The sequence below is a fragment of the Benincasa hispida genome, chromosome 9 (assembly GCF_027475165.1).
Source record: "Benincasa hispida cultivar pf3 chromosome 9, pf3_genome.v1.1, whole genome shotgun sequence".
Lineage (NCBI taxonomy): Eukaryota > Viridiplantae > Streptophyta > Magnoliopsida > Cucurbitales > Cucurbitaceae > Benincasa > Benincasa hispida.
Window position 1 is genome coordinate 73,787,810 of NC_143486.1, and position 72,089 is coordinate 73,859,898.

Consider the following 72,089-nt stretch of genomic DNA (forward strand, 5'->3'; position numbering starts at 1 on the left):
CTGGATTTCCTGAACTGAAACCGCTGTTTTTTTTTCCTGAAACTTATGTTTTGATACCAAACTGGTATCAATTCAATCTTTATACTCAACCTTCCCCCAGGTTTTACGTAAACCTTTGCTCTGATACCAAACTGTTATCGACTAAATCTTCAACCTTGCCAGAAACTTATGCTCTGATACCAAATTGGTTTCAACTCAATCTTTACACTCAACCTTCCTCTAGGTTTTACGTAAACCTTTTCTCTGATACCAAACTATCTACAACTAAATTTTCTATCTCAAACTCTAATTGAGAATAACTTAAATCATTCTTACCTTCCTCGATGGATCTTCAGGTAGCATATTGAGTTCCAGCTCAGGTTTTCTGCTAGGTTTTGCCACTTTCGCTATTCCTCTTAGTCTCACGTTGACTAATTCCTAGGTTTGTCTTTAAACCTATGGAATCTACGCTACCACACAACCCTCTCATTTTTCTGAATACAAACCTCAGGTTTTCCTCAACTCAAACCTCCGGGTTTTTTTTTCCTGAAATTTATTAGCATGATCAGGAAATTTGTTTTGTCTGGACTTGATTGTTGTTATGTTGTTGTCATAATGCGTGTGTAATTGCATTTAGAAACTAGATTTGTACCCGGAATACTGTTAGCATGCTTTGTGAACGCTTGGCTGGGATTGTCAGGGTATCTGGCTGGGATTGTCAACGTACCCAAGCATGTCTAGCAAGAATGTCGACATGTTCACATTCGGCGGGTTATAGGGTGCTGAGGTTCTTTTCATGTACGTCATTATGGGTTATTCGCGGAGAATACCCGGGGGGGTATACATGATCATGCTAAGGATATCCAGCTGAAAGGCTGGAACAGCCCTTCCCGAGCCTGCCTCTTGAGTTCGAGAGGAGGCGTGAGGACAGCAGATACTACTTTTTTTTTTTATACCTACTGCCCATTTGAACCTTTTATGCTCATAAAACTTTTAAGCCAAGGATATAACCAAATGTTTGACTGAACTCATTTTATTACAAACAGTATAACGTTTATATAACTCCTAGACTTAACTACAAAGTTTACAACAACAGCTTAAAACTGGAAGTGTGGCTATGGCATGCCAAACTATGACCTTAGCAGTACCTTGGACTCCTCAACCTCCGCTACCTAGGGGGAAAAGAAAACATGGAAAACGTGAGCTAAATAGCTCAGTGAGTGGTTCTTTTAATAGAAAATAAGCTTGACTTTAGAAATTCATTTTGGGAAAACAATATCAGAATCAAACAAGTATCACATAATATAAAATGTAACCTCCTCAGCCTGTCAGCTAGATATCCTTGGCATTATCATGTATTTTTCCTCGGGTATTCTCTGCGAATAACCCACAATGACTGGCGTGGAAACAATCTCAGCACTCTATAACCCGTCGAATGTGCACATATCGACAATTCTTGCTAAACATGTTTGGGTATGCTGACAACCCCAGCCAAGCATCCACAAAGCATACTAACAGTATCCCGGGTACAAATCTAGTTTCCAAATGAAATTACACATGCATTATGACGACAACACAATAACAATCAAGTTCAGACAAAACACATTTCCTGATCATATCAATAAATATAACCTATATATATAATCACATAAATACATAGAAATCAATCATACAAACAGTAGAATAACCATTCACCTTGGTTGGGTAGGAACCTTTCTCTCTAGAAGTTCCTTGATTTCCTCGAGCTCTCTTTTGGACCGTAAATTCTATATTCAAATTCAAGCTTATATTACTCATTATTCCAAGCCTTATTTTGAGATACTTCCTTCTACAAACATTCTAAAATGTCTCAGGAAGCTTACCTTAAAATATCAGCTCAGAACTTCTCGTGGTTTGGTTAGAATCTTTAAATCATCAAGATTGACCCAAGCTTACCCGTGAGCTCAACCCTTCTGACTTTTCTTCACTCTCCAGCCCAATTCCTTTGAGACTCTTCTTCGGGATCCCTGCCTAGAAAACTAGACTCTAAGAATTTCAAGTGGCTTTAGGATCACTCAAAACGCACAAGTAGTTTGGGAGAACTCCTCGTCCCAAGTTGATGCACAAGTAGTTTGGGAGAACTACTTCTTTTGGAACCACTTGATCAATGCATGGTTTTGCTACCAACGCATGCCTTTCATCTGCTCGATGCAAGGTTCCCTAAAAAATGCTCACAACCTATCCTTTTAAGTGATTTTTGAAGTGGAAATGTTTTTGTGAACTGAAGTGAAATCTTTGGCCCTATTTATAGGCGTTCCTACTTTACTTGGTGTTGACACCTCCAGCTTGTTCCATGCTCAGGCGTCCACCACTTGGGCTGCCAACACCTTTCTTTGCCACCACCAGCTTGAAGTGTCTGCCTTTTCTTCATCCAGCTCTACTTATTCGGTTTGCATGCTCTTTGGTGTCTCCACCTCCTACTTTTGAGTTATCTTCCTCATGCATACCGCCTTTGCATGAAATCCTATTTGTCCACCTTCTACTTACTTAAACTTAACCTTTTCTCAGTTAGCCACTATCATCCCATAGCTCTCTTATCAACGCATCACTTGTGCCACACTTGTCGGGAATGTCCTAGATCTCGCAGTTCGTATTAAACATTCTATTTTATCAATAACAATGATTTGTTGATTTTGCATCTTATTATGAAAATCCAATAAACACATCCTTGGCTATAGTCTGAATGTTGTAACTTTATGTAGTGACATAAACAGGATCAAGTTGACAGTATATAGCCTAAATGGTCTAATAAGTATATGGATGAAATTGGATATCTCATCCTAGTAACACTATTGGATGCGGCCCATTCTGTAGTTGTTACAAGAAGTTGTAAGGTCCATAAATCGTTCATGTTGAGACATGAGAGGGGAGGCATCCTATGCAATGAGTTTGCATATAGACTGGACCACGAAAATAGTTACTTTTCTTTCTAACTACTATTTACTGTTAAAACTGACTATTTCATTTATTATATAACCTAGGTTAACTCGATCTTAATCTTGAGCTAGCTATGAACTTCTGTTGTTCGAGATTATCCTTTAATCTACAAACAGTGAGAGTAGCCCAACAGCACTGCTCAATAAACTTACCATTTTGGGGATAACACCGGATGAATAGCTGGGGACATAGCCTTGTAAGATGGAATTCACTCTTACCCTATTTAGGGTTAGCAGATAAGTTGTTCTCTTAAGTACTGACTCCAGGTTTTGAACAATCGGGGCCCCACCTTCTCATGATAGAGAAAGGATTTGATTCATAGAGATTATGAATCAGAATTGTTCATTAGAGGATCAGCAGGAACTTAAGGAACAAGATGTGGTCACAGGGGTAAAAGGGTATTTTAGACCTAGTTGTGATTACGAACAACCTGTGAAGGATCGACTTACTGATTATGGTTCTTAAATGGACATAATATATCTATAGTGAGGGTTACAAGAAGTTGTTAGGTGCTACAAACGATGTGATCCACAAATCGTTCATGTTGAGACATGAGACTGGGGGCATCATATGCAATGACTTTGCATATAGACTGGACCACAATAGTCACTTTTCTTTATAATTGTCATTTATTGTTAAAACTGACCATTTCATTTATTACATAACCTAGGTTAACTCGATCTTAATCCTAAGCTAACTATGAACTCCTGTTTGTTCCGGATTATCCTTTGATCTGCAAATGGTGAGAGTAGTCCAACAGCACTGCTCAATAAGCTTACCATTTTGGGGACAAGACCGGATGAATAGCTGGGGACATAGCCTTGCAAGATGGATTTCACTCCTACCCTATTTAGGGTTGTAGATAGGTTGTTCTCTTAAGCAATCCGGGCCCCGCCTTCTTATGATAGAGAAAGGATTTGATTCATAAAGATTATGAATCAGAATTGTTCATTAGAGGATCAGTAGGAATTTAAGGAACAAGCTGTGATCACAGGGGTAAAACGATATTTTAGACCTAACCGTGATTACAAACAACCTGTGAATGATCGACTTACTGATTATGGTTATTAAGTGGACATAATATATCTACAGTGAGGGAAGTTCAACTATGGGTTGTAATGGAGTGTCCCATTAGTTAACGAATAGGGGTTAAATCGGACTAATGAGTTTAGCCGATTAATTTCGAATTGTTGGAGCCCATGATCTGTAGGTCCGCGAGATCCCCCTACTAGCTCATAAATGGATAAGCTTTAGGGTAGCTTGAGAGATTATTTTGAAACGTTCAAATTAAACGGAACAAGAGAATAAATATTTAAATATGATTTAAATATATAAAAATGATTATTGTGCAAAAAACTTAATTTAATATTTGATATTAAATTAATTAATTTATGAAATTAATTTAAGAAAATAAAATTTTGAATTAAAATGATTTAATATCATTTTTAGTTTTAAAAAGAAAATGGAATTTCGTTTGCATGTTGCACAAAAATGGAAAATGGGTTTTTTCGATTACCATCATCTTTATGCTCACACAAAAAGTATTATCTTCTCTACTTTGATTCTCCAAGCATGAGTTGCAAGCCATGCACTCCATCTCTTTATATGTTCATAAAATATATATAAAGAAGATTGGAGTTGTTGGAGAGTAGAATAATACAGAATTTCGAGAGAATTTTTTTCTGAAGAAGAAGTTGTCTTCTTCAGTCAAGCTGCTGTGAGTTTCTTTGGTTTCATCACATCTTCAAGCTGTTCTTGAGTCCCACAACTCTGCCTAAAGCTCCAAGATCATAGTAGGGAAGGTTTTTAGGTGGTTCACGTTGATAACAAGTGAAGACAACAGCTGAACATGCGTTTTCTTGGAGAGTTCATCAAAGGTATGTTCAGAAAACCCACTTTTTGAGAAGAGCATGCTTTAGTTTTTGCTAAAATTAGTGAATTAGAAACCTTATGGATCCTTGATACTTTTGCTGCATGTTATTTTACTCTTTCAATTGGTATCAGAGCATCTTTTAAGCTTTCAATTCGGTCTAATTTTGGGAAGGTGGGTGTTTTTTCATGAGATATATGAAACTGATGCATTGCTATGGTTTTCTTTGTTTTGGCATTTTAATTCTCTTTAATTTCTCAATTAAATTTATAATTGGCTCTTGTTTGATGAGCATTTATGTGTTAGCAAGAGTTTGAAATTTATTTGGAGACATTAGAGTTGAAATTAAGATGTAATTAAATAAACAAGCGAAAGAGGTCGAGCTGTTGTTCAAGATTTTTCAGATTCTGCTTAAATCTGTTGCTGAGGTCCAATTGCTAAACGATCGTTTAGCTCCAGATGTTACACGATGAGAAGAAAAGCTAAACGATCGTTTAGTAATATACGTTGGTCGTTGTGATGTTGATCGTTAAACGATCATGTACCTGCGGGAACTAAGTGATGCGTTCATTTGTTATACGATAGCATTACGCGATCGTTTAGTTTTTGTCGTGGGAACTAGATGATTCGTTGATTTTGCTAAACGATGGCGCTATACGATCGTTCAGCAACAATGCACGCTAAACGATGTGATGAAATGCTATGTGATAGCATTGAGTGTTCATTTGGTCGCGAGCTAAGCGATCGTGTAGATAAATGCTATGCGACGCGATGATGTTCTATGCGATGGAGCTATGCAATCGTTTAGCTACGGGCGGATACTAAACGACAACTTGAATGCGCTGGGCGATGGTGTTATATGATCGCTTAGTACTATGCGATGGAGCTAAGCAATTGCACTGCGATGGAACTAAACGATTGTCTAGTTCTATGCAATAGAGCTAAACGATCGTTCATGTTTCAGGAAACACTATGCGATCATGTACTTCCTCTCAACCCCAGGCGATGACACTAGACGATTACATCCAGGCGTTACACGATCGGCCTTAGCAGCATATTGAAGTTAGACCGAGAGCAACCAGTTCGATCGGTTTACTCAAGGTTCAATCCGGTTCAATCTTTGTTGGTCCGGTTCAGACTCGTCCAGCCTGGTTCAAGTTGTTTTGGGTTCAGTTTGGAGCGATTCGAGTGGTTCAAGCGATTCAAAGACGGTTTTGAAGTTGTTTGTAATTGTTAGTTGTCTGTTTTCTTATTTATGCCAAAACGAAAACTATAACAGTTAGTAAGATGTATGTGATAATTAAATAAATTCATGTATATGCATATAATAAGCCATGTAGATTTAAAACCCCACTGTAGGAAGCATGAAGCATGTTACATGCATTGACAGTATGTTATAATTGTTATAATATATAGTATGCATGTTAGGGTTATGTTTAATATAATAGTTATATTAGATACTTTTGTTTAATGTTGTGGATGTTTAAGCATGTCTAAATTTTATAAGTTGTTATAAAATTGGTTAAACGTTTAAAATCCTTAACAAAGAACAGTTGCATGCTCACTTAGGTTAACAACTAATTTTAATCATTAAAATAGATTGTTGCCATATAAAATACGGTTACAAACTCATATCGGTTCATAAACCTACCTAAGGCTGGGGGTATTTAAGTTGATGGTTTTCGGAACACCTCATACCTGGGGATTATGACCAAACAATTGAGAGTTGTTAACTAATTTTATGAGCTTGCATGAACGATGTGAGGTAACAAAATGGTTTATCACCTAGACATTGTAAGTTAAATCCAATTATAAGAGTTATATTTGGAAAAACAACTTAGACTTAGGTTGTATGAAATTAGTCGTCATGCCTAAGTAAATTACCCAAACATTTAGAACACTTCAGTGGGAGATTAACAATATATTTAATATACACTTATTAGCTCTCACGTCCTCAAGAGTTCACACAGTGAGATCCATGCTCGGCTTCTTGTCGATTTTACCTCGACTGTTCCATACGAAAAGTGTTTGCATAGGTCAATAACAAGGTGAATAAGGGAAGTGGTTCATAGTAAGTGGGTGAAGGAAATGTATCAACATTGTCCTACGGTCTCCTCCATTAGTTTGAACCGTGAGATTCTTATGTTGTGCCTACTGTCGTTTTTATGCGGCACTAGCTAGTCGTTAACCGCGGTGATCCCTACGGAGGGTCGTAACATAGGATTCAGAACAACCCAAGCTTCAATAAAATTAATAGGGTCTTATAGTTCTGTCTTAGTTATTGACTTCTCTCTCGGAGGCATATTCATATCGTCCTATAAGATCTGAAAATGGCGGGTCACAGTTACAAAAATTACTAAGTGTTAGTAAAGATCCTGACCGAAAACGATAACCAAAAGAACTATTAGAATATGAGTTATTCTAGATAATAATATTTGGTCAAGAACTGTCTTGCTTCTGTGAAGGAATTCTTGACTGACCCACGGTAGCACTTGTTCTAAATCACTTAAGTATCATTGCAAATAAATAAAGATTTATTGGGTACTTTATTAGTTTTGCTGAAATGGATTTAGATGCATTTTTTAATAGAATTTGTTTAAAATGTTTTAGCAATGTCGAACTCGATTATACAACTACTTGCTTTTGAAAAATTTAATGGAGAGGGTTACTCCAATTGGAAATCAAATATCAATACAATATTAGTAGTAGATGACTTGAGGTTTCTGTTAACAGAGTAGTGTCCTCTAGTTCCCAGTTCAACGGCGACCCAAAATGTTCGGGATGTTTATGATAGGTGGGTAAGGGCGAACAAAAAAGCCCGAGTCTATATCTTGGCGAGTATATCTGATGTACTAAAAAAGAAACATGAGGTCATGCCCACAGCTCGTGAGATCATGGCATGATTATAAGAGATGTTCGGGCAACCGTCATCGTCTGTTAGACATGAAGCCGTTAAATATGTGTATGTGACATGTATGAAGGATGAGACCAATGTGAGAGAACATGTTCTTGATATGATGGTCCATTTTAACATCGCAGAGGCTCACGGGGCTACGATAGAAAAAACAAGTTAAGTGAGCATGTTACTAGAATCTCTTCCTGAGAGCTATCTGTCGTTCAAGACAAATGTTGTCATGAACAAAATCACTTATAACTTAACAATGTTTTTTAATGAATTGCGAACTTATCAATCGATGATGGAACTCAAGGAAAAGGAAATAAATGTTATTTCTAAACTGAAAAAGTTTTACAAAGAGTCTACGTCTGGTACGAAACCCGTTGATAATAAGAACGTTGGTCCTTCTTCTTCTTCTAAAGATAAAACCGTACAAATGAAAAAGAAAGGAAAAGGAAAAAAGAAAACCACTGCGAAGAAAAACAAAAACAAAACACCGAAGAGAAAATGTTTCTGTTACGAAATTGACAATTAAAGAACACAAAAAGGAATGTAAAGTAGGGAAGATCGACACACAGATATACGTGGTTCACTAACAGTGTGTTAGCTACGTCCACAGGCAGAGGGAGAACAATATTATTTGAGAGAATGTTTTAAAATTACATCAAAACGGCACCTCTAGGGTTAGAGAGTTTATATAGAGCACTACTCTAAACCCTAGGGTCAAAATCGTAAATAACAGTAAATAAATAAAATATGCTGAATACAAAATATGAATAGGTTTCGGGGGCGTTGCCCCCGAACCCTCACCAGGGCGCGCCGCCCCTGGACCCTGTACTAGGTTGTTCGAAACACTAGCAAACAGATTCAAGGCATTTCAACAGTTTTCATTGTGGAGAGGTTGGGCATTGGAAGCGTAATTGCCCAAAATATCTAGTTGAAAAGAAAGCAGAAAAGAATAAACAAGGTAAATATGATTTATGATTTACTAGTTGTTGAAACATGTATAGTGGAAAATTCTCATCTTACCTGGATATTATATTCAGGTGCCGCTAATCATCTTTGTACTTTTCTACAGGAAACTAGTTCTTGGAGAAGACTTTCGGAATATGAGATCTTTCAAGGTGGGCACAGGTGAAGTCTTTCAGCTGAAGCAGTGGGAGATGTGAATTAGTGTTTTGGAGATTCATTTATCCTACTAAAAAATGTGTTCTTTGTACCTAAGATGAAAAGAAATCCGATCTCCATTTCTTGTCTTTTAGAGAATATGTACAGTGTATCTTTTGAATATAATGAAGTGTTTGTTTATTCAAGCGGTATTCATATTTGTTCTACTAGACTTGCAAATAACTTATACATATTACAACCAACGGAAGCAAAAGTTATTTTAAATATAGAGATGTTTAAAACGGCTGAAACTCATAATAAATAACGAAAAATTTCTTCTAACGCCTATCTTCGGCACCTCAGGCTTGGTCACATTAATCTCAACAAAATTGAGAGATTGGTAAAAAATGGTCATCTAAATCAGTTAGAAGACAGTTCCCTACCTCCATGTGAATCATGTCTTGAGGGAAAAATGATGAAAAGTTCTTCTTCTGACAAAGGTCTTCATGCCAAAGAACCTCTTGAACTTATACATTCAAACCTTTGTGGTCCGATGAATGTTAAAGCACGAGGAGGATATCAGTACTTCGTCAGTTTTATTGACGATTACTCTCGATATGGCTATATTTACTTAATCAGTCACAAGTTTGAAACTCTTGAAAAGTTCAAAGAATTTAAGGCTGAGACTGAAAATCAGTTAAGTAAAAGAATTAAAACACTTCGATCTGATCGAGGTGGTGAGTATATGGATTTGCAATTCCAGAACTATCTAGTAGATCATGGAATTCAATCCTAACTCACAGCACCTAGAACACCACAACAAAACAGTGTTGCAGAAAGGAGAAATCGACCTTGTTGGACATGGTTCAGTCTATGATGAGTTATGCTCAATTACCTCAATCCTTTTGAGAGTACAGACTGCAGTTTATATTCTAAACGTTGTTCCATCCAAAAGTGTTTCAGAAACACCATATCAATTATGGAAAGGACGCAAAGCAAGTTTATGTCATTTCTGCATTTGGGGTTGTCCAGCACACGTGTTGGTACAAAATCCTAAAAAATTGGAAACACGTTCAAAATTATGCCTATTTGTAGGATATCCCATGGAAAAAAAAGGAGGATACTTTGATGATCCCCAAGAAGATAAAGTGTTTGTATCGAAAAATGCAACTTTCTTGGAAGAGGATCATATCAATAATCATCTACCTCGCAGTAAACTAATATTGCAAGAACTGTCTAAAGATACTACAAATAAATCAACAAGAGTTGTTGATGAAGCTGGTCCATTAACAACGGTTGTTGTCCCGTCACATCCATCCCAAGAGTTAAGGATTCTTCGTCGTAGTGGGAGGGTTATTCAACAACCTGAACGTTACATGGGTTTAACAGAAACTCAAATCATCATACAAGATGATGGTTTAGAGGATCCATTCATCTTTAAGAAGGCAATAGAAGATGTTAACAGGGAACAATGGATAAAAGCCATTGACGATGAAATGGAGTCTATGTACTTCAACCTAGTCTAAGAACCTGTAGATCAACCACAAGGTGTTACACCTATAGGTTGTAAGTGGATCTACAAGAGAAAACGATACCAAACTGGCAAGGTACAGATCTATAAGCCAGGCTCGTGGCAAAGGGTTTTACCCAAAGAGAAGGAATTGATTATGAAGAAACTTTTTCTCCTATTGCCATGATTAAATCAATAAGAATACTTCTTTCCATTGCCACATATTATGACTATGAAATATAGCAAATGGATGTCAAGACAGCTTTTTTGAATGGCTATCTTGATGAATGTATTTTTATGTCTCAACCAGAGGGGTTTATCGAAATAGGATAGGAACATAAAGTCTATAAGCTTAATCGATCCATTTATGGATTGAAACAAGCATCCAGATCCTGAATATAAGATTTGACACTGTGATCAAATCTTATGGCTTTGAACAGAACGTTGACGAACCTTGTGTATACAAGAAGATAGTCAACAAAACTGCAGCATTCTTAGTTCTATGTTGATGATATCTTGCTCGTTGGGAATGAGACAAGATTTCTTGCTGACGTAAAGAGATGGTTAGCATCACAGTTCCAAATGAAAGATTTGGGTGATGCTCAGTATGTTCTAGCAATACAGATCTTTCGAGACCGAAAGAATAGAACATTAGCACTGTCTCAAGCATCTTATATTGACAAGATGTTGTCAAGGTATAATATGCAATATTCCAAGAAAGGTTTATTACCTTTCAGGCATGGAATTCATTTTTCGAAGGAACAATGTCCTAAGACACCTCAAGAGGTTGAAAAGATGAACAGAATTCCATATGCTTTTGCAGTTAGGAGTTTGATATATGTTATGTTGTGTACACGTCCCGACAGATGTTTTGTAGTTGGAATCGCCAGCAGGTTCCAATCTAATCCTGGACACGGTCATTAGACCACTGTAAAAAATATTCTCAAGTATCTTAGGAGAACGAGAGACTATATGCTTGTGTATGGACCTAAGGATTTGATCCTTACGGGATACATTGATTCTGATTTTCAGACTGACGTAGATTCCAGGAAATCTACTTCAGGATCAGTTTTCACTCTTAACAGAGGAGCTATAGTTTGGAGAAGCATCAAGCAAAGTTGTATCGTTGACTCCACCATGGAAGCGGAATACGTGGCTGCATGCGAAGCTGCTAAGGAAGCAGTGTAGCTATGCAAATTCTTAGCTGATTTGGAAGTCGTTTTAAATATGCACCTACCTATCACACTGTATTGTGACAACAGTGGTACTGTTGCTAACTCAAAGGAACTTAGGAGTCACAAGCGTGGAAAACACATTGAACAAAAGTATCATCTCATCCAGGAGATTGTACATAGAGGAGATGTGCTCGTCACAAAGATAGCCTCTGAAGACAACCTTGCTGATCCATTCACCAAGGCCCTTTCGACTAAAGTTTTCGAGGGCCACCTAGTAGGACTAGGACTCCGAGTAGTGTAATCTAGGGCAAGTGGGAGAATGTCTATGGTATTGTAGATGCACTAGTTTATTGTATTTTTTCCATTATGTATCTCAACATTATATTGTATATATTTTTTCTCACTAGAGTTTTAGTCCAAGTGGAAGATTGTTGGGAATGTCTTAGAACTCGCAGTTTGTGTTAAACATTCTATTTTATCGATAACAATGATTTGTTGATTATGCATCTTATTATGAAAATCCAATAAACGCATCCTTGGCTATAGTCTGAATGATGTAACTTTATGTAGTGACATAAACAGGATCAAGTTGACAGTATATAGCCTAAATGGTCTAATAAGTATATAGATGAAATTGGATATCTCATCCTAGTAACACTATTGGATGCGGCCCATTCTGTAGTTGTTACAAGAAGTTGTAAGGTCCATAAATCGTTCATGTTGAGACATGAGAGGGGAGGCATCCTATGCAATGAGTTTGCATATAGACTGGACCACGAAAATAGTCACTTTTCTTTCTAACTACTATTTACTGTTAAAACTGACTATTTCATTTATTATATAACCTAGGTTAACTCGATCTTAATCTTGAGCTAGCTATGAACTTCTGTTTTTCGGGATTATCCTTTAATCTACAAACAGTGAGAGTAGCCCAACAGCACTGCTCAATAAACTTACCATTTTGGGGATAACACCGGATGAATAGCTGGGGACATAGCCTTGTAAGATGGAATTCACTCTTACCCTATTTAGGGTTAGCAGATAAGTTGTTCTCTTAAGTACTGACTCCAGGTTTTGAACAATCGGGGCCCCACCTTCTCATGATAGAGAAAGGATTTGATTCATAGAGATTATGAATCAGAATTGTTCATTAGAGGATCAGCAGGAACTTAAGGAACAAGATGTGGTCACAGGGGTAAAAGGGTATTTTAGACCTAATTGTGATTACGAACAACCTGTGAAGGATGACTTACTGATTATGGTTATTAAGTGGACATAATATATCTATAGTGAGGGGAGTTCAACTATGGTCTATAGTGGAGTGTCCCATTAGTTAACAAATAAGGGTTAGATCGGACTAATGAGTTTAGCCGATTAATCTCGAATCGTTGGAGCCCATGATTTGTAGGTCTGCGAGGTCCCCCTACTAACTCGTAAATGGATAAGCTTTAGGGTAGCTTGAGATATTAATTTGAAACGTTCAAATTAAATGGAACAAGAGAATAAATATTTAAATATGATTTAAATATATAAAAATGATTATTGTGCAAAAAATTAATTTAATATTTGATATCAAATTAATTAATTTATGAAATTAATTTAAGAAAATAAAATTTTGAATTAAAATGATTTAATATCATTTTTAGTTTTAAAAAGAAAATGGAATTTCGTTTGCATGTTGCACAAAAATGTAAAATGGGTTTTTTCCATTACCATCATCTTTATGCCCACACAAAAAACATTATCTTCTCTACTTTGATTCTCCGAGCATGAGTTGCAAGTCATGCACTCCATCTCTTTGCATGTTCATCAAATATATATAAAGAATATTGGTGTTGTTGGAGAGTAGAATAATACAGAATTTCGAGAGAAATTTTTTCTGAAGAAGAAGTTGTCTTCTTCAGTCAAGCTGTTGTGAGTTTCTCTGGTTTCTTCACATCTTCAAGCTGTTCTTGAGTCCCACAACTCTGCCTAAACCTCCAAGAGCATATTAGGGAAGGCTTTGAGGTGGTTCACATTGATAACAAGTGAAGACAACAGCTGAACAGGCGTTTTCGTAGAGAGTTCATCAAAGGTATGTTCAAAAAACCCACTTTTTGAGAAGATCATGCTTTAGTTTTTGCTAAAATTAGTGAATTAGAAACCTTATGGATCCTTGATACTTCCACTGCATGTTGTTTTACTCTTTCAACACTAACCTCAAGGCATCGCAAGTTCTTGCTTGGCTGCATACCCTTCTTCTTTCGCATGGCTCACCCTTAGCACATGCATTCAACTAGGATTATCACAACCTTCCAACGCATGCTACTTGCTCTAGCCTTATCCTATGCACCCACATGCCCTCGGATATCCTTAGCACATAACTCAACCTTAGTGCATAGCACAAGACCATCGCATACTAACCCTTGGTCAAGTTACTTCTCAAGTCAACGTCTCATGGTTTATCTTACCATCACCTAGCCTCTTGTTAACGCATACCTTATAACTAACGCTAGCATGTCCTTGTTGCTTGCCAATGCTTATAGCCTCTTGCACAAGACCAACGCAATCTAAGCTCGCAAGCCTTGTGTACCACAAGCCTCAGCAACACATAAACACTTCATTTTGCACCCATCATGGCTTGGCCCATCACCTAGCTCATCGTGTAGCTCTTGCGCACATCACATAGCTCATTGCCTAGTGATCTCCTGTTGTCACTCACCACCTAGAGCTCTCACTGTCGCTCATCGTTTAGGGTATAGCCCATCGCATAGCACCTGTGTCTATCGTGTAGCGCCATCATCTAGCGCTTGCGTCTATCGCCTAGCGTATCACCTATCGTCTAGAGCCCATGTCCATCGTTTAGCACTATCACTTAGCTCATCGCCTAGTGTCGCAAGCACCTATTCGATCGTCCACAAGCAACGTTCTAACGTCCAGCGCTTACGCTCGCACATACTAGTCAGTGCATGTGCCCAGTCTCAATGCCTAGCGTCTTGCGCTCATTATCTAGCCCTCTTATCATCCCAATGCATAAGTAGCCTTTGTCATACCAACGTCTGGGCAACACCTTTTGCCAACGCTTCGGCCAACATACGTCCATACCTCATAAGCTCAATGCATAGTTGTCCTTGGCTTCAATACTTAATCCCTTATAACCTCTATACACTTAGCATTATACATTAATGTTCCCTAACACCCAACGCATGGTTTCTTTTTTTACTTCATATTTAGCCAAATTTTTACTAGTTAAGGCTCAATTTAAAGCTACTCAAAGAAAATCTATTTAATACTTAGAATTTTCCTTCTCTTCAACATAAGATTTAACTTATACTTAGTTAATTTCCTTAATTACCTACTTAAGTAAAGAAATTGAGATCTGTTCCGGTTTCGAGCTGTTGTTGTAAACTTTGTAGTTAAGTCTAGGAGTTGTGAAAACGTTATATTGTTTGTAATATAATGAGTTTAGTCAAACAGTTGTTGTTTATATCCTTGGCTTAAAGTTTTGTAAGTGTAAAAGTTTCAGATGGGCAGTAGGTATCACAAAAGAGTGGTATCTGCCATCCTCACGCCTTCTCTTAGGTCAAGAGGCAGGCTCGGGAGGGGATATGACAGCTTGGTATCAAAGCATAAGTTTCTGGGAAGGTTAAAGATTTAGTCGATAACAAACTGTTATAGATTAAATCTTCAACCTTAGCACAACGGAAGCGTAGTAATAGACAAAGTTATAAAGGTTTGTTACAAAAGTTGTTTTGAAACCTTAAACCAGAGTTAGTCCAAGTAAATTTCGAGAACGAAATTTTGTTAAGGGGGAAGTAATTGTGAAACCCAGGTCTCAATTTCCCCACTTAAGCAGGGAATTAAGGAAATTAACTAAGTATAAGTTAAATCCTATGTTGAAGAGAAGGAAAATTCTAAGTGTTTGAATAGATTTGTTAAGTAGCTTTGAGTTGAAGCTTAATTAGTAAAAAATTTGGCTAAGTATGAGGTAAAAAAGAAACCATGTGTTTGGTGTTAGGAAGCATTAACGCATAAGGCTCTAATGAGGCTAAGCTTGTAGAGGTTATAAGGGATTAAATATTGAAGCCAAGGACAACAAGGCGTTGAGCTTGGATGCATGTTGGATGAAGCATTGGCATGACAAAGGTTACTCATGCGTTGGGATGATAAGAGGGCTAGACAATGAGCGCAAGACGCTAAGCATTGATACTAGGCATGCGCGTTGACTAGCATGCACGAGCATGAGCGTTGGGCGTTAGAGCGTTGCGTTAGGCAATGGCACTACACAATAAGCACAAGCGTTATGCGATGGGGCGTAAGCGTTATGTGATGGGCGTAGACGATAGACGATGAACGACAGCGAGAGGGCTAGAAGATGAGCGACAACGAGAGATCACTAGGCGATGAGCTATGCGATGAGTGCAAGAGCTACATGATGAGCTAGACGATGGGCCAAGCCATGATGGCGCATAATGAAGTGTCTATGCGTTGTTGGAGCTTGCGGTACACAAGGGTTGCGAGGTTAGATTGCGTTGGTCTTGTGCAAGAGGCTATGGGCGTTGGTAAGAAAAAAGGACATGCTAGCGTTAGCCATAAGGTATACGTTAGCAAGAGGCTAGGCATTGGTAAGATAAACCATGAGGCATTGAGTTGAGACCTAACTTGACCCAAGGGTTGGTATGCCTTGGTGATGTACTATGAGCTAAGGTTTAGTTATGTGCCAAGGACATCCGAGGGCATGTGGGCACATAGGACAAGGCTAGAACTAGTAGCATGCGTTGGAAGATTGTGATGGTCATAGTCGTAGTTGAACGCATGTGCCAAGGGAGATCCATGCGAGAGAAGAAGAGTATGCGGCCAAGCAAGGACTTGCGATTCCTTGAGGTTTAGTGTGCGACAAGTGATGCGTTGATGAGAGAGTTATGGGTTGATAGTGGCTAACCGAGAAGAGGTTAAGCTTAAATAAGTAGAAGGTGGACAAATTGGATTTCATGCAAAGGAGGTATGCATGAGGAAAACAACTCAAAAATAGGAGGTGGATGCACTAAAGAGCATGCAAACCGAATAGGTTGAGCTGGATGAAAAAGAGGCAAACACTTTAAGTTGGTGGTGGCAAAGGAAGGTGTTGGCAGCCTAAGTGGTGGACGCCTGGGCATGCCAGAAGCAAGAGGTGTCAACATCGGGTGAAGTGTGAACGCCTATAAATAGGGCCAAGGACTTCTCTTTAGTTCATAACTCAAATTCTCTTCAAAGGACATTAGAAAGAGTGTATGGGGGCTGATTGAGAGAAGGTTATGTGTTGATCAAAGAGGACATGCGTTGGTAGCAAAACCATGCGTTGATCAAGTGGTTCCAAGAGAAGGAGATGCTATCTGACAGTGAAATCATGTAGTAGCAACAATTTGGGACAAGGAATTCTCCTAGACTACTCATGCGTTTTGAGTGATTCTAAAGCCATTTGAAAGCTCAGAGAGTCTAGTTTTCAAGGTAGGGCAGTTGGAGAAGAAGCATAAAAGAATCCGGATGGAGAGTTGAGAAAGAACAGAAAGGACGAGCTCTCGGGTAATCTTAGGCCAGTCTTGATGATTTGAGGATTCCAACCAAACCACGAGGGGTTCTAAGTTGAGATTTTAAGATAAAATTCGTGAGAAAATTTAGAACATACTTGTAGAAGGAAGTGTCTCAAAAGAAGGTTTGGAATGATGAGTAATCTAAACTTAAAGTTGAATATGAAATTTAGGGTTCAAAAAGGGAGCCCAAGGAAACCAAGGAACTTCAGAGAGAAAAGTTCCTATCCAACCAGGATGAGTAGTTATTCTACTGTGATTTCTATGTATATATGTGATTATATATATATATATGTGTTATATTTATTGACATGATCGGGAAATGTGTTTTATCTAGACTTGATTGTTGTTGTGTTGTTGTCATAATGCATATGTAATTGCATTTGGAAACTGGATTTGTACTCAGGATATTGTTAGTATGCTTTGTGGACGTTTGGCTGGGATTGTCAGGGTATCTGGCTAAGATTGTCAGCGTACCCAAGCATGTCTAACAAGAGTTGTCGACACGTGGACATTGGCGGGTTATAGGGTGGTTAGATTGTTTCCACGTCGGTCATTGTGGGTTATTCGCGGAGAATACCCGAGGAAAATACATGATCATGCCAATGATATCCAGTTGACAGGCTGGGGAGGTTACATTTTGTTATGTGATACTTGTTTGATTCTGGAATTGTTTTCCCAAAAGTGAATTTCTGAAATCAAACCTATTTGCATATAAAACTGCCACTCACTAAGCTATTTAGCTCACATTTTCCATGTTTTGTTTTCTTCCTCCCCAGATAGTGGAGGTTGAAGAATTCCTGGGTGCTGCTAAGGTCAAGGTCTGCCACGCCACAGCCACACTTCCAGTTTTAAGTTGTTGTTGTAAACTTTGTTGTTAAGTCTGGGAGTTGTATAAACGTTATACTGCTTGTAATAAAATGAGTTTAGTCAAACAGTTGGTTATATCCTTGGCTTAAAAGTTTTATGAATGTAAAAGATTCAAATGGGCAGTAGGTATCACAAAAGGGTGGTATCTGTCATCCTCATGCCTCCTCTCAAGATCAAGAGGCGGGTTCAGGAGGGAGTGTGACAACTTTGTATCAGAGCATAAGTTTTTGGGAAGGATGAAGATTCAGTTGATAACATTTAGGACATGTGAAATGGAAGAAATTATTCGAAGAGGTTGGCAGATGATTTTATATCTTTGGAGCATGGAGGTTTGATGGATGGAAAATATTTTTTTGTAGGTTGTTCAAGACATGAGAGGGACTTACTAATTACTATGAGAAGTTATTTAAAGATGGAACAATATAATTAGGGACATTGCATTGGGTAGTAAATTAACAATAGGATTTTTCATCCCTATTTTCTATGTTTGAGGTTTTGTAGGTATGGCAAAATTCTTAGTTTTGATCTTTCATTTTTTGTTATTTTAAAATTGCCCTATAACAAACTTCTGTTTTATATGAAAGAAAAAGCAATAAATGCAACTCCAGCACCCACGACCTCCTTTTGGACAATAGATGAATTTTAAACTTCCATTTACATTTAATAACAAATTCATGAAGATTTGGAATTGCAAAAAAACAACCGCCTCATCCCCCATCTTCGTAAATATAAAATCACACCTCTGAAAGAAGATAAAATTTGGTTTAGATGATTAAAATTGTGATTTTGAAAATTTTCTAGACATATAAAAATTTTGGTTTTTTTTTTCCTCCATAAAAAAGAAAATTAATCATAAACCCTTATTTTGCTTATCCCTCCAAGAAATTGGTTGCTTTTTGAAATATTATATTATGGCACACTTTGTAAATTATATTTAATTGATATGTGTATGTTAATTGACCAATTCATCCATATAGAATAAAGAAAATGGAAAATGGATTTTGAGACTATATGGAAGGGATTTGAAAAATAGGAATAATTCAGAAACGGTCAGTTTAATCAAATCTATCAAGTGTATATCAATAGTATATCAAGTATATCAATTTAGTAAAGTACACCAAGTATATATCAGTAGTGTATAAAGTGTATAAGTTATATCAATGATATATCAAGTGTATATCAATAGTATATCAAATGTAAATCAATAATATATCATAAATATATCAAGTGTATCAGGTATATATCAAAAGTGTATCAAGGGTGTCAAGTGTGTGAAGTGTATATCAGTAGTGTATCAAATATATATTAGTAGCATATCAAGTGTATATCAAATATAAGACATTGGTGTATCAAATACCAATTAGTAAATGCTTGATTAGCTAATATAATTAAAATGAAGTTTATCAATAGTAAATCATATATATATTCCGCATAAAGTATATCACTTAGGGGGCATTTGACGCGCGATAAAAGCAGAGAGTTGAGTTGAGTTGAGTTGGTAATTATTATATGGAGAGTTAAATTATCTGAAGAGTTACATTGTCTGTGTTTGATGTGTAGAATTAAGTTGAGTTGGTAATTATTGTCTGTGTTTGGATGTAGAGTTGAGTTGAATTGAGTTTGGGTATTTTGTGCTGTTTTTGTCAATGAAATTGATTTTTTTTTTTTTTTTTTTTTTTGCTATTGTTGATTTTAATTTTCAACTATACACATATTTTTCTAACTTTTCTAAGAAAAAAACAAAAAAATTTCCAATTCTTTTCCATTCTCAAAACATAAGAAATTCTCTATAATGTATTCATATACAGAACACAAAATTTTGAATTCAATTTTAAACACTCAAATAGAAGTAATTATTCCATTAAAAAATCCAACCTAATCACTAATTACCATAAAAATTAAAAAGGACTGAAAGGGTCAGTACCATCAAATGAAATTATCGACATTGTTTTAGATAGAAGGAATGACACTTAAATGTTAATCTTACAATTTAAATCACAAAAGCAACTATTAGATAGTCTTTTTTGGCCAATTTTGTGGAATATGGATTTACCTTTTTCTAAAACTGGTGAATTGATTTTAGAAATATTGATGCCTATTTTTTCTACTATTATGTTGCATCAGTGTACAAACTATCTTTAAAAAAATAAAAAATAAAAAACTTGAGTCATAATTTCAAATTTCATTATTTCATTAGAAGTATGTAATATTTGAAAACATCAAGGGATAGGTTGTTTAAAAACATACCGTTGAACTTTTATTTAGTGAACAATAATAGGATGTCGTATACAATATTTTTTAGATCTAAGAAAAAATGAAATAGAAGAAGAATAATTAGATCCAAAATAATAGCCACGGAAAGAAAATAAAAAAAGAGAAAGGATGAGTTGAGAAAGAAAAGGGAAAATAAAAAAACTCATGCGAGTCAAATAGAGAAAGAAAAGAGAAAATAAGATAGACGAACTAGACGACGAAAGAAGAGAGAAGATGAGAGAAAGGGAGCAAATGTGAAGAGAGCATGAGAGAAAGAAACGACAAAGTAATTGAGGGAGTTGTGAGAGTAATGAAAACGCATGGAAAATGGGTGAGAGTAAGAGTGATAAAATGGTGGGTAACTAAACCTACCTTTTTTTTTTTTATCAGTGGTCGTGGATGTTGGGCACAAGAAGGTGGTAGGCAAAGTACGTCGCCGAAATTTCTTGTGCGAAGGTAGTCGTTGGAGTTAGTTGCTAGAGTTGTCGTCAGAGGTGGTTGGTAGAGTCCGAAGTTCTTCGTTGAAGTTAATTATGCGAACTAGGAAGTCATAATTTTCTTTTTACCAAGGCGGTTGTCAGAATTGGTTGCCAGAGTGTCCCTAGAGGTGGTTGTCGGAGATTGGAGTTGGTTGTCGGAGTTAGCCACCCGAAGGTGGTCACCGAAGTATGTTGTCGGAGTGTGGTAGCCGTAATCGCCAACGAAAACCGAGGGGGTGGAATTATTAAAAACATTGAAATGAGAGAGAATGGGGAAGAGTTGAGGTGAGTTAGTAAAATAATCAACTCAACCCCACCAACATTTAAAGTTGGTTGTCAAACATTTGGTTGGTAAAAAATACCAACTAAACTCAACTCTCCTCAGTTGTCAAATACCCCCTTAAGAAATATACTTGATATTGAGTATATCAATGTATAGATTTTTTACATTTTTTTAGTGCTTGGGCGAGCCACATTTGGCTAAATCTACCAAAGTAAAAAGTATGATACACGTCTGCAAATTTTATATTCTTTTTTGCTATTCATGCAATTATCCTATGTAATTATATCATTTCATAACCATTGAATACAGATTTACAAGTTTAGTCATGTTTGTGTTTATTTAATCTTAAATATTTTAAATATGTACAATAGGTTCTTAAACTCACTCATTTATATATAATAAACCTCTAAAGTTTCTGTTTTATCTAATAAATTTTAGATAAATTATTTTTAAAAAAATTAATTAATATATTAAATGTTATTAAGGGTTGTATCAGGTAAGACCCAAAACCTGCAGATAGGCTCAAGCCTAAGGGAAACTAGGATGTGGCTTAGGAACCATACATCAAATGAAAAAGACAGATCATCGAATTCTTGGCCAACTAGTCACACTCAAAGGATTACATTGAAAGAGAAATAATTGACCTGAGCTCATTACTGTGTTCTAAAATCTTGAGAGTCACAATCAAAATCCTGATACACCATTGGCGTTATACGTAACTCCAAACAGGTATCAAAGGAAGGACCTTAAAAATAGCCCTATTTCGACAACTTCACCAGAGATAAGTAAGAAAACTCCAAGTGAAAACCTCTAAAACTCTTTTTGTCCTGAATGTTTTATGTACTAACTTAAGCATTAGAGTGTACTCGACTTGGCACCACATCGGTGTGAATACTTTCACAAAGATCAACTCCATTGACGAGGCTAGATCAGATGAGTATGCTCTAGAAGAGCATCTAAGCTCACTTGTGAGTTTCCTATACCAACAGATATTAATTTAGATGTTATGTCAAATAGAATCCTAAATATTTAATTTCATGTAAGATAGATTCGTGAATTTAAAAAAAAAATAATATTTAAAACTTCAAGAATCATAATTTATAATTTCAAAAGATTAAGATCAAATAGATTTTAAAGTTTTTCAACAAAATTTGTAATTCAACTTAATATCCGTATAAAATTTGTCTACTTTTATTCCATTAATCTTCTCATACATTTTTTAAATATAAATTTTAAATTTTCTCCAAAATATTCCAACTTGATAGAAGCACAAATCATGAAATCATATTGTTCTCCCTCATTCGAATATAATAGCTCTCTATCGAACTGCTATTCTTCAGTTTATTTTGTTTTTGAATCCACAAATCTGAAGATTATCAAGAATAGGTATTTTGAAATTTTATATTCTCATATAAAAAGTTGAATTAAAAAAATTTAACCACTCTTTTAATATTAGGAACAATATTGTAAGCAACTAAATTATTGGTGGGAATCAACATCCTTCATGCTAGATTTTTTTTTTAAGAACAATTACTGTGCGAGATTCAATCTCTGGTCATTAGAAACATAGATCATGTCAATACCATTTTGACCACTACCAATCAATATTGAAATAAGAACTTGAGATTTGAATTTGAATACTAGTTTTTATTTAAAAATGATTCACAAAATTGTGGTTACAAATAATAATAATAATAATAATAATGTATCTGTATTAATCAAATATACCAAAAAAAAAAAAAAAACACCCCATAGAACGAATAAATGAATGAATCCTATTAATCTTCAAAACCCGATCATTTCTATACGCCATCGTTTTCGCATTAAACGAGGGTAGAACAAGCGGAAGTGTTGGGATCAAACAGCGCCGGAAGCAGATATTTCCGTCCATTCCGACCATTGGCATTGTAACTCCCTCCGGTGTCGGAATCGACAAGAAGCTCCCCAGGAAAGCCAGGGTAAGAGCCCTTGGCAAAGATTCCGGTGCAAGCCGACGCCGCCTCCAGGGGAGCCTCCTTAGGGCCCTGATAGAACCCATTCCCAAAGGGATTGGTAACAGTTCCGGCGAGAAGAGCGGCGAGGTTAATGACAAGACCGTCCATCCCAACGTCGTTATTGGGTGCGACCAGCGGCGGAGTCTGGGGACCGTACAAGGGCTGGTGGAAGGGCCAAGCGCAGTAACCAGGACATTGGGTTTGGGAATTACCGACCCAAATGTAAGCAAATCTGTGGGGCTTTCCGTTGATGGGAGCTCCAAGAGAGGATCCGTGGGAGCCGCATTTGTTGAAACAGAATCCGTCAACGGTGACATCGGGGGCGGTGAAGACGAGATTGATTGCATTGGTCTGGCCACCCTTGGAAGCGAGAGCGAGAATGTGGGAATTGGTAAGAGATTTGCCAAGGGAGTAATCGGGGAGTTGAATTTGGGAGGCTAATGAGAAAGAGGGGGGTTTGGAATTGGAATTGGAATTGGTATAATAATTGTGAATGGTGTTCCACCAAGTGGAAACAGAGGGACTTGGAGAAATGGGTTTGGAAGAAGAAAGGGAAGAGAGGAAATCGATGACAATGGCTTTCTGGGAAGCCTTGAAATTGCCATACCAAATGAGATTGAGGGATATGTCGCCGCTGAGAAGAGGGCCGTTGTGGTAACGGAAGAGGAAAGATGGGTTTCTAGCGGCGGAGATGAAGTGAAATGAAGAAGAGAGTAAGAAGAAGAAAAGAAAGAAGGAAATGGAAGAAGGCATTGTGAAATTTGAAGTGATGTGGTGGGAAGAAGGGAGAGTAAAGGGGTTATTTATTGAGTGAGAGACAGCAGGATAACGCGTAATGCTGCGCCGCTCTATCATCTACTTGTTGCCAGGTGTCGAAGAGTACAAATTAAGTCAATAATTCCCAATCAATTAATTCATTCTTTTTAATGCTTGTCTTGTCGTAGCCTATTATTTCTTTTATAATTTCAATTTTTCATCATTCATCCATTTCTATTGTATTTTTCGATTTCACATTTTATGTTGAAAGAAAAGAATAAAAATTCTTTGTTTTAAATTTTTAGATTTGGTAATGCCAGGTTATTTATTATCATATCTTTGTAAATTTTTTTAATTGATATTTCACAAATTAAGCACTTAAAAGAAAATGTCTACAAAATGAAAAAATAACAAAAGAAAAAACGCGTACCAGATAAGAAAAAGTCAAAAATAGGATAAAATTAAATCGAATCATGCAAATTATAAGAGTGACGGGAAATTCGAAAAAATGGTCCTAATAATCCCTCGGAAAAAAAAAACTTTGACAAAGGGAAAATTAAAAGGATATTGTCCTTTTAGAAACTATTTAGAAAAATATTGTTGTTTTCAAACTATTTGTAAAAATATTATTGTTTTTTATTTTTTTTTAAATAAGTCGAGGGTTGAAAATTCGACTTACATAGGTCGAATTTTGAACCCTTGACCTTTCCCTTTCGTATTTTTTTGTACGTCGAACTTTGAACCCTCGACCTTGCCCTAACATTATTATTGAGTCTGTTTAATTATCATTCCGGAGACCTTCCTCATAATTATTTGATGTGGAAAGAACGAAAGACCTTCCTTATTTCGGAGACCTTCCTCATAACACTCATAATTATTTGATGTGTTAAAAATAATTTTGTATTGGGAGAGAACGAAAGAGGGAAGAGCAAAAGAGAGAGCGAGATATTGAGAGAAAGCAAGATCTGAGAGAGCGAGATTTTGAGAGAGAGCGAGAGTTTCCAGTTTTTTTCTTTTTAACTTGGGAGTTTTCAGCTTGATATGTTATTCTTTCTAACCCATTCATTGGTGCATATCTGGCACGAAGCTTCTTAACTTGGGAGTTTCCAGTTTTTTTCTTTTTTGGTCTGATTTTTTTTTTTTGGAAACTTTATGAAGGGTAGTTTTTTCATCTCAAGTGATTTGATATGGAGAGAACGAAAGACCTTCCTCATAACACTCATAATTATTTAATATGTTATAAATAATTTTGTATTGGGAGAGAACAAAAGAGGGAAGAGTAAGAGAGAGCAAGATTTTGAGAGAGAGTGAGATTTTGAGAGAGTGTGAGATTTTGAGAGAAAGTGAGATCCTGAGAACGAGAGCAAGATCTTGAGAGCGAGAGTGAGATCCTGAGAACGAGAGCGAGATTTTGAGCGAGAGTGAGATATCCGTACAAATTTCACTTTTTTTTCTTTATTTAATTCCCCATTCCACCTTCTTCTTTCTTTCTTCTTTTTTTTTTTTTTAATTTTCCATTTTATAAAAAAAAAATTAAAAATATTTTTTATTATTTATAATTTAAAAATAAAAAAGAAAAAAAAAACTCCATCAAAATCTCGGTACCAAATGTACAAAAGGAATCCAAGATCATTACTGTAAAATCTTTTGAACTATTGACCTCACTATTGTGATTAAAATTTCTGTTCTTTATTCAATTAATCTTATTTATAGACTTGCATGTGAAGGTTTTGAATGTTGATTTGATTTATTATCCCCAAATTATTATCTAAAATATGTAAATATGAATATTGAAGTTTTTTTTACCTAACTTTTTAAATTTAGACTATCTGATGTTATTATTTATGTTAGTGACATTTAAAAGCTTCTATATCAAAATAATTACTATTCATAATATATAAAAAGAATAAATTTAAAAAATAATATCTCATAAAAATAAAAAATGTAAATTAAATATCTCATTTATATAAAAATAATTACAAAAATCAATGTGTCCCACAAGGCGGACGTCGTCGATTTCGAGCTGGTTGTCGTCGTCGACTTCGAACTTGAGGTTGCTCGGGTTCTTCTTGATGTTGCTCTGGTACCTTTGCAGGCGCTTCATAATATAAATATTCCTTATGCTCTCCACGACCCTGCCCATGTCCATGCACGTATGAAGACGAAGGACCAGCCTCTGAGTCATAATGTCCTGAACCAAATGCTGGCATCATCATCATCGGACTAACATAATCAGTTTGACTTTGCGTCTGCATCATAGGGGGCAACTCTTCCACATTATGTGCAATCTCATCAAACTCATCCTCTTCCCGAACAGGTCCTATACGTCTAGGAGCTAGTGGAGGAACAATAGGTATATCGTACATATAATGAATTTCCTCTATATAGCTTTGGTTGTCACTACATATAGCAAGAACCTGGTTCGGATCATTCGCAAACTCACGGAGTCTACGATTGTTAGATCTCTGTGAATTATAAAAACATAGACAATATTTAAAATAAATTTAAATTAAAAATAATTAGATAATATTCATTTACCAGATGACCTACAGCTGCTCCCGAATGAGTGACGTAGCGCCTTGTGATATTATTATATCAATGAATATAATCTGGAGTGACATCTGTGTCAAACTGTTCAAGAGAAACTTCTACTGCAATAAACCTTGCACGATAGTGCCATCGCACTACCAAATGTGCAACTTTTTTGGACCAATCTCCAGTCCTTAGGTCAATATCATGCAGTATGGGTTCAGTATTACAAGGCGATAGGACATCCTGCTGAAAACCGAATTGTCTCATCATCCTGTCAGGAAGATGTCACTCACCAATGTGAAAACATATTAGAGGACTCATCGTCCGCCATATGTTTTGACCATTAGTACAAAAATTAGGCAAAGTATGGATAATAATTTTGTACGACTCCCAAATAACTTGAAACACAAAATATTATATTAGAGAATATTAAAGACAAATACAATAAAAATGTGTATAAAATAATCAATTAGGTTCAGTGTAATGTACGTTGAAGCAAATCAAACATGTATCTATACTGGCTGACTACATGTGTGGTTGTCCTAGTCACACAAAATTTGTCTCTCCACCTAAATTTTTAAATTGATAATTTAGAATTTAAATTAACTAGATCAGTGATATAAAAATTAAATTGAATTAAAACAACATACCGAGAACCGTAGGCTTGTCCAACTAACTAAGGTCATTAACATGTAGCTGTGGATCCATTGTCGAAAATCGCTCCCAAGCCCATAGTTGCAAAAGTATGAGAGGCCCAACTATCTCTCGAACCTCAGGTCTTGTTGCTTTGCATAGTTGTCTATACAACCATGCCAAGTATGCTCCACCCCACGAGTACCGCCCCACATCATGGAGGTTAGCTAACAGTGGCAGGAACATAAAGTGAACAAAATGGCTTGATTTATTTGAAAACAGAATTCCACCCATCATTTGTAGTATATATGCTCGCACATATCTTATGACGGTTTCCTCGTCTGCATCATCTGTGAGCTGACAAAATTGTGTTCTTAACCATATTAAACTTAACCTCAATCCTTTAATCTTGTCGGCAGGTGGGGTCGCACCGAGGTACAGTTGACAAACTTCTAACCAGTCATCGTACATCACTCTGGTGACCGGCGAGATACTCTCAATCTCGCTCTCTCCTTCAATCTTGATCTCTCTTACAATCTCGCTTTCTCCTACAATCTCGCTCTCTCCTACAATCTCTGAGAATGGAAGCTCCAATGGAAGTAATATACAAACCCATCTCTAAGAATCAATCTTTTGCCATTTTATTCGATCATTGAATTTATCTCAGCTGTTACCTACTGAGAGAATTTATCATTATTTTCTCAGAATTTTGGTTATTTTGTTTGTATGTAAATCATGTTAGATGAAAGTCCATTCTCGAGCGTGGTAACTTGCATAACAAAACCTTTGTTTTTAGTTTAATTATATAAAAGATGGAAATTTGAACATTTTACCTTACAGATATGTAACATCTTGAGTTAATTCAAAGTGTACTAATTAGTGATAACATAGCATCCATTAATGATAGTTCTTATGATAGTTCTTATGATTAAATTAATTAAAACCTTTTAACAACATATGTATGAGAAATGTTGAAGATATGGGATGATTGCATAGGATTAATTAGATTAAGCTTATCTTGATTGTGTAAAGAGCATTAGTCATGACCGTTCTCTCCTTCAATCTCGCTCTCTTCTACAATCTCGCTTTAAATCTCGCTCTCTCCTACAATCTCGCTCTCTCTTACAATCTGCTTCACCCACTTATCTTCCTTGTCGAGGGTTGAAGTTTCGACTTATGTATGTCAAGACTATATAAAATTAGCGAGATTCCCTTCTAGAGCGAGATCCTCATCACAAAATTAGCGAGATTTCCATGTATGTCAAAACTTCAATCCTCGACAACCCTAAAGTGTTTCTTTGTTTGTCGAAACTTCAACCCTCGACAACCCTAATTTATGTATTGTTTCCAAGTTTTTGTTTGTTTGTCGAGTTCTCAATGTTCGACCTCTACATTAGTCGAATCCTCAACCCTCGACTTCTAGCCTCAAACTCCCAAAACAACAATATTTCTCTAATAAGTTTCAAAACAATAATATTTCTCTAATAAGTTTTGAAAACAACAATATTAATATTAAAGGTCCCTTTGACAAAACTACTTTTCTTTCTTACCTATTGTTGATGAATGTAATGTTAACCTAAGATTACTTTTATGTCCTCACTCATTTTACTTACTCCTATTACAATTGTTTGATAATATATATATATATACTCATCTTATCACTTTTCAAATGCATTTTGAAAAGAGTCATCTATGTAATTGTAAGAAATAGTCCCAATATTTTTTGTAATTGTAAGACTGTAATGGTTATTACAGTCTAAGAATAGTCCTTGCCTCAAACACATTTATGGGGGTATTTGTTTCAAGTGTTGGGATTTGATGGATTAGGCATCCTAAGCCCAACTCTTATTTGGGGCATGAATACTTTTTCCATGTGTTTGATAGTAACACTATCAAACCTATGAATTACCCCTTTCTTCTTTTTTCCCCCTAATTTAATATAGGAAATACATCGATCAACCTCCGAAGGTCGCTACCCTCTGGTGACCACCGTTTGCCAACTCCAACTGCCACCTTCTAGTGACCATCGCCGACCAACTCTGGCCACCACCTCGGCGACCGCTGTTGACCAACTCCAACCACTATCGACCAACCTTTAGCAATCCCACTTCCTCTTACACTAGCAAAATTTCGGCCACCAACTCCGTTGGCCAACCTCCAACTGCTACCTCCAGCGACCGCCACCAACCAACCTTGAAAAACATTAGTAAAAACACCCTTAGTATATAACAAACTAGAAAAATTTGTATATAAAAACACTTTTAAGAGAGAATTGCAATACATGTGTGTTTTTTATTTTAAGGAATTTTTTTTCAATAAAAAATGTTTAAATAAAAATGAATTTCTGAAAAAATACATGTGTGTTTTTTTATTCATTTAAATAAAAATGAATTGCAATACGTGTGTGTGCTTTTTTTTTTTTTAATCAAGGTCAATGAGAGGGTGAGACCTTTTGTTCAAGTCCTGAAAATACCACTCAAAGGAACACTCATCTACTTATCATAAAGTTGGGAAGGAGTGAACTCTATCTTGTATTATTATGTTCCCAGCTCCCTACTCGGTCTTGTCCCCCAAATGTTAGGATTATTGAGTCGGCAAATTGGTCACTTTCACCAATACAAATCAAAGGACAATCCCTCGTGAACAGGAGTTCATAATATACTCGGGATTAAGACTAAGTTGCTTAGGTCATCCTATCGAAATAGAAACCTAATTAGTCAACGTTATTACATCTAATGGTTACTATTTTGTGATTCAGTCTTATGCAAACTCATTGCATAAGATACCCCCACTCGCATGTCACTTACACGAACACGTTTGATCATTGCGTTTATATCAAATACAAAGTGGGTCGTATCCATAGTGTCACCAGGATAAGGTACACAATCTCATCCCTATACTATTGACCCTTTAGAATGTATCTCAAACATTGGTTCGTGTATGTCTCCACATACTAAAGACTCATAAGACAACCTTGGATGTTAGTATATTGGATTTAAGGTTATCAAGACAAAATAGAATATAACACAATCAATAATATTTATTGAAACAACATCGATAGCACTTTATTGATGACGGTCAATTAATTACTTCTACTATCTATGAGTTTTAAGACCTAAAACCCCACAAAAACAACTTAGCGACCAAATAAAAACTAAAACTCAAAATTTATGATTTTTTATTCCTCAAATGTAATTTGATTAAAAAAAAAGTATAGTTTTTTAATAATTGAATTTAATATTAAAATAGTAGTTTATTTTAATTTCAAGTTAGTGTATTATGGTAAAAAAAAATGATCATTTTCAAATTAGTTAAAGTGACAAAAGTATATCAAATTTTATTTCAAAGTCTAGGAAAATTAAAATATAAAATTATTAATACAATATATTAAATAAAATTATAAATTTAGTCAAAATCTCTATTTCAACTTTTTTAAAAAAATATTATTCTAAATTTTTTTTAGTTTATTTTAAATTTAACTATATTAAAATAATTAAGATAACAAAATTGTAAACTAATCTAAAATCTAACTAATGATTAAACAAAAGAAAATATTTCACGAACTAAAAATTTATAAATTTGCACTTCATTCTCAGGCAATTTAAGTCTGCACTCCAAACACCGGTTTCTTAAACCCAGACTTCCAAAACCTACGGTCCAAACACAATTTTCTTAAACTCAGATTGCTTAAACCTCCTGGCATAATCCCTAAACTTAACATTTTTAGGTTTAAGATTCCAAACCTATGCGTCAAACGACCCTTTAAGGTAAAACTATAACTTCATATTATCTAAAAGTCGAAAGAGTCCCAAACAAAAAAATAATAATAATAAAAAAAAAATACTAGTTTTCTTTTTTCTAATGGTTCATTATTCCAAGAGAAAAGTTTGAAGTAGTCATTCTTTAAGAATTATCTAAAAGTGAAAGTTAGAGATGTTTCACATTTTATACAAAACATTAAAGTTTAGGAATTTACTAGATATTTTTTTCTTTATCGTAGAGCCACCTGTGAACATATATATAATTAAAAGTTTATTGGGCTAAGAAAAACACACATAGAAAGTAAACTTGTAATTGAAGCAATGATTTATTATTATTGCAAATGGTAGGAGTAATGAATTAAATTTAAAACAAAATAATGAAAGGTGAAATTGACAAATTAAAAAGGAAAAAGAAAAAAGAAAAAAAAAAGTAGTTTGACAAAAAAAAAAAAAAAGAGCTGTTGAATTAGGCATTCCCCTAGATTGTTCCTCTCTTTTCCTGCCTGTAATTGTATGGCTGTATCCAACTCCTCACTTATTTTGACTTACACACCCATTTCTTTAATTCTCTCTTTCATTATTTTCTTTCCATCCACCAAAATTTCAATTTTCAAATTAAAGTAATACAACAGATTCTCCCTACCTCAGTCCCAACTTTTTAATATTTCCTCTTTGTCCATTTCCATTTTGCTGCTGAGCTGTATTATGATGATATTCTCAAACAAAAAACTTAATCCCCAACCCAAAACCAACTCCTCTACCCACTGGATCCCCCAACTACAAATACACACACTCCCATTTCTCTCCTCTTCAAATTTCAAACTTCAAACCCACTTTTGTTCAATGGCATTCTCCATTTTTCTTCCTCTCTTCCTTTCTTTACTTCCTTTCTCCTCATCTACTAGATCATTCCCCAATGCCCAACCTCAACAACTTCTCTTCCATTACCACAACGGCCCTCTTCTCAGCGGCGACATATCCCTTAATCTCATTTGGTATGGCAATTTCAAGGCTTCCCAAAAAGCCATTGTCATCGATTTCCTCTCTTCCCTTTCTTCTTCCAAACCCATCTCTCCAAATCCCTCTGTTTCCACTTGGTGGAACACCATTCACAATTATTATACCAACTCCAATTCCAAACCCCTCTCTCTCTCATTAGCCTCCCAAATTCAACTCCCCGATTACTCCCTTGGCAAATCTCTTACCAATTCCCACATTCTCGCTCTCGCTTCCAAGGGTGGCCAGACCAATGCAATCAATCTCGTCTTCACCGCCCCCGATGTCACCGTCGACGGATTCTGTTTCAACAAATGCGGCTCCCACGGATCCTCTCTTGGAGCTCCCATCAACGGAAAGCCCCACAGATTTGCATACATTTGGGTGGGCAATTCCCAAACCCAATGTCCTGGTTACTGCGCTTGGCCCTTCCACCAGCCCCTGTACGGCCCCCAGACTCCGCCGCTGGTCGCACCCAACAACGACGTCGGGATGGACGGTCTTGTGATTAACCTCGCCGCTCTTCTCGCTGGGACTGTTACCAATCCCTTTGGGAATGGGTTCTATCAGGGTCCTAAGGAAGCTCCGCTGGAGGCGGCGTCGGCCTGTACCGGAATCTTTGCCAAGGGTTCTTACCCTGGCTTTCCTGGGGAGCTTCTTGTTGATTCCGTCACCGGAAGGAGTTACAATGCCAATGGTCGGAATGGCCGGAAATATCTGCTTCCGGCGCTGTTTGATCCCAACACTTCCGCTTGTTCTACTCTCGTTTGATACCTACTTTCGGCTACCTGTTTAAACGACGGCGTACAAAAATGTTCGGTTCTGGGAGATTTATTGGATTAATTTATTTATTCGTTCCATGGATTTATTCGATTAATACATAATTTATTTATAGTGTAATTTTTATTGTCAAATATAAACTCCAACACAACTCAAATTGAATAGAGTATATGGTGTAATTAAAGGAGGAATATTTGAATACATTATCTTTTTGAGTTTCAGTCTAATCACACAATAGAAGAAATTCAAAAATATTATTTTTTTAAAAAATTATTAATCTAGAACTAAACTTTAGATTTGATCAAAGTGGACATGTACTCAATATTCTAAAATTTACTTTTTGATTCAATTTATGATCTGCATACCAATTTTTTTAAAAAATAAATAACAAAAATGAGGAAAAGATAGACACACTCTTCAATCATATTAAGATGAGAAAATGTAAAATTTGTGGTTTGGAGATGCAAGGTATCGAACCCCATACCTCTCGCATGCAAAGCGAGCACTCTACCATGTGAGCTACATCCCCATTTGTTTGATAAAGGTTACAATATAGCTTTTTGGTCCAAGTCTAGTTTTTTTTTTTTTTTTTTTTTTTTTTTTTTTTTTTTTTAATATTACTTTGTTAAGAATCCATGAATTTTTCTATAGCACGTGATGATTTTGTTTTAAACTTTTTTTAACCTTTCCCAACTGCTATTGCATTTAATCTTCTATTCATAGATGCATCAAAGTTTTTAATCCATATTTATTGTTGTGTTATGAGATAGTAGACTGAATAATCTATATCTATTTAAAAGAGTCGTAGGGGATAAACATCTGATTTTTACTTTGTCCCTCTTAAAATATCTTCAATAATTTTACATTTGAAAATCATTAAGAAAATAATTATTTTTTCCTATTTTTTTTTTAAAAGATTATTTTTCCTACTTTTTATTTTCACAGGTTGAAAGAAAAAAAAATTCATTTTTCCCTCTTTTGAAGCAGCACATGTAAAAAGAAGGGAAATTCCCCTATTTTTGGCCTTCACTCTTTAAAAGAAAAAAAAAGGTAAAAATCTACATTTTATTAGATAATTTCTATGTAGAAAAAATCTTTTTAAAAAATCACATTTTATCTCCAATAATTACTTCGGGTTAAATAAAGGGAAAAAAATAAACATGTTATAAAGAAAGTGATATCTTAATTAATTTCATATTAAAACATTATATAATCTCATTATAAATCGGAATTCACGTTCATGATAATGAGTTTTTTTTTTTTTTTGTTTTTTAAATCTCGTGTTATTATCATTTAAATATAATCTAATTGAAAATAAAATAAATTATAATTTGAAATCTAAATTTTGTTGTTAAACTCAACCCTTATTTTTCATTGCTCTCCCTTTTCTTTTTTTTTTTTTTCTTTTCATTTTGTTAATAGACACTATACAACTTATTTGCTTATTTTTTTTTTTTTTTATTTTTAATTTGGTTTTTCTTTTTCTTTTTTTTAGAAATTTGTTGCAACATTCGCATCTTTATGGGCGTTTCTTTTTCTTTCTCTTCTAGGTCTAGAATATATCACCTTTATTTTTTTTGTTTAATAATCTTTTTCAACTTTTCCACTTTTCAATTTTATAAAAACATATAGAATGATTTAATGTATTCTTTTACATACTTTCGTAGCTACTTTTTCATACATCTAAATTCACTTAATTGAGTCTCACATATTGAAAAAAGTTCTTTTACTCTTGAAGTTCAATAAATTTCTAAGGTTCAAGTAATTTAGAGGTCGACAAATTGATGGAGAAGAGAGCGATGGACTCTTTTTATGATTTTTATAGTTCTTTTCATTTTTTTTAATTTTTGTAAATACACACCAATGAGTTTAGAACCCGCTCACTCTATTTTTTTTTATTGATTTTTTCTTATTCTTTAACCTTTTAAGTTTTTTCAACTACATGAGCTACAATTCTTCTACTTTGGACATTTTTTAATCTTGTATTTTTAACCTTTTATGGGGGATTGAGTCGTATAACTTTTTTTTAAAATAAAAAATAGAAAAAAAATAGTCCTTTTCCTTTGAGAAATAAAGTTAAACATTAGAAATAAGTATATTGGAAATAGGTTTTTTTTTATTACTAACAGAAGTGATTAGCTTCATTTTAAAGTTTTCTTATTATAAATGCAAAAATTATTAGTTTGTGTGTTTTCTCGCTTTCAAAAGATTTAAGCCAAGAGATCAAAAATTTAATTAGAAAACTTAAAAAAAAAAAAAAAAAAAAATTAAAAACTATATTAATTTAAATTTACGCTAAGTACTATGAAATCTTTTAAAAAAAGTATATGAAGATAAAAATGATTGTCAAGTTAAAGTTCTTATTTTAACTTAGTTCATTTTCAACATTATGAAATACGTTGAACACGTATTTCTAATTAGTATATATAAAAATACGAATATGGAAATAAACTTTTATCGAACAATTTTAGCCTTGTATATTTTAATGTCTAAATTAACCTTGAACCCTACGCATTCACTAATTACACACTCACAATCATAAGCAACCTCAGTCTCTCTCGCCTCTATCTCACGTGTATGTTTTTCATTTTTAGAAAAATTCAATTAAAATTCACCCATTACTATTTAAATTCCACACAGGATTCTCTCCCTCCTCTCTCTTTATTTGATTTTCCCCAACCCTTAACTACCCATTACAATGTTAATATATTTTAATAGTTGGTAATGAAACATTATTATTTTTTTTTAAATTATGGTCATTGTTGAAAAAATTTGTCTTTACAGCTTGTATATGTTCTATTCATATTTAGGTATCTCTTTTATAGCATGTACACATTCCTATAATTTGTTGCATTACATTTTTTTTCCATTAAAGTGAGTAAATAAAATACACGTCATGACGAGTTTAATATAAATATTAAATATTATTGCACCATATATATATATATATATATATATATATGCAACTTCAAATAAAAATAAAAGAATTGTCAATAAAATAAAATAAAATAAAATGTTTAAAATTTGAGGGACAAAAATAAAATAGATATAAAATCTAGATATATGCATATACAGTTTTTTACGCAATCATTAAAATTGATCATAAAAACTACAATATGAAATTTTTAATGTGAACACTTTTGTTAAGTTTTTTAAATTACCAAAAAGTAATAATAAAATTAACACTTTATTTTTTATCGTAATTTTCTTAAAATATTTTTTTAATCATAATTAAAAACGTAATTTCAAAAGTTAAATGATATTTAAAAATGAAGAAGTTAGATGTATTCATAAAATTGACAAATAAAAATAATGTGAAAAGTTATAAAAGAAAATACTTAAAATCTTGTTGTGAATTTGGACACAGCGGCGCACAATGAGAATATGAATATGGAGAAAATATAATATAATAATATATAATAAATAAATAAACATAATATAATATAATATAGAATAAATATATAGAATAAATAAATAATAAAAAGTAAATGAAATAACAAAAGAGTGGATTTCTCCACTTTCTCCAATCTTTTTGGATTGATCAACCAATATGTGTATTTTTCAAAATCCACCAAATATGCTCATTAATACCTATGAAATATGCCTCATTAAAACATTGGAAAAAAAAATCCTAGTGAAGGAAAAAAAAAATATATTTCATATAATCTAATACTCTTAAAAGATATATTTACTTCCCCTCATGGAAATATCACTTGAGATCTTTGAGTCACCGCATTCTAATGTTGTACACCAATTTTTCAAATGTTGTAGTAGGCAATCCCTTTGTTAATAAGTCTTCCAGGTTATCTTCGAACAAATTTTCATATAGTGATATCACCATTTTCTTTAAGATTGTGAGTGTAGAAAAGTTTCGGTGAAACATGTTTATTTTATCTCCTTTAATATTTCCTCATTTGATTTAGGATATGCATGTTGTGTTGTCTTCATATAATATTGTTGGAAGTTTTTTTCAAGAAGACAAACCACATGTTCCATGAATGTGCTGAGTCAATGATCTTAACCATAAACATTCTTGACTAGTCTCGTGAATTACAAGAATTTTAACATGATTTGAGAAAGTAGCTGTTATGGTCTGTTTCATCGATCGCCATGATATAGCAGTTCCTCCACATATGAACAGATAACCTGTCTGAGATCTAGCTTTGTGTGGATAAGATAAATGTCTAGAATTTACATAACTAATTAGATCAAAAATTGATTTATTTGAATAAAACAAACCCATATCGATCATTCCTTCGAGAAAACAGGGTATATGCTTAATTTCGTTCCAATGTTTTTTTGTTAGAGAAGAACTATATCTTGTTAATAAATTTGCTGAAAATGTAATATCTGGTCTTGTATTATTAGCAAGATACATAAGTGCACCAATTGCACTAAGATATGGTACTATAAGACTAAGAAGTTCTTCATTATCATCTCGAGGTCGAAATATATCTTTCTTGACATCTAGTGAATGAACTTCCATTGGAATGTTCAATGGATGTGCTTTGTCCATATAATATCTTTTCAAAACTTTTTTTGTATAAGTTGACTGATGAACAATTATCTCATCTGTTAAATGCTCAATTGCAAGCCAAGACAAAAATCTGTTTTTCTGAGATCTCTCATTTCAAATTCTTTCTTAAGATATTCTATTGCTTTTGAAAGCTCTTCAAGAATCCCAATTATATTTAAGTCATCAACATATACAGTTATAATAGCAAATGTTAATGTGATTTTTTTTATAAAAACACATGGACATAATGGATTGTTTTGATATCTTTTTTCAACAAATATCCACTCAGGTGATTGTACTATATTCGTCCTAATTTTTTCAATCCATATAGCGTTCTCTGTAACTTTATTGAATACAATTTCCAAGAATTTGATTTATATGTTTTAGTTACCTCAAATCCTTCTGGGACTCTCATATAAATATCATTATCAAGAGATCCATATACTTGTTACTATATCCATAAGATGCATATCCAGACTTTCATACACAGACGAACCCATTAAATATCTTAGTGTAATTGCCTTCACCACTGGAGAATATGTCTCCTCATAATCAATACCAAGTTTTTGTGAGAAACCTTGTGCAACTAGTCTTGCTCTATGTATTGTGACCACATTATTTTCATTTTTTCTCATAAATACTCATTTGTATCCCACAGGTTTGACACCTTCTAACATTTAGACTACTGGTCCAAAAACTTGACGTTTTGAAAGTGATTTTAATTTTGCCTTGATTACTTCTTTCCACTAAAGCCAATCTTTTCTATTTGACATTCTTCAACAGATTTTGGTTCAGAATCACCATTTTTAGATATAATATCAAGAGCAATATTATACGCAAATGTTATCCATAACTACATTAGTTTGAGTCCATATTTTTCTATCATGACATAGTTTATTAAAATCTCATTATTATTTTTATGTATTCCACATTCCTCATTAGTCATGTCATGAATTTCTTCATGGATATTTACATCTTCAATCAAGTCTTCTTGACTTTTAATTTTTTTTTGAGCATTTTTATCGTTGGAATCCACTTACATACCACGCTTTTGGCATGTTCCAAACTCATTAGTGATAACTTACTTTGTTGGGATGTCATTTTTTATGGAACATTTTCAGCTAGAATATGTGACTTAGTTTCTTTCTCTGTATCTATAAATGCATCTGGTAACTGATTTGTTATATTTTTCAAATGAATTATCTTCTAAACTTCAAGTTCACATTAATTTGTACGGGGATCTAAATGAGACAATAACGATACATTCCATGTAATTTCTTTTTCTAACTTTTTAATTCCTCCCCTAATATTGAAAAATTTGTCTCATTAAAATGACAATCAACAACTCGTGCAGTAAATACATCGTCCATCAAAGGTTTAAGATATTTGATAATTGATGGGGAGTCATATTTAATATATATTCCTAACCTCCTTTGAGGACTTTTTTAGTGGAAGCAACAATGATAAATAAGCATTTTAATTTATTAATTTTGGTTGTAAATAAAGCACGCTCATACAATAATAAGAGGGTTTCAAGCAATACCTTTATTGAACTTCTTTAATCTCGAAATCAGCTGTAAATTTTCTCCAAATCTCGTTGTGAACCACCTCAAGATCTTTTCTACTATTCTCTTGGAGTTTTAGATTGAGTTGTGGGACTCAAAATAAGCATGAGTGAAGGGAACTTGGAGAAGAACTTACTGCACCATCAACTTAAAGAACACCTTCTTCAACTCAATTTTTTTTTTTTTATAAAAATTCAACTGACGCATGCCTCAATTCCACTTCCATTTTCTCTATCTATTGCAGGACATTCATGCAAAGAAGAAGGTTGCATCAGATGTAGCTCATGATTGGTGAATTAAAGCAAGAGTAAATGGGTTTTGAGTGAGCTACTTCATGAAGGTAAGTGAGATTTTCCATCTTTTCTCATTTTGTGTTTTTCCAATTTTACAAATTGATTTCCAACATCAATTTTGATTTCAAAAATTGAAATTATTATTAATTTTACAATTCATAAATTAATTTTCTAATTAATAATAAATAAATAAATAATTAATTTAATTAATTCTAATTAATTTAATATCAAATATTAAATTAATTTTACACAAATTCTATCTTCATGTATTTAATATTTAAATCATATTTAAATATTAATTAAAATTTTCAATTCCATTTAATTCTAAAATTAAATGCGTAATTATATCTTATATAATTACTAATTCCCTTAATTCTAATTTGAATGTTTCAATTTAACTTATCACAGTTCTCTAAAACTAATCCATTTACGAGCTAGTAGGGGGATCTTGCAGACCTATAGATCATGGGCTCCAACGATCCGAGATTAATTGGCTAAACTCCTTACACCGAATTAACCCTCATTCATTAACTAATGGGTCACTCCACTAAAGTCCATAGTTGTACTTCTCTCACTGTAGATATATTATGTCCACTCGATATAACCATGATTAGTAAATTAACCTTTCACAGGTTGTTCGTACTAACGGCTGGGTCAAATGTCTTCTTTACCCCCGAGATTACCTCTTGTTCCTTAAGTCCCACTGATCCTCTAATGAACAATTGATTTGTGATACGATCAACAAACTGAATTTCTCTCGGGCCAATGAGAGGGTGAGGTCCCTTGTTCAAAACCCGAAGTTAGCACTTATAAGAACAATCTCTCTACTATCCTTAAAAGCAGGTAGGAGTGAATTCTATCTTGCACCCTATGTCCCTAAATATCTACCCAGTCTTACCCCTGAAATGGAGGTTTATTGAGAAGGCGTTATTGAGCCAACCTTCACCTATGAAAATCTAAGGATAATCCCGAATAAACAGAAGTTCATAGTTAGTTCAGGATAAGGTCAAGTTACCAAGGTCATCGCTTTGAAATAGTCAGTCTTAAACAGTAGATTGTGTTATAAAGTAAGAATGACTAATTTCATGGTCCGATCTTGTACAAATCCATTGCACTGGACACCCCCACTCCTCATATCATAACATGTACGAATTATGATCACATCGTCTGTTGCACTTTACAACTCTTTGTAATAACTACAGAGTGGCTTGCATCCAATAGTGTTACCAGAATAAGGCACCCAACATCATTCATATACTATAGATCATTTTGACTATTTACTCGAACCAGATCCACTTTTATGTCTCCACATAAAGTTCAAGTACTCATGTAATAGTCATGGGTCTTTTAGTTTATTGGTTTTCTAAAACGAAATAAGCAATACATATTTTCAATAACAACTTATTGAATTTTCAGAATAAATTTTATTGTTTACAAACCACGAGTTTTAGGACATAAAACCCAACTAACTCCCACTTGGACCAACTCCAGTGCTAACTTATATATTTGAATATATAAAATCGAGTTTCTGAGTTTTACAGAGAAATACGATAAACTAGGGCATCACATACCCATGGTTTACCATTCGGTATCTCATACCCGATATTTCTCTCACTTGCCCTTGGTTATTAACCTGGTATTCCTAGTCTTACTAGGAAATTCTCAAACAGTTTAGCCGAGAGAATCTTTGTAAACATGTTAGTGTACAATAGACTTCTTATTTAAACTATATGGGGAATGCATCTTATTCTCACAACACTTATTTCTTAAAAATGGCTAGGAAGTCATACTTTCCTCCCACTACTTTAAGGTACTCTCAACTTTTTGAGTAAGATGCATCTAACCTATTTTAAACAACTGTTATTTACAGTGTTAATTCAATAACTCTTTGTTAATATATGCAAGTTTTTATGGAAACAAATAATACAAGGTGATCTGGAACAGTATTTCAATAATTGGAATGTTGTTGAGAAAACAATCTAAGGCAATTAGAAAGTTTGCCACTGGATTTCATGTTCTATCAAATAGACCTAGAAATCTCAAACTTTCTATACTTTGATCCAATCGAAGTTTTTTGGTTTTATTTCACCTAACAAATTTTGTACACATTGAACGTTTCAAGTGTTCTAAACTTATCATTTAGGTTAAATAACTACTTGCTTTAATTGAATTCTAGCCGTTTTAAATATCTGAATATTTATAAATGGCTTTTAACTAGGTTGGTTCTTTAACAGAAGTCTCTATGAGATAAAACAAACATAATTTTCGAAAATGAACATTTCATTTACAACAAAAATATATACAATTTGTTCTTTACAAGATAACAAAAGCAAATAAGATTATTTTCAGACAACAACATCTCCCACTGATTAATTTGAGGATAGAAGCAATCTTCAGAAACTAGTTTGCCTATTTTGCTTTCTCTGCTCTCTTCTCAGCAAGGTATTGAAGGCAGTTTCTCTTCCAGTGCCCTTCTTTGTTGTAGTGGAAACATTTTCCTTTGTCTACAACGTTAGCTTGCCTTTTTTCCTAGCAGTTTTCTTCTTCCCTTTCCCTTTGCTTTTTTTAACAGAAATACTCTTACTATGTGAAGAGGAAGCAACATCAGGCTTTTTGGAGGAAGTTCCTCTCTTCTCAGCGATAGTAACGTGTACTTTTGGTTCCAGACCTTTAGCTCTCACTATTGTCTGGTAAGCCTGTAGCTAATTCAGAAGAGTAGTCAAGCTGTATTCAATTTTATTCATGAGAGCGTTCGTGCAAAACTGTAGAGAACTCTTCAGAAGAGCTTCTAGAATAAAATCGACTTGACTTCTCTCATCAAAGAAAGCACCATTTACTTATGCCATATTGAAGTAAACCATCATGTCCAGGACATGTTCATGAACAGAAGCCTCCTCTTTCATGCAGCAGCTGCAAACGTACTTAATAGCATCATGCCTTGGGGAGAAGGACGGTTGCGCGAACATCCTTCATAGAGATTCAATAATCTCTTTGGCAGTACCTATATCCTCATGTTTCTTTCCCAAAACATCAGATATGCTGACAATGATATAGGCACGAGCTTTGTCATTCGCCCTGATCCATCTATCGTATGCATCCCGAACAGTTCGATTTGTGTTAGAGCTTGGAATGGGAGGACAATCCTTTATTAAGACGAACCGTAAATCGTGTATCACCAGTATAGTATTCAAATTTGATTTCCAGGTTGCATAATATCCCCAATTAGTTTTTCAGAGGCCAATAATTGTACTAGTGAACTTGTCATTCTGAAATATATAAATAAATTTTTTTAACCCAATCAAGTTTTAGCAAAGTAATAATATACCCATTTGCAACGACACTACGGCAAGACATTCTTGACTAAATACTATCTCCATAATAACTCATATTCCGATAGTCATTTAGCTACCGTTTTCGGTCAGAAATTACTAACTCTTTAGTAATTCCGTAACTGTAACCCCCTATTTTCAAACCTCAGAAGTCCGATCCCAACAATGCTTCTGAAGTGGAAAGTCAAAGTTGAAACCGACTTTAGAAATCCTATCCATTTTTGGAGTTTGAGTTGTTTCGAATCCTATGTTAAAACCCTCCAAGGAGATAGCCATCGTTATACGACTAGCGAGGCCTACTTAAAGATGACAAGCAGGCACAATATAAGAATCTGACGGTTCAAACCAACAGAAGAGACCGTAGGATATGTTGACACATATCCTTCACCCACTTACTATGAACGACTTCCCCTATTCACTTGATCTATGACAAACACTTTCCAAATGGAGGTCACTCCCAGGTTGACATGAAGTGCTACACGGATCTCACGATGGGAATTATGTAGGGACATGAGAATTGAAATCAATATATCATATATTTGATTTTCCAGTTAACAACTTCTCCTCATTCACCATGATCAATTCACGCAAACACTGTCCAAATGGAGGTCACTCCCAGGGTGACACGAAGTGCCGCATGAACCTTTCGGTGTGAATATCTTGAGAACGTGAAAATTTTAAAATCGAAACATCATGTTTGATTTTAAAATGAACGACTTCCCCCATTCACCAAAATCTCAATTCATGTAAACACTTTCCGAATGGAGGTCACTCCCAAGGTGACACGAAGTGCCACATGAATTTTGATTGTGAACTCTCAGGGACGTGAGAGCTAGAAATAATCATATCATATATGTTTATTAATCTCCCACTGAAGTAATCTAACATATCATATACATTATTTGATTTTCACTGAAGTGTTCTAAGAGCATATCATATATGTTACTAAACTCCCACTAAAGTGTTCTAATGATTAAATAAGGTATTCGTTTATTAGGCTTGTTTCGACTAATCAAACAACCTAAGTCTAGGTGTCTATCCAAGTATAACATTTATAATTGGATTTAACTTACGATGTCTAGATGATAAACTAGTTTTAAAACCTTACATCGCTCACGTATTGCTCATAAAACTGGTTAATAATGCTCAATTATTCAGTCATAATCCCCAGGTAGAAGGTGTTCCATAGACCGTCAACTTAAATACCTCCAGCCTTCGACAGGATTATATACCAATTGAGTTTGTAACCCGAGTTTTATAAGTTTAATGACCTATTTTAACTATTAAAACGAGTGGTTAACCTACGTGAGCATGCAACTATTCCTGTTACGGATTTCAAATGTCTAACTCAATTTTATAACAGCTTACAAAATTTAGACATGTTAAACATCCACAACATACATCAAAGGCATTCAATATTTAATATAACATTTATATTAAATAAAAGAAACTCTAAACATGCATACTATATATTATAACATTTTATAACATACTTTCAATGCATGTAAGATGCTTTCTATGGTATGATTTTAAATCTACATGGCATACTGTATATGAAACCCAGATTTTTATTTTCCTTACTTAAGCAGGTGTTAAAAGAAATTAACTAAGTGAAAGTTAAATCCTATGTTGAAGAGAAGAAAATTTCTAAGTGTTGAATAGATTTTCCTTGAGTAGTTTTGAGTTAAGCATTAATTGATGAAATATTGGCTAAGTGTAAGGTCAAAAAAGGACCCATGCGTACAAAGTTGAGAAGGCAACCATGCGTTTATAAGGTTGGATGCAGGGCCAAGAAGAAAAATTGTCATGCGTTGAAGGAGAAAAATGGCCAAATGTTGTCATGCGTTGGAAGCCAAGGAGAAAAATGGCCAAGTGTTGGACAATGCATTAATGTGGTGCCATGCATTGGCCATAAAGTTTTGAGAGGTTACTTGGGCATGGAGAGAGATTGAAGCAGGGCCAAGACTAACGCATGCGGCAACCACTGCTTTTGGAGGTTAGATCAATGCATGAGGTGCGACGACTGCGATGGATGCGTTAGACATGATGGTATACGTCTATGCGACTGAAGAAGAATCGTTGGTAGGTTGCGGTAGTGCGAGGGCATGCGGTGATACGAGGGCATGCGATGACGTGGTGCGAGACATGCGTCTATGGATGGCATGTGGCGATGGAGGCAGACGCGATGGATGCGTTGGATGCGAGAGTATGTGGCCGATGGTTTGTGGCTGAAGGGATGTGTTGATGACATACGCGCGCTGCTATACGTTGATGTCATGTGACCGTACTATGCGTTGATGACATGTGGCGGTGCTATGCGTTGATGTCATGTGGCAGTGCTATGCGTTGGGGGCATGCGGTGGCCTTGCTACACGAAAGTATACGGCCGAGGGCATGCGGTGATACGGCCTATGGTGTGCGGCTGATGGTATGTGCATATGCAGTCGAAAGAATGCGTTGGTAGTATGCGATGGAGGCATGCAGCCGAAAGAATGCGTTGGTAGTATGCGATGGAGGCATGCGGCCAAAGTAATGCATTGGTAGTATGCGATGGTGGCATGTGGCTGAAGGAATGCATTGAAAGCATACGGCCGAAGGAATGTGTTGGAAGTATACAATGGCATGTGGCGATGGATGCGATGGATATGATGGATGCGGTGGCCTTACTAAGGTATAAGCTATACGATGTAACAAGCTAATGTAGACGCATAGTGATTTGTCCTTGCATTGTTAAGGCTTGCGGTAAGAAGGTTCATGAGGTGGGTTGCATTGGTCATAAGAGATGCGTTAGCAAGAACCTAGGTGATGGTGAGCTATGCCTTGAGGTATTGAGTTGAGAACCACGTTGACCCAAAGGTTGCTATGCGTTGGAATTCCGAGGGCATGTGGGCGTATAGGATAAGGCTAGTAGTATGCGTTTAAAGGGGTGTTGGTCATCATCTTAGTTGAACGCATATGAAGTTGGATGGATGCATATGAAGGATGAATGCATATGAAGAATGGACGCATCTAAGGACGTCATCCAGACATGTGGCTTGCTAGAAAGAAGTCTTAGGTCTTAAGAAAATGAGGTGGTCGCACGAGAAGACATATAAAATTGAGGGCTATGTGTTGGTAAAAGGGGAGCAAGACACCTTGGGTTGTGCTGATGCAAGATTGCGGTAATAGTGTAAGGAAGAGACACTTGGACATGCGGCCAAGTAGAAGGTATTGCGGCAAAGTAGAATGTATCGGCCTTAGAGAAATCTTGGACGCCTATAAATAGGGCCAAGGACTATAGATTGGAACTCAAATTCTCTTCAAAGGACATAAATAAGAGTGTATTGGGAGGAGACTATGCATTGGTAGCAAGACCATGGTCAAGAAGTTCCAAGAGGGGAGATGTTGTCGGACAGAAATGATAGGAAGTAGCATCAACTTGGGACGAGGAGTTCTCTCAGAATAATCGTGCGTTTGGAGTGATTCCAAAGGCACTTGAAAGCTAGAAGAGTCTAGTTTTCATGGTGGGGCTTCCGGAGAACTCTAATGAATCGGGCTGAACAATGAGGAAAATACAGAAGGGTCGAGTTGTCGGGTAAGATGGGCCAGCCTTGATGTTTTGATGTTTCCGGCCAAACCACGAGGAGTTATGAGCTAATATTTTGAGGTAAGCTTCCTGAGACAAGCATATTTGTAGAAGGTCGAATCTCGAGATAAAGCCAAGAACTATGAGTAATCTGAGCTTTAAGTTGAATCTGGATCTTAGGGTTCAAAAAGGAGCCCGAGGTGATCAAGGAACTTCTTGAGAGAAAGATTCCTATCCATAACAAGGTGAATGGTACTTTCCTTTAAATCTTAAAGAATATCTTTTAGAGTAAATTGTATCTGCTTATGTTATGAATGAGTATCTAGCATGAGAATGAGATTGTTGTGATCGGGATTGTTAGGGGATCAATGGACCTAGTTCCTGAGCCCGTAAGCAAAACCTCACGGGATGGTCAGGGGACCGAGAGGTCTAGTTTTTGAGCCTGTGGAATGATCCTCATATGAGATGGTCAGATGGCCGACGGTCCTAGCTTTTGAGCCTATGAACGGGGAGCTATGTGCACATAGAAGACAAAGGAAATGAAAAGAGTAAGTATTGTATTTTGTAACAGTTAACTATCTACCATGTGTGTAGGTAGACAACATACTCATTCTAAATAGTTATCAGTTTAGCTAGATCCACACGCGTAGATAGAGTTGAGACCAAACTCATTCGAGGCGGAGGTTTGAATGTAACCTCATATTTATGATATGCTTGTTTTTATGAGTTGAAACAGACTCTAGAAGTTGCTTACCACTCACTGAGCTTTGTGAAGCTCATTATGTTATTTCATGTTTTTCTTCCCAGGTAACGATTGTTGAGGAGTTCCAGGGTGCTGCTAAGGTCAAGGTCTACCATAAGCCAAGTTACACTTCTGGAGGGTTTTACAGTTGTTGTTGTAAACTTTGTAACCAAGTCTTGGATTTGTATAAACATTATATTGTTGTAATAAAGTGGGTCTACTTAATCAATTGATTGTTGAATTTGTTCATTGGTATCAGAGCTATTTTCGCAAGAGTTATTAGGCAGTAAGTATCAACAAAAGGGTTGATACTACTGCAGTCATGTCCTTCCCTTAGGCTCAGAGGGTAGTCTAGGGCGGGGTATGACACTGTATGTACATACACGATTTATTTAATTATAACATACATCACATGCATAAATAATTGAACACATATTGATATGGTTTTAGTTTTGGCACAAACAAGCAAACAAAGACCTAATTAAAAAAACAGTAAGAAACAACTCTAAATCGCTTTCGGACAGCTCGAACCGCTCCAAACAAAACCCAAACAGCTTGAACCAGAAGTGAACCACCTAAACCGAACCAGCCAAAACCCTTTTGAAGTTGAACCGGATCAAGTTTGAAGAAAACTGGTCAATCCTCGATGGTCTTCACTCAGTCAACGGGTCAAACTCGTAAGACCGGTTCAAAAATCTCAATCAAACATGATCTTTCGCTTGAACTTGATTCAAAATCTCACTCGAACTTAATCTCTCACTTGAAATTCCATTAGAATCTCACTCGAACTAGAAATCTCGCTCAAACTCTATCAAAATCTTGCTTGAACTTGAAATCTAGCTAAAAAATTCCATCAGAATCTCACTTGAAACTTGATCAAATCTCGCTGCTCGAACTCGATCTTGCTAAAATTGTGAAAATCTCGCTCTCGCTTGAACTTCAAGTGGAAATCTCGCTCTCGCTTGATCTTTAAGTGGAAATCTCGCTCTCTCTCAAGTACAATCTCACTAGTTTTGAACAACGAGATTTATGCAAAAGCTGAATAACTGGTTCCTGCTGCTCGACCTTCTTCACTTCCTTCTTCAATTACAACTTAATTTCAACTCTAATGACTCAAAATAAATTACAGACTTAGTCAAGGAATCAAAGAGAAATTAAAAGCCAAAACTCAAAAAACCATATAAGTGCACCATTTTCATATATCTCATGAAAAACACCCACCAAGCCAAAATAAACCAAATTGAATGCTTAAATGATGCTCTGATACCAATTGTAGGAGTATATCAACATGTAGCGGAAACAACAAGGATCAATAAGCATTCTAATTTATTAATTTTGGTTGTAATTAAAGCATGCTCATACAATAATATGAGGGTTTCAAGCAATACCTTTGTTGAACTTCTTTAATCTCGAAATCAACTACAAATCTTCTTTAAATCTCATTGTGAACCACCTCAAGATCTTCCGTACTATTCTCTACTACAAATCTTCTTTAAATCTCATTGTGAACCACCTCAAGATCTTCCGTACTATTCTCTTGGAGCTTTAGATTGAGTTGTGGGACTCAAAATAAGCTTGAATGAAGGGAACTTAGAGAAGAACTCTGATAACTTGTAGAAATACAAGTTATTTATACTATCTTCTTTAGAATATGCTGCAAAAAGAAGTAAAAAGTTTTATCGAACATATAGAAATTGGCTTAAAAACGCAAAAGTTGTAAAGTGTTAGAAGCACACCCACTAACCCCGATGGCAAAATGGAATGTCCAAGTCTTTGTTTTGCAGGAAACAGGTCACCGCATGCAACGATCGCTTGAGGACAAAAAGAGCAACGCATTCACACTGCATTCGACAGTCAATCGAGAAAAAAAAAGAGCACCGTATTTGCAGCGCATACGACGATCGATCGTGGATGGAAAGCTCAACGCATTAGCACCGCATACGGCAATCAATCCTGGATAAAAAGACCAACACATTAGCACCGCATGCGGCGATCGATCGTAGATAAAAAGAGCGATGCATTTGCAAGGATTTATGAAAGTGTACAGCTTTTCTGTTGTACGATCTGACAAATTGAATGTGGAGCAGAGCGGACGTTTCCACCAAGCCATGGTAGAAAAAGCAGCTCTTCAGAACAGAACCACTGACGAAGAAGGTGCTAAGGTCTATAAATAGCTATATCAATTCCAAAGAAAGGAGGCTGGTCTGAAGAGACACTTAGAGAAAATCTGGGAGAAAGACGAGACAAGCTCTGTGAAAAGATCGCTTCTACCTAGGAAACCAGCCTGAGAAGGATGTTTTCCACCACATTCCTCTTACATGCCGACAAGCAAATCGTCTTCGATCGGGATCCGTATCAAGACATTGACACGCTTTCCTTATTTGTTCTCACTTTCTATTCATCAACTGTTATTCATCTCCAAGCTTTCATTCATCATCTGTAACAAATGCTTTATCGTTATCTTTTAATATCATTATCATATTCATCGTCATCTCTCTATTCTTCACCCTACATTCATCATCCATCTCTCATCATGTGTAACTAATCCCCAGGGTAAAGGAGAAGGATTAAACGAGTAAGTTAATCCTTGTTGAAGAAATTAGCTGAGTTTATCTAACACATGCTCATTGGCATCTTCACCTGTGAGAGCAGAAGTGAAGATGTTATTCCACCTCTCGAAAGAAGGTTGGAAGAATGGGTTAACTAAAGCAAGAAGTATTTCCAGAGATGGAAACAACCTTGCGTTCGCAACGTTCATCCCTGATTCACCATAGACATATGGAAATGCGGCCAATCATTGAGAGGTGTAAGCCAAGGGAAAGCAGAACCTTAGTTGCGTCCTCAACAGGATTGACGAACTTGTGATGTCCTTTCCCCCAACCCATTCTTTTTCTAACACATTTCACAAGACTTGCCACCGCATTCCATCAGATACTTGCACATCTTCACAGTCAGCCATTTATTATTATTATTTTTATTTATTTATCACCACCTTTTATTTTATCACATCATTTTAATTGTCAACGCATTTTATTATATCATCGCATTTTACTTTGACATCGCATTTTACTTTTTCCAATACAATTCATTATTATTTTGTTTTCGGTCGCATATATCACATTAGTATCGCATTGATCATCGCAATCCCCATGTTTGACCTCATATCACTCCGAGAAACTTATGTTGGAATTATACTTGGTTCTAGTGCAAGAAAACTTGTAACACGCGCGTACTACATGAACGCATACTACGAATGCATATCAGCATCATCGCATACATTATTGTAGAACGTAGTATCACATTTATTATCGAGAAGCATGATTCATCACCGCATACACATCATCCACACCATCATCATCCACTACACCATCATCCATTTCCCATTCTCCATCTTTACAGCGGCATTACATTGCATCGCATTACGTTACGTACTGTCTGCTGCAATTTCGTTATTTAAAATTCATTCAACAAGTTTTTGGCGCCGTTGCTGGGGATTGATAATCTTTAGTGCTGAATATTTTTGTGATATTTTGCAAGACAGATTTCTATTGTATAGTCTGTTTATGCGAAGAGCAGACTGACGGTGCATGAGTATTGGAACAGAACCAGAATTTGATGCCGATCCAGAGATCGAGCGAACCTTTCACAGAAGAGCACATCAAAACCATACTAGGCATAGAAGAAATATGGCAAACAACAATGAGAAGCCCGAGGGGAATCAGGGAAAGAATCAGCCGGCGCAAGACCTAGTCTTTTTGGCCGCTGACCGTAACATCCCCATGAGGAACTATGCAGCGCCTAATCTATACGACTTCTCACCTGGTATCGCAAGGCCTACAGTAGAGGAGAACACCAGATTCGAAATTAAGCCCGTCATGCTTCAAATGATTCAGAATGCGAGTCAATTTCGAGGTTTAGAAGGAGAGGACTCGCATACACATCTGACTAGTTTTGTAGAGATGTGTAACGCATTCTCCATCCCTGGCGTGACTCCGGAAGGAATAAGACTATATTTTTTTCCGTATACACTAAGAGACGAAGCAAAGAGGTGGACTCATTCATTGGAGCCAAATGAGATAAATTCTTGAGATCAGTTGATTGAGCAATTTATGAAGAAATTTTTTCCTCCCGCAGTCAACGCAAGAAGAGAAGGGAAGTGTTAAATTTTGAGCAAACAGAAAATGAAACTCTAAGCACCGCATGGGTGCGATTTTGATGATTGGTGAAAAACTGTCCGCATATCGGAATTCCCGATTGCGTTCTAATGGAGACTTTTTATAACGGTTTAGATAGAGCGACACAAGTAGTTGCAGATGCCTCTGCGACAGAAGGATTTATGGATAAAACGTACACTGAAGCAAAAGTCATCTTAGATCGCATCTCGCAAAATACGGATGACTAGGTTGATGATTGGTATGGAGGAAGAGGCCCAGAGCGAAGGAAAATGGATAGCACCATTGTACCAGCTGATACAATGACCACATTGGCCGCCCAGATGGCCATAGTCACCTCGCTTCTCCAAACAATGGCTATAAATCAAGGAACTCTCTCTCAGGGTGCAATGCAAGCCAATGCGCTAGTGCAAGTGGCAGCAGTAAGATGTGTACAATGCGGAGGGGGTACAACCTAGGTTGGAGGGATCATCCTAACTTCAGTTGGGGAGGAAACAATGATCAGGGGGGCCAAAGAAACATGCAGACCAATCATTCCAAGAATCTAGGCAATCCTCTGATTTTTCATCACCAGGGTCAAAGTTAGAGTAACTATCAGAACAGGCAATCGCACAACCAACCCTCTTCATCTAACACCTCATCCAATTTGTCATCCTTTGAAGCTCTGCTCAAGCAATACATAGAAAAAAACGATGCGATCATGCAATCACAAGCATCTTCCATCAGGACTTTGGAGGTACAGGTCGTGCAGCTTGCGACCGAACTTAGAAGCAAAACACCTGGTACACTGCCCAGCAACTTGGAAGCACCTAGACCAAGTGGGAAGGAGCAATGTTAAGAAGTGACATTAGGCAGGAAAGCATGATCGCCTGCGGGGATGCGTTTACGGTAACATTGAAAACCCTTTTAAATAGCATCCCTATAAACTATCTTTACCGCTTTATTTACCATTTTATTATTGCTTTATTGAAATTAGTTTATTACTTTAGTGAACTAGTTTCCCTGCCCATTTGAATTTATTTCCATTTCAATCTCAGCTTGTGTTGATTGTAATTTACCGTTGAATGAATGATTTAAGTGAACACCACAATGTCTTATCATTTTGGTTTTGGGATAAGCGTTGTGATGTTGGTTCTACATTGAAAAGTCAGGTATACATTGCATCGACGGGTGTATCTTGCATTAATAGATACACTTTGTGCCCGTCCTCCAAAGATGAATTGCGTTAACGAATGTGTTGCGCTAGTATATACATTGTGTCTGTCCTCTGAATATGCACTATGTTAACGGATATGTTGCATTGGTAGAAATACCTTGCGCCCGTCCTCCGAATATGCATTGTGTGACGAATGCGCTGCGTTCACAACTAAACATTACGCCCATCCTCCGAAAATAAAAGAAAAAAAAGATAAAATATTCGTGCAGAGGGTAATCGAAAGATAAAAAAGATAACAGGCGTGGGAAGGACGTCCTTTCCTACTATATCATAATGGGAGGGGCGCGACAGGCTTTTTGGATTACCAAGGCCTGCCAACGCACTAATTGTGTTGGGCCCATCAAGGCCCAACCTATAAATCCCCCCCCCCCCCCCCAACCTTGTTTTGTAGCTCACTTACATTCTCTTCGCGAAAACTCTACCAAAAACTCTCTGCATACCTTGACCGCCATCCACACTTTCTTCCGAGAAAAGAAAAATTTCCAACTTCTTTCCCTTCACTGAACTCATGGCCAGACAGTCATCACATTCTCTTCCAAACCATCATCCCCTTCCCACGCCTCTATCACCACACGGGAGGCGGCTTTTCCCGTCGCCAGCTGTCGCCTCGCCACTCAGCACAAGCCAACCTCTAAAATCACGGAAAACCCTCTGTAGTCCCAACACCGTCTACCCACTATGAGGGGCCGAGCACGAAGACTGCCCCTGCCACCAGACCTGAGGTGGCACTCCCAATACCTTCAACCGAGAGTGAGCTGAAAAGAAAAGATGACAAGAAGGTATTCGGGAGTATCCTGAGCCATTTGGAGAAGGACGGGGGTTTTCCGGAGGCCAGAGTAGTAAACCAACCCCTGCCGTCGGAGGAGAAGTTAGCTTTAGCTTCGTGAATGATGGCCCTCACCATCTCGGATGCTAAGAAGACTGCCCCAACAGACTCTAATGAGGGACCCATAAGGTCTATTCTGGAGGTTATGGAGGCGAAAAGCGGACGGAGAAGTCTAAGGAAAAGAAGGAGAAGAGAAGAGTTGAAGAGAAACGGGCAGAGGAAGATGAAGTTACCCGGCTGGAGAAAGAGAAGAAGGAAAACGGAGAAGCGAAAGAAAGCAACGCAGGCGAGTAAAGAAGAGCCTGAGAAAAGAGGAAGAAAGGAGGAAAAGGGCGGAAAGTATGGATATTGCCGGAGAATCAACCACCGCAAGGGTGGAAGTGGGGGGTGTTAGCACAATTTAAACCATCAACGCAACTACTAACTTCATGGCCGCATTCCAGACTAGTTGCGTTGGAGGCTTAACTCTGCGGTTCGGATGACAAGGAAGATCCTGACATCTCCTTTTTAATGCGGCGTTGCAAGGAGAATGCACCATAAGGGTCCACAAGAGACCCAACAATTCATGAACGCATAGAGAAGGAAAAGGAAGAAAGAAGGAAATTAGAGGAGAAGGAAGAGAAAATGGCACGGGCGCGCCAAATCATCGCCTCGGGCGATTTGGCCAGATGGCTTCAAGATGAGGAGGTTCGCCGTGACAACGCAAGGGTGGAAGAAGAAGAGAAAAGAAGGCTCGAGGATCAGAAACGCATTGCGCTCGCCTCTGAGCAGTTTGAAAAAGAAATGAGAGAATAAGAAGAGGCGGAGAAGAAAGCATAGGAGGAAAAAGAGTTGCGCCGCAAAGCAAACATTCAGCGCACCAGAGAGCAGAAAAGAAAAGAAGTGAAAGAATGGGAAAAGGAAAAGCAAGAGCAACACAAGAAGCGAGAACGCATTCAAAGACAAAAATCCCGCTTTGCGTCCACTCAAAATAAAGGCAAAGTAAAGGTGAAAAGCAGCAAGCTTGTGCTGGCCAGGAGGCACCCAAAAACCAAGAAGGAAAATGATGATCTATGGATGGAAATGGGCTTCTTTCCCGCGTTGGCGCCACTACTAGATCTTATCATCAGCGTTATGGTAGAGCATGGGTGGGAAGCTTTCTGCCAATGCCCATCCATTGTCATTCCATCGGTAATGAGGGCATTCTACCATGGCCAGCTCCACAACACCAAAGATGCGGTGATTGTTGACGAGAGGGTAGTGCTATCCAGCGTAGAGGACATCAATCAGCTCTACCAGTTGAAGAATTTCCTAGAAGCACCGGGTAACAAATTGATTGATGATCCTACCGAAGAAGATATGGAGGATGCGTTGAACGTACTAATGCAACTGGGCATCAAGTGGACGGTGTTCTTAACTGGCATTAAAACGCTCGCCTCCAACCGTCTGCTACCTGAAGCGCGCCGTTGGGTCTACTTGATGAAGAGACGGCTCATCCTGACGTCGCATGATAAAACCATTTCAAGGGATAAAGTCATGGTCGTATACTGCATAGTGCGTGGCATTCCAATTGATGTGGGTCAGCTTCTTGCGAAGCAAATTCGAGGTTATATTGGTCGCGTGAGAGGCCAGTACTTCTTCCCATGGACGGTTTATAGCCTATGCCTATCAGTGGGTGTGGGCATTGAAGAAGAACCCATGTCAGAAGTCCACGACATCATCAGCACGAAAATCTTAAGAATCCTTATCAAGGATTCGCCGCATTACCCCGAGCCTCCGCTGAAGTGGCCCCTCATCGATTTGAATGTGCCGCAACCACCGAGACCCAAGAAACGACGTTGCAATGACAAAGGGAAAGAAATCATCCAAGGAAGTGAATCGCCTCAGCAAACCAATTTACCCTTGGATCCTTTACCCTTAGTCATTCGTCCATCAAGCCTAATAGCTGAACCCCTTTCCCCTCTTCCCAAACAACAACCCCCTCCTTGCGCCCGACTCCAACCCCGCATCACCAGCAGCTTCGATCCGCCATCCATCTCCACCCCACTTTTCCTTGCAAACACCACCGCATGTCGATGACCCACACGGTTTGGGAGCAGGCACTTCCGCTCAGCCCCAAACCGATGCTTATGAGACATCGACGACACTACCCTCACCGCATCCTTAGTTACTGCCCTCGAAGACATACGGGGCTTTTTGTCTCAAGAACTATCCTTCTTCTGCCATACAATAATGGAGTTACGAGAGAGCAACGCAGAGCTGCATCAGGCGATGATCAACATTCAACGCAACATTTTTACCCTTTGCCTGAATCAAAGACAGATGGCCAAACGCAACCATGAGTACTTCAATTTCTTGATTTCATATTTGCATGGTTACATAGTGCCTCAACATCTACAGCAGCCTCTATTCTTTCAAGAAGCACCGCAAGGAGCTCATTCGCAACACCCTCTTCACCAAGAGCCCCCGCCATAAAGTTAAATTTGGGGGTGTACCACCTTTTCTTTCACAATTTTGAATTTTTTTTGCGGTCATTCCAATTTTTTTATATATAGCTATACCTTGTATTCTTCTGTACATGCTTAAAATTTTTTGTTTGCGATCATTACAATTCTTTGTGTACTTAGACAATTTTTATATAATTAAGTGATTATTCTTTCCTTATGTCTTGGCCTCTTTTTATCATCCTTCGTCAATTTATTGCGGTATTTCCTTTCTTTTCTTTTGCGTTGTTTATTTGCGCTGCCATGATGAGTTTTATACGTAACCTTAGTGCAATTTCTTTATACATTGCATTTTCTGCCTAACACTTAGACAATTCATCGCAATAGCTCTATTTTACCTTCTCTATTACAAGACTTTTCTCAAACCTTCTAATCGAAATTTTGACTAAGTGTTTTGTCTTTTCTATCCAAAACAACGCAATGAGGACCTTGCGATTCTCTAAATTTGGGGGTGGAAAAGGTCTGAGTAGATGCGATCAAGCGGATGCGTTCATATCAGGCAAATGCGATCTTCAAAAATGAAAAAAAAACTCCGCTGTCAGCGTAAGGAAAAATCCCAACCTGATAAGAGTTAAGTCGTGAAAGGAATCTGCTCGTAGTTGGATGCTCGCATGACACCTATGGGAGCAAGCTAAACCGAAGGTAGGTTACCAAGATCGACACAATACAAAAATAAAGTAAGAATAAAAGAGACAGCTCCACTGACCAGCTAAAGTTAAAACTTGGTTAAGGATCAAGAGTTGAAGTTGAGCTTAGTACATAACCGAAGTTGGAATCTCACATGACACCCATGGGAGCAAGTCAAAACGAAGGGTGTAACCATGATCAACGCTCTTTATAAGAAAACGCAAACTAGGTCACCACATAAAAGGCGCACTTCATTGTTTTTACAAGAATAGGAGAAACATTCTTTTCAAAACAAGAAGTGAACTTTGAGCAGAGGTTTGTCCTAGGTAAGAATAAAGTAGAGCATGCTGAAGAAATGTTCAAAGGATAGAAGGAATTTGTAATTTTGAGAAATCATGTAGAGGTGGAGCATTCGGAGTAGTCGATCGATGCAAAGTTAGGATAAGATTTAAGCTGAATTGCCTTAGTCGAGGATATGCTTGAGGACAAGCATATATCTAAATTTGGGGGTGTGATAACTTGTAGAAATACAAGTTATTTATAAATATTCTTTAGAATATGTGGCAAAATGAAGGAAAAAGTTGCGTCGAACATATAGAAATTGGCTTAGAAACGCAAAATTTGTAAAATATCGGAAGCACACTCGCAAACCCCATTGCGATGGCAAAATGGAATGTCCAAGTCTTCGTTTTGCAAGAAATAGGTCATCGCATGCGATGATTGCTCGAGGACAAAAAGAGCAACACATTCGCACTGCATGTGACGGTCAATCGAGAAGCGCATGGATGGTCGATCATGGACGGAAAGATCCACACATTAGCACTGCATGCAGCAATCGATCCTGGATAAAAAAATCAACGCATTAGCACCGCATGCGGCGATCAATCGTAGATGAAAAGAGTGACGGTCTAGTGATTAATTTTCCTTGAGAGCAAGCATTGCATGATAATTCATTAGATTAAAGAATCTTTTGGCTCTTCAATGTATGTCCATTTGAATTCTAAATAATTATTCTCATCGTTACAGACCTTGGATGACCTAAACTGTCATGCCAAATTGTAAATTTTTTTGAATTCATGAACTTTAGGTTCATTGTTGCATATGTTTCAATTACTTGTATATGAGTATAATATAATACATAAGATAAAGCAGACAACTCTTTCAATATACATTTTTCATATGAGACAATATATTTGATATAAAGATACTCCATATTATCCTTTTTATCAGTCACAAAACGATAACCATTGTAACAAATATCTTTAAAACTAAGTAGATTTCTCTTTGATTGACTAGAGAACAATGCATTGTCAATTGTAAATTTTTTTCCTCTAGGAAAAATAATATTTACTTTTTCAAACCCTTCAAGTAGGTTTATAGAACCTGATATTGTATTCATTTTTGCTTCCAGCATTGTCAGTTTGGAAAAATATTTTCTACTTGTAAGTATTTATGTGTAGTTGCTTTGTCTGCCAGACAAAGATCTTCTTTACTCATTTTTTAGTAACCCAACATATGAAAATGATCCAAGTTTCTTCATTAAAATAAAATAGTTACAATAAGAAAAACAACATTTGGAATATACAAAGGTTAACATCTACTATGAGGAGAAAAAAAGATGGGGATGAATAAAAAAATAACATTAAGACTAAATTTTCAAAGTTAAAGGAAACACTTGATGTTTCATCAATTCTAACGATTTTCTCTTCAGGAGATTCAAAGAAGTCCGTCACATTCAAATTTATCAAATGGGATGGGTCAAATATGTCATTATCCTGATATGCAAAATTTGCTTCCACATTTTTCTCTTTTTCTTTCAGGGATGCTTAATAGAGATTAATTAAGTGTTTTGATCTATGACAGGTACATGACTAATGCCCAGTCATTCTGCATCAGAAGCATTTATTTTTAACACTTTTTGAACTCTTATCTTGTGGATTTTTTTCCTTTGTGGTCATCATTTCGTGTGGTTCTTATGAAATTTGAATGATTAGAACGACCACCATGAAAATAATAATTATTTCTTCCTCTGTCATGATCACGTCCACGACCTCGACCACGATTATTATTAAATTTATTCGGCCACGGGAAGACATAAATTTAGTTCATAATAATGTTTAAAACTCTTCTCACGATATTGTTGATGCATGAGCATGTTTGAGACATAAAATGTAGAAAATGTCTTCTCTAACATATCAACATCAATAAGTTTCTCTCCGCATAACAACAATTTCGAATTGATTTTAAATAATGTAAAATTGTAATCACTTATTGATTTAAAATCTTGCAGCCTCAAATGTGTCCACTCATGACGAGCTTTAGGAAGAATAACTATATTTTTTATGATCTTACATTTATTTCAAATATTTTTCACAAGATACGAGGATCTTTTATTGTACGATACTCCATTTTCAATCCCTCATGGAGATGATGACGAAGGAAAATCATAACTTTTTCTTTGTCCTTACTAGATGTCATATTTCCTTCTTTAATAGTCTGTCCAAGATTCATAGCATCTAGGTGGATTTTGGTATTAAGCACCTATGACAAATAATTATTGTCATTAATATTAAGGGCAACAAAATTTAATTTTTTCAGATTTTTCATGGTGGCGCTATCATAAAATATTGTATTTATATTAGAAATTTAATAGATATTAAATATGAAAAATAACATTAAATTTATTAATGAAGGGATCGAATCCCGTAGTGGAAGCGTTCTCGTGTGAGATCGCTTGAATCACACGATTCAGTTTTACATTAAACAAAAACGTTGTACTAAATAGAATGAACAAACATGTAAACTAACATGCTATTGGGGAAAGAGTTAGAACGATTCTTACCTTTGTATATTCTCCAAGTGCCACAAACAATCCTCTCCAAGGTTCCAACGAATGGATCTCCAAATGGCCTTGATCACAAACAACTCCTTGAGCGATCTCGTACACTACCACAAGAGTTACCTCATTATTCTCTAGGATTTCAATAGAGGTATAGGTGGTATCCAACTATGGCTTAGAGAAAATTCTGCACAATAACACTAAGGAGTTGTGTATTGTCAAAGTTTTTCTACATTCAAAGTGTGTGTTCCAAAGGGCCATGAGGAGATCTTTATATAGAGAAGAGCCAAACGTATTCCCTAATATATTTTCCTTTTCTATAATTAATTAAATAATATTTATTTTATTAATTAGCTCATTTAATTAAATAAAATTTATTCAATTAATTAGCACAATTAAATAACACTTATTTAATTTTCACAATTAAATAACAAAATACAATACAATCTAACTACCCTTCTGAACGAGTTACAGACTTTTCAGTCTCTTATGAAAGATAAGGGACCCGTAGAAGAAGAGACAAATGTTTCCAATTCCAAAAAATTCCATAAGGATTCATTCTCAGGAGCTAAGTCTGTTCCTTCAACTTCTGGTACTAAGAGAATCTAGAAAAAGAAAGGAGGGAAGTGGAAGGCTCCCGTTGCTGGCAAAGGCAAGGGCAGAACTAAGGCTGACAAGGGCAAATGCTTCCATTGTAATGTGGATGGTCACTGGAAACGCAATTGCCCCAGGTACCTTGCTGAGAAGAAGAAAGAAAATGAAGATAAATATGATTTACTAGTCTTGGAAACTTGTTTAGTGGATAATGCCTGGATACTTGATTCAAGTGCTACTCATCATGTTCATTCTTCTTTACAGGGAATTAGTTCCTTCCAGCAGCTAGAAAAGGGTTAAATGACACTCAAGGTTGGAACGAGAGACGCCATTTCAGCTCATGTAGTGGGAACTACTAAGTTGTCTTTTGGAAAAAGATTTTTGCTTTTAGAAAACTTATACATTGTACCTAAGATGAAGAGGAACCTTGTTTCTATTTCCTGTTTAATTGAACAATCAAACATTATTATTTTTAATTCAAATGAAGCATTCATTTTGAAAAATGGTGTGACTATTTGTTCAGCTAAGCTAGAAGAAAAGTTATAAGTGTTAAGACCAACTGAATCAAAAGAATTTTTAAGTCATGAGATGTTTAAAACTGTTAATACTCAAACTAAAAGGCGAAGAATTTCACCAAGTAACAATGATACATACCTTTGGCATTTGAGAATAGGTCACATAAATCTCAATAGGATCGAAAGATTGGTAAAGAATGGACTTCTAAATAAGTTAGAAGATGATTCATTGCCTCCAGTGAATCCTGTCTCAAAGGAAAAATGGTTAAAAAGCCTTTTAGTGGAAAAGGCTATAGAGCCAAAGAGCTCTTAGAGCTCATACACTCGGATCTTTGTGGTCCAATGAATGAGAAAGCTAGAGAGGGTACGAATATTTCATCTCTTTTATAGATGATAATTCGAGGTATGGTTAATTATACCTAATGGAACATAAGTTTGAAGCCTTTGAAAAATTCAAAGAGTATAAGGTTGAAGTTGAAAACCTATTAGGTAAAAAAATTAAAACACTTTGAGCTGATCAGGGTGGAGAGTACATGGATTTAGAATTCCAGGACTATTTGATAGAACATGGAATTCAATCCCAACTCTCAGCATCTGGTACTGTTGGGGTTAATGACCTAAAGTCTTGTATCATGTAGTTTGTAAACAGTTTGTACGAACACTTGTGTTGTTAATATATGATATTTACTTCACATCTTGTATTTTTGCTCGATTACTTTTTTATTTGCTTTACCACAAACCAATAAACATAAAATCCTTGGATATCTATATGTGACTCAAGCATATATTTGGTGACATACAAGTGGATCATGTCTTGAGTGATAACCAAAATGGTCAATAGTATATGGATATAGGAGGGAAACCTTATCCTGGTAACGCTACGGATGCGGTTCGCTTTGTGGAATGGTCACAAGTGTTGTGACTTGTCACAGACGATCTGATCTTGATCATTCATGTTGGGGACATGCGAGCGAGGGCGTCCTATACAAAGAGTTTGTATAAGACCTGACCACGAAGTGTTAACGTCTCGTTATATAATACCGTTCATGACAGAGACTTCACTTCACTAGGAACACCATAAGTAACATGACCTCAATCTTGAGTGAGTTGGGAACTCCTGCCATTGAGGACAGTACTTTGATTTGTATGGGTGCGAGTGGCCAGGTCGGCAATTCAAACCTACAATTTTGGGGATTCGTCTAATTTGGGAGCAGAGAACTCAGCTACACAAGATGGAATTCACTCCTTCCCTGAGGCAAGGGTAAGTAGATAGATATTTCTCTTAAGGGCTGATTCTAGGGCTTGAACGATGTGGCGCCACACACCTTCTCTTGGCCCGAGAGGTGTTCACACATAGTTGGACTATGTCGTATTGTTCATTAGAGGAATCAGTGGTACTTAAGGAGTGAGATGTAACTACAGAGGCAAAACGATAATTTGGCCCAATTGTATTTACGAGCATCTGTGAAGGATAATCGTACTCATGATTGGTTATATCCGATGGACACAGAAATATATTTGTGGTAAGAAGAGTTCAACTGTTGGTCTTTCGTGGAAGGCCTAATAATTAACGAATGGTGGATCTCGTGGTTAAAGAGTTTATTCAGCTATTCACGGATCGTTGAAGCTTTGAGCCACAGGTCCATTAGGTCCCCTAGGTAGCTTGGATAAAGTCGAGAACCAGTATTTGGGTTAATTTGAAATTTCAAATTGACAAGAGGAAGTTCGATTATATATGATATAATTGGACTAGTTAATTACATATGATATAATTGACTAAATGTATGAGATACATTATTTTGGAGGAAATTAGATATAAATATGATTTATATCAAATAGAGGAGAAAATACTATAGTAGATATGTGATATCAAACTTTAGGATAAAAATATAATATGAAAATATTTATTAATATTTTAGTTGGTTAATTATATGATAATTAATCCAAAAAACACGTTTGGACGTGGGTCAGTGGGATGCGTCGGTTATTGTAATCGATGAAAAAAATGAAATTCGTTTCATTCTTGAAGTGATCGTTCAATCAATCGTCCAAAAGAAATCACAGGTGTATGTTGGTGAAAAGCTAATAGATCGCTTAAGCATTTCGAGAGCCTATATGATAGTAACTCTCTACCTAAACGATCATCTACCTCGCACCTAAACGATCGCACACTGTCACCTACACGATCGCATAACTTCTCAAAATAGTCGTACAGTGTGCCAATTTTGCTAAACGATTGTATACCATTTCCTAAATGATCGTTCAGTAAAACCTACACGATCATGTAATGTCTCTTAACTGATAAGTATCGTGCTATGCGGTAAGCCTTTTTCCCTCCCACTTATTTATCGCCTACACGATCTGTGCTTCCTCCTTCCTCTACCAAATTCACCAAAGACCATGTTTTGGGTTTTCATTCCGAGAATACCCGGGGCTCTTTTCTGGAGCTGTCGTCCCAGCGACATTCGTGTTCATGCTGTTGTTCATGCTGTTGTAGTCGACGCTGCTGCTGGGCGTTGGTTGATCGGGTGGAGGGTTCCGCTGCGTTGAGTTTCGAAGATTGAAGATTGTCTTCAACTAGTATGGCACTCTCCCCCTTGTTATTTTCTTATTCATAGCATGCCGTTAATTAAGATTTGTTTGCATAACTATATGTTTGAATGTATATTGTTGTATTTCAATCACGGTTAGATCGAAGCGATCTGAATGCGCTCATGGAACTCTTCAGTAAGAGATCCTTCAATTGGTATCAGAGTCAAGTTCTAATCCTCCGATTTCATCTGTTGCAACGAAATGACTTTTACATCTATAGTGGGTGCATTTCTACACTGATTTAATGGTTAAATTTGCTATGGATGTACGGATTAATAGATGTTTTTGGGATGATTAGCCTCGGTTTGATTTAGATCCTTTTACATTTGCGATTGTTTGTAAAGGCCCCTGCATTTTTGGGCATTAATAATCGTTATCGAGTATGTATTCAAAGTTTGTTTGAATTTTTTAGGAAGGAGGCGATCTAGGGTTGATCGCATCATTTTGAAGATGTGGTACACGATCGCTGTTGATCGCATCGTAATGTCGATGGAGTACGCGATTGCTGTTGAACGCATCGGTTAAACGATGGGGTATGCGATCAAGAGTTGATCGTATCGTTTTGACGATTGGGTAAGCGATCGCAGAGTATCGGGTTGTGTGGACGATGAGATATTCGTGTATCGTTTAACGGACGCGCGCTAGACGATCGTTTAGGTCAGCAAGCTTCATTGCTTAGTAACTGACTAAACGATCACTTAGTAACGCACGGTAAATCGTTTACCTATTGTCGTGCTACGCGATTGCACAAACGATCAGGCTTCGCAGCCTCGCCGTCGTCTACGCGATCGTTTAATTATGCTTCTATGTTTAGTGTGCATTGAACGATCATCTACCTGTAGCGTTTGCTACATGATGAAGACCTCCTGGTGGTTCAAAACCCGGTTCACCTGTGAACCGGTTTGCTCGATGAAAAATGTAATAGATAGAGTTATTTCATTCTAGTTTTTGTAAAGGCTCATCCCGATCCATTAATCCTCTATTTATTACATGCGATGAATATTTTTTATATGTCATATGGTATGCACTTATAGTAAATCCCACCTTAGGTTATGCGATGGTCATGCATCATCTCTTTATTGTAATTGTTATAATTTAGAGAAGCATGAGTTAATTATGTAAGAGCATGCTCATGCATCATATAATATAAGAGTTATATTTATGCATGCATAAAAAGAATTGACATGCATAATCTTTATATTATAATTGTTATAGAATAAGGGTGAATGATAACATGTTTGCTTGGTTGTTACGCGTTATATAAAAGTTATATATAGTAATGACCGAAAATTGCATGAAGCATGACACATAGGTTACTTTATAAATGTTATAAACACCTCGTTGTGCGCAATGGTTTTAGTTGTTTCTTTTTAAATGTTAAAGAGAAATTAGAACTAAAAGAAATGAGCATGTTAGGTTTAATTAATGATTTTAAAGTGTTTAAAACTTGGATCACATAGAGCTACGATCACGGTTCTAATACAATTAGTAACCCGTAGGCTTTAATCTTTTAATTAGTTTAATGGGATTAAATTGGCTAATAAAAGGTTAAAGTGTAGCAAATCTATTTATAAAGGACCTTTTGTCTAAGGCGGGTTCTGTCTAGGCTAGGGTATTTAAGTTGACGGAAACGTAACACCCTTACCTAGGAACTTACCTGGAAAGGTGAATTAGATAGATTTGATGCATGCATGCAAGTTAAGGACAGTTCATTAAAGTGTTTAAATGTGACTACTTGAACTTGTTAATATTTCATAGACAAACGTTGTTTATGAGCAAAGTTTAAAAAGACAACTTAAATTAAAATCAGTAGCCGGATTGTCTAGGTTAATGAACCCCTAGGTAGAACATTCAGTGGGAGGTACTTGGGGCATGAGATGCTTCACTTAAACCTTTTACTTTTCTCCTAAATAGTCCACACCACGAAATCTACCCTTGGGTAGGTCAATATCAAGGTGGATGGAGAGAGTGTTTATAGTAAGTGGGAGCGGGAAGTGCGACAACATATCCCTTGGTCTCCTTCGTTAGGTCTAATAAAGTTACTGCGCATCGCCTTGAGGCACCCTAGGAGTGTCCCCTTAAAGGATGGCAGTTTTGCGCATTTCTTTATTTGATCTCTTGTAAGAGGATAAGGTAACTTAGTCTCTTGTCCTAATCTGCTTCTTCCCTACGGTGGGCTCATTGGGACTCTGGGACTGAAAGTGAGGGGTTACACTCACGCGGAATAGTTAAAAGTTAACAATTCTGGACCGAAAAATGGTGGTTGTTAGGTTCAGTTCCAAAAGTTCGTTCTGACTAATGATTAAGAATGTCTCATCCCAGCGAAGGGGCAACTGATCACCCCACCGGTGACGTTTGTTCTACCTTACTGGGGCATCATTGCAAAATTGAAGTCTATAACTTAGGGTACTTGAAACTGTTTTGCAAAACTGATTGGTTTAAAACTGGTTTAGTAAAATCTAAAAAAAAAAAATTCTTATTTTCAGCAACTTTTTCAAAATAGCAACAGCCACGTTGGCATTATTAAGTGCCGAAAAACTTACTGGCGATAATTTCACAACATGGAAACACATGATCACGATGATCCTGATTACCGAGGATCTCATATTCGCTCTCACGGAGGCTTGTCCTCCTATTCCAGCTTCGAATGCCGCTCAAAATGTACATGAGGCATATGAACGATGGACAAAGGCGAATGAGAAGGCCCTAGCCTACATCTTGGAAAGTCTTTCTGAAGTCTTGGCCAGGAAACATAAGCCTATGGTCTTAGCACGTGAGATCATGGAGTCCCTAGGGGGATGTTTGGACAACTGTCTGAACAGCTTATTCATTAGGCTCTTAAATACATATTCAACTCCAAAATGGAAGAAGGCACCTCTTTTCCTGAACATGTGCTAAACATGATGGTCCACTTTAATATGGCGGAGTTGAATGGGTCTACCATCGATGAGGGCAACCAGGTTAGCATAATCCTGCATTCTTTGCTGGAGAGCTTCCTACACTTTGTTAGTAATGTGATTCTTAACAAAATGAAATATAACCTTACAACTCTCTTCAACGAGTTGCAGACATACCAATCTTTACTGAAAAGTAAGGAGGGGCAGAAGGGTGAGGCAAATGTTGCTTCATCCTCCAGGATGTTTCATAGAGGTTCGACCCTAGGAACGACATCTGCACCTTCTGCTTCTAACTCTGCAAAGGAGAAGAAGAAGAAGGGTGGTAAGGGAAAATGGAAGGCACTTGCTAACCCACCGCCTGTCGCCCCAAGGAGACATCCACAGGTTGCTAAGGGAGAATGTTTCCACTGCAACCAAGATGGACACTGGAAGAGGAGTTGCCCTCGATATCTGAAAGAGAAGAAAGCAGCCAAGGCTAAGGCTAAGGCCGATGAAGGTAAATGTGATTTACTTGAGCTTGAAACTTGTTTAGTGGAGAATGATGATTCTACCTGGATAATTGATTTGGGCGCAACTAACCATGTTTGTTCTTCTTTTCAGGGGATTAGATCTTGGCGATAGCTAGAGGCTGATGAGATGACAATGCAAGTAAGAACCGGACACGTCGTCTCAGCTATGGTAGTGGGAGGACTCCAGTGAACTTTCATGGTTTCCTTTGACTTTAAGGTCAACGCAACCTTAGGTTTCACTACTTCATTTTCTCTTTCTTCCTCTTGCGTTACCACAATCTCAGGCTCAGTTGTGATGGAAATTGTTCTACTATGCTCCTTCTTTTCCCCCTCCACAATCTTCCCACTACGCAACGTCACAATCTGACACTGCTCCTTACCTGATCCCCTCGAGTTGTATGGAAGTTCAGTAGAACTTGGCAACGTCCCTTGTGGTTGACGTTTCAGCTCACTCGCAATCTGACCCATTTGCAATTCAAGGTTGCGGATGGATGTAGCCTGACTTTGAAGCACTATCTCGTTTTTCTCTATATATTGCTTCAATAGGCTCTCCTGAGAAGAGGATTATGGTGGTTGTTGTGAGCTACTTGCTTGATTGCTCTGTTGACCGTTGCTGCGTTAGAAGAATCCTGATGGCCCTTCTTTTTGCGCCATAGGTTGAAAATTTTATTGTTGATTCTTCCAGGTAAAATTAGGGTGGTTTCTCCACCCAGGGTTGTAAGTGTTTGAAAAGGGGTTATTCTTTACAAAATATACAGACTATGGATTTTGCGGGCAATCTTCCATCGCTTGCCCATCACCGCAAGTCGCACACCTTGCGGTGTTTTGACTTATTGCGTTAATTTTCCCACTTTATGGTGTTCGGCTGCTGATCGCCATTCCTTGAATCAAATTCATCATTGTGGACATTTGGTTTTGTAATGAAACAATAGCACCGTTATTTGCGTCAGAATCTTTAAGTCTCGATCTCTGGTCACTCTCCCTCCAGTCTTTATCGTTCTTGGAGATGCGATCCAAGATATTCTTCATCTCATTGTAAGTTTTGTCAAGCAGACCACCAGCGGCTACCGCATTGACAGCGGTCTGCGAAGCGGGGTTCAAACTGTGATAAAAGATTTCCATTTGAAGACAATCTCGTAGCCCATTATACGGACAATCTCGGACCAACCTTTTAAACCTCGCCCAGGCATCACTAAGCGATTTGTCCATATCTTGTTCAAAATTTATGATAAGCTTTCTTCGTCTTGCATTCTCGGTAGATGGAAAATACTTTTTTTTTTTTAGAGAAAGAATAAGTGAAAAACTGATAATAGTAAAATGACGAAGAGTTAAATGTTCAAGAGTTGAGTAGTCGAGTTTTCCAACTTTTTCGAGACTGTTTCTGGCTAGAAATCTCCTCTGCAATAAGCCTTTATCCGTTGTCCATTAACTTTAAATGTTCGGTTGCCATCCTCGGTGATCAGTTCTACCATACCATGTGGAAATATTTCTTTGATGATGAAAGGACCGGACCAGCGCGATTTTAATTTTCCCGGAAAGAGTCGCAACCTTGAATTGAAGAGTAAGACCTTTTGCCCAATTTGGAGGTTTCTAGCGCATATGCAATTATCATGCCAGCGTGTGGTGCGCTCTTTATAAATCTTCGCATTCTCATATGCGTTGACCCTTCATTCTTCTTGCTCGACCAGCTGTAGTTTTCACACTTCCCCTGCTTTCTCCAAATCAAAATTCAGTTTTTTGACCGCTCACAATGCTTTATACTCCAGCTACAAAGGCAAATGACACGCCTTGTCAAATACCAACGCATAGCGGGACATACCTATTGGTGTTTTAAATGCGGTTCAGTATACCCACAATGCATCATCAAGCTTCATTGCCCAATCCTTCCGCGAAGGTTTTACTACCTTTTCAAGTATCAATTTAATTTGACGATTGGACAGTTCAGCCTAGCCATTTGCTTGCGAATGGTATGCGGTGGCCACTTTGTGAAGGATATTGTACTTATGCAGCAGCTTCTTTACATGGTGATTGACAAAGTGTGATCCTTCATCACTTATGATGGCACGGAGAGTTCCAAAACGAGTGAAAATATTTTTCTTGAGGATCTAGGAGACTATTTACGGCGCATGCAATTACCTTTACCCACTTAGAAATGTATCAATGGCCAATAAGATATAATGCTTGCCATGCGAAGGAGGGAATGGTCCCATGAAATCAATCCCCCAAACGTCAAATAATTCCAGCTCCAAGATAATGTTCATTGGCATTGTGTTTTTCCATGAAATGTTGCCGGTGTGTTGACACCGATCACATTTCATTGCGTAGTCAGCAACATCCTTAAATAATGAAGGCCAAAAGAATCCACTCTTCAAAACTTTAGTTGCAGTGCGTTGCCCTCCAAAGTGCCCTCCATATGGCGAATCGTGGCACTATGACAATATGCATTGTTGAGCAGCATTTGGTAGCATAATCGAATGATTTGGTCTGCACCTCTTCTATACAGATTTGGCTCATCCCAATAATAGTGTTTGCATTCATGCTTGAGCTTCCGCTGTTGATGGTAGGTGTAATCTTCAAGAAATTGTTCACAGACTAAATAGTTAACGATGTCCACATACCAGGGCAATTCTTCTATGTGGAACAGCTGCTCGTCCGGGAACATAGCACCACCTCAGATTCATTGCGGTCAACCTCGGGATTTTTTAATCTGGACAAGTGATCCGCAACTTGATTCTCTGTCCCCTTCTGATCAATTATCTCGATATCAAATTCTTGAAGGAGGAGAACTCATCTGATCAATCTTGGCTTTGCGTCTTTTTTTGTCATCAAATATTTAATTGTCGAGTGATCAGAGTGAATGAGTACCTTGGTTCCCAATAGATATGCCTGTAATTTTTCCAACGCAAAAATCACAGACAGGAGTTCTTTTTCAGTGGTGGTATAATTTATTTAAGTAGGCTTTAGAGTTTTGATCGCATATGTGATGGGGTGAAAAATAGTTTTCTTCTTTTGCGCTAATGCAGCCCCCATCGCATACCCACTTGCGTCGCACATGATTTCAAATGGCATTGTCCAATCCGGCGCAATTAGTACGAGTGCGATAAACAGCGCATCTTTTAATACTCTAATGCGTTGAGGCAATTGTTGTCAAACTCAAATTTCCTGTCCGCCTCTAACAACGCACTCAGTGGTCGTGCAAATTTAGAAAAGTTCTTGACAAATCGTCTATAGAATCCGGCATGCCCCAAGAAGCTTCGCACAGCCTTCATGCTGGTTGGAGGTGGAAGTTTTTCAATTGTGTCGATCTTTGCTTTGTCCACCTCCAACCCTTCTTAGGAGACCTTGTGTCCCAACACTATACCCTCTTTCACCATGAAGTGACATTTTTCCCAGTTGAGCACCAGGTTCATCTCTTCACATCTTTTCAGAATTTTCTCAAAATTGGCTAGACAGACTTCATAAGTGTTCCCATAAATGGAGAAGTCATCCATAAATATTTCCATTGAGTCTACGAGAAAATATAAAAAGATTGCCATCATGCACCTCTAGAACGTGCTCGGCGCATTACAGAGACCAAACGACATGCGGCGAAAAGTGAATGTCCCATATGGGCAGGAGAATGTGGTCTTGTCTTGGTCTTCAGAAGCTATTATGATTTGATTATATCCAGCATACCTATCCAAAAAGTAGTACAAATCATTCCCTGCTAGTCTATCTAGCATTTGATCAACAAATTGCGGAGGAAAGTGATCTTTCTTTGTGGCCACATTCAACTTGCGGTAGTCCATACATATACGCCATCCAGTGATGGTTATGGTATTTATTCATTATTCTCATTTGAGACTACTGTCATTTCGCCCTTCTTCGGCACACATTACATTGGGCTGACCCACATGCTATCTGCTATGGGATAAAAAATGCCCACATCCAGCTACTTGATAATCTCCTTTTTTATGACCTCCTTCATCGCAGGGTTAATTTTGCATTGATTTTCAATAGTTTCTTTGTGGTCGTCCTCAAGACGAATGTGGTGCATTATGCGGGCTAATTCCTCTGATGTTAGTGAGCGTCTAGCCAATTGCTCGCACATGTTTCTTGAGAATGCTCATCAACGCATTCTCCTGATTTTCGTTGAGCGCAGAAGAAATTATCATTAGCAGCTTCTCATTCTACCCCAGAAATGTGTACTTCAAATGGGTTGGTAGGGTCTTTAGTTCAAGTGTTGGTGGTTCCACGAGGGAAGGTTGCGTTGTTTCTTTTTCTTCTTTTGGCTCTTCTTCTTGCATTGCGATCATTTCTTCTTCTTTGTTTACTTTTGCTACGATCGCATTGCAGGCAGCTACAGATGCGTTGGCATCCTCTTCTTCAAACTCTTCATCATACTTTTCTTCTTCAATCAAATACAGGTCCTCATCATCAGAATCTTGCAGTTCTTCTTCGTCCGGGAATTTCATGGCACGAATTATATTAAATTTGAGCTTCTGTTCGTTTATGCTCAAAGTGATTTCTCCCTTGTACACATCAATTTGAGCACGACCCGTTGATAGGAAAGGTCGCCCCAAAATGATGGGCACATCTTTGTCGACCTCAAATTCTAGAATGATGAAGTCAGGTGGTAGAATAAATTTATCAATCGTGTTCAGCACATCCTTCACCTTACCTTCTAGATGAATCAGAGGTCTATCAGCCAATTGGAGAGTCACTGATGTGGGCACAAGTTACCCTACATTTAATTTTCTAAAAATCGACAGCAGCATCAAATTTATACTGGCCTCCAAGTCACACAAGGCTTGCCCAATATAGAGTCCTCCTCTGAAGCAAGGAATAGTGAAGCTCCCAGGATCGCTCATCTTCGGTGGGATAATGGATTTGGAACTTTGCGTTAATGCCACCATGGCAAATTTTCCAGTTCCTCTTTTCTTAGTTACCATGTCCTTCAGAAACTTGGCATAGGCAGGCATTTCCTCAATTGCTTCACTGAAAGGAATGTTAACATGTAATTGTTTTAACATAGATAAGAAGCGTTGGTACTATACCTTTTCGTTTTTCTTCTTTCTTAGCCTCTGAGGGAGAGGTGGTAACTGAACTTTCATGGTTTCTGTTTTCTTTGAGTTTGAGGTCGACGCAACCTCAGGTTCCACTACTTCATTTTCTCTTTCTTCCTCTTGCGTTGCTGCATTCTCAGGCTCAGTTGTGATGGAAGTTGTTCTACTATGCTCCTTCTTTTCCTCCTCCACAATCTTCCCACTGTGCAATGTCACAACCTGACACTGCTCCTTACCTGATCCCCCCGAGTTGCGTGGAAGTTCAGTAGAACTTGGCAACGCCCCTTGCAGTCGACTTTTCAGCTCACTCGCAATCTGACCCATTTGCAATTCGAGGTTGCAGATGGACGTAGCCTGACTTTGAAGCACGTCTCGTTTTACTCTATATATTGCTTCAATAGGCTCTCCGGAGAAGAGGATTGCGGTGGTTGTTGTGAGCTACTAGCTTGATTGCTCTGTTGATCGTTTTTGCGCTGCAAGAATCCTTGTGGCCCTTCTTTTTGCGCCATAGGTTGAAAATTTTGTTGTTGATTTTTCCAGGTAAAATTAGGGTGGTTTCTCCACCCGGGGTTGTAAGTGTTTGGAAAGGGGTTATTCTTTACAAAATATACAAATTGTGGATTTTGCGGGCAATCTTCCATCACATGCCCATCACCGCAAGTCGCATACCTTGTGATGTTTTGACTTATTGTGTTAATTTGCCCATCTTGTGGTGTTGGGCTGTTGATCGCCATTCCTTGAATCAAATTCATCATTGCGGACATTTGGTTTTGCAATGAAACAATAGCAATTTGCGTCAGAATCTTTAAGTCCTTATCTCTAGTCACTCTCCCTCCAGTCTTCATGGTTCTTGGAGATGCGGTCCAGGATATTCTTTGCCTCCTCGTAAGTTTTATCAAGCAGACCATCAGTGGCTTCCCATTGGCAGCGGTCTGCGAAGCGGGGTTCAAACCATGATAGAAGATTTCCATTTGAAGACAATCTGGTAACCCATTATGCGGACAATCTCAGACCAACCTTTTAAACCTCGCCCAGGCATCACTGAGCGATTCGTCCATATCTTATTCAAAATTTGTGATAAGCTTTCTTCGTCTTGTGTTCTCGGTAGGTGGAAAATACTTTTTCATGAATTTCTCCACTACCTGTCCCCAAGAAGTAATCTCTCCTGGTTCGAGCAAATAAGCCCATTTCCTAGCCTGATCACAGAGAGAAAATGAGAAAGACGTTAGTCAAACTTCTTCAGTAGAGATGTTCAGGAATATAAAAGTATTGCAGATTTCAATAAAACTTCGGAGGGGGGCAAGCGGATCCTCGCCATGCCTTCCTCCGAATTGACCTGCAGTCTGGATCATCTGCAGCATCACCGGT

At 36.9% G+C, this 72,089-nt stretch overlaps 2 protein-coding genes across 2 annotated transcripts; one reads left to right on the forward strand and one right to left on the reverse strand.

Annotated features, from left to right (window-relative positions):
- Positions 1 to 22,570: 22,570 nt before the first annotated feature.
- Positions 22,571 to 23,716, reverse strand: LOC120086350 (protein PHOSPHATE-INDUCED 1-like). Its single transcript, XM_039042962.2, has one exon. It carries the CDS (start codon positions 23,689 to 23,691, stop codon positions 22,768 to 22,770), a length of 924 nt encoding a protein of 307 aa, XP_038898890.1. The 5' UTR covers positions 23,692 to 23,716; the 3' UTR covers positions 22,571 to 22,767.
- A 7,684-nt stretch (positions 23,717 to 31,400) lies between these two features.
- On the forward strand, positions 31,401 to 32,617 carry LOC120086518 (protein PHOSPHATE-INDUCED 1-like). The gene has a single exon (XM_039043215.2). It carries the CDS (start codon positions 31,464 to 31,466, stop codon positions 32,385 to 32,387), a length of 924 nt encoding a protein of 307 aa, XP_038899143.1. The 5' UTR covers positions 31,401 to 31,463; the 3' UTR covers positions 32,388 to 32,617.
- Positions 32,618 to 72,089: the final 39,472 nt, after the last annotated feature.

Coding starts and splice junctions, on each gene's coding strand:
- LOC120086350 (XM_039042962.2), bottom strand. CDS start 23,691: ATGCCTTCTTCCATTTCCTTCTTTCTTTTCTTCTTCTTACTCTCTTCT.
- LOC120086518 (XM_039043215.2), top strand. CDS start 31,464: ATGGCATTCTCCATTTTTCTTCCTCTCTTCCTTTCTTTACTTCCTTTC.